This window comes from Sprattus sprattus, assembly GCF_963457725.1.
Source record: "Sprattus sprattus genome assembly, chromosome: 15".
NCBI lineage: Eukaryota > Metazoa > Chordata > Actinopteri > Clupeiformes > Clupeidae > Sprattus > Sprattus sprattus.
Genome location: NC_137913.1, coordinates 29,515,487 through 29,587,575, shown reverse-complemented (window position 1 = coordinate 29,587,575; position 72,089 = coordinate 29,515,487). Strand labels below are relative to the sequence as shown.

Genomic DNA, 72,089 nt, shown 5'->3' with positions numbered 1-72,089 from the left:
TCCTTTGCACCTTGGCTGTCCTTTTCCTTGTGGTGTTTGGTGTCATCCGCATCCAGGTGAGCCATAGCCTTTGTCTGCTCTGACACAGCTGTCAGAACTGGAAGAGCTTTCAAATATTTCTCCATGGCCGCTGGCTGCTGACTGATGCCTGTGAAAAGTTTTGTCTTGGCATCACGGTTGTATGTTTTCTCAAGTGCCATGTCTGTCCAGACGCCATTGAACCGTCCTTCTGTTTGACGCACAGTGAACCTCCCATCCTTGAATTCCCTAAAGATGTTTGGGGCCAGTGTAGGCAGGCTTCTCATAGCTTCTAGGTAGTGGGGCAGACATGATACATACTTGTAGTGGCCAGCAGCTACAAGGTATGGTAGCATCTTTTCCACTTCAGCCAGGTGTTCCTCCCACAGACCTGCACGCTCAGCATGGATAAACCGTTGATGAATCATCACCATATCCATATACATTAGCCATAGCTTTGTGGTAGGTGAGGTACGTGCTTCTTTAAACTCAGCCATCAAACAAGACAGCTTTTTTAGTTGGTCAGTTGCATCAGCACACGCAGAAGTTGCCTTCTGTACATCCTCTTCTGACAGGGCATCTAGGAGTTGCTGGACATTGTTGCTAAGCACACACATGTACTCCAGGTCCTTCTCTTCATCGACCAACCATCTGGCAAATGCTTCCCAGTGTAGAGCAAACATGGCTGCATGCACCATAGTGTGGGAGCGTAGCATTGCATAGTAGTCTTTCCCACTAATTATTTTGTTTGCTGTTCCACGGAGACAGACATCAGCTTCGACCATAATGTCTTCGATTCCGGTGGACTGCATCAAATGCCCAATGGCTCCAAGGAAATTCTGAGCAATATGGAAGCCACCCATGCGCAAGATAAGTTTGGCATACTTCTCTTTGCTCTTTTTTTGCAGACCCAGAACCACCTCGTATATTGCTTGGTCACATGTGATGATGGCATACTCTTGACCATGTTTTCTTGACACATCCATGCAGTACTGAACAGACTTTTCAACCACATCTGGGTTTGTTGGTGACTTGGGAAAGAAGGGACCATAGCTGATCACAGTTGCAGGGGTGGTATCTGGGATGAGAAATGCTTGGAATGAACTCCATGTTGGAGCAGGGCAACTTGGTTTCAGGTCCTCCAATAGTACAGTAGGGCAGCTATGCACCAAATGCCAGAGGATGCTCAGGTGGTCAAGAGGTTCTGCTACACACAGGAAGCTTAGGCTCTGTTTCAACTCCAACCAGGGAGCGACTCTTTTGACGATCTTTTAGACTGATGTGGCTTTCCTTGGTATGAAAAGGCTGAGAAGATTGCAGGGCTGTTTGGCGGGTTTTCAGTAGAGGTAAACTAACCGTTGCCGAAGGGTCTTCATCTGGATTCTTGTACTGGAATATGACGTGTGTTGTGCCATGCAGTGTTCGTCCATCCTTTGTGTACTCTTGAAAGTCAAGGTTATCAAATGCAAACTGAGTGAATCGTCCAACCTTCAGGTTTGTTGGTATGAAGGCACCATCCCTAGTTGTCTGCTGTTCAACTGCCATTGCCATTGCTGTGATATATCGCTGTGCTTCTTTGTAGCTGATGCTGTTCCCAAATCTATTTAGGAGTGACACAGTTGACTTGCTTCTGGTTTCCTTAAGGATGTGTAAAGCTGTCCCAACGTGTTTTGGTGTTGGGATCTTGGCAACTGCTTGGCAGACATCCTGGGCAAGGTTGAGAACTTGTTCTTGCTGCTTGGAACTGACTTTCACCCGGCCGTCCTCACCTAACTCTGGAGATGCATCTGTTATCATCCATGCCAGGTGGTTATACAAGTTAGAGCTCACTCTTCGGGATGCCTCCAGGTATTATATCTCTAGTTGCAGTGATGGGTCTTCAGCCATACTTCCTGGCATCTGGTGACTTCCACTGGCTTGAGCTATTCTGGCTTCTCTTGCTTCCTTCAGGGCCTGCTTACGTTGGTCCTGGAGCTCCTTCCGTATTCTCTTTGCTGTGTTGTAGGAAGAGACTATGGTGTCATCTGGTGTCAACTCATCATCACTTTCTTCTTCATACTCTGCCTCTTCAGTTTTCTCCTTAAGTTCCTTTAACTTTGAGAGCATGCAGCCAACATTCATTTCTGCTGAGCAAATCAGGCTAGAACATCCTTTCTGTGGCACAACCATTATTTTACAATTACCACCTACTTCATAGTGCCTTCTAAGGCGGGCAATCAAGGACTGAGATCTGTATGAGGTTACATTGTGAACTCCATGGCTTTCCAAGTATTTACGGAATTCATCCCTCAAAGCTGTAACGAAGAATATGGCATCATCTTTGAAAAGGAGCTCATCTATCCGAGATATGAGTTGGTTCAGTGCAGCATGGAGTGGTGGCAGTACTAGTCTTTTCCTGTGAACAAAGACGCTTTGTCAGGTAGTTGGTCATGCATTCCTTGTGGTACTGGAAGTCCTCAGCAATCATATCAGTACACTTGTTTCCATCAGGACCACAAATATTGTGTAGCATCTTTTCATCTGGAAGTTTGTTTGCTTTTTCCCATACTGCATTCTGTCTGTCATAAGTGGCGATCAAAATGAGGGATCTATTCCCCCTGGTCGTGCGTGCTCTTCCACAAATGAAGTACTCTTCCTTGTGTTTGATTGGCTGTGACATTGACATCCATGTTTTTTTAGTAGGCTTGCTGCTGTCTGGCTCTGGATCAAGTTCTGCTTCAGGTCAACAGTTTTACGATTTGTGTACTTCGCACGACATCGTGTGTGCCACAAAGGATTCCTCTCCAGAAAGTCACATTGAGGTAGCAGCTCATTGTCAAGTCTGTATGAGACATCATCCTTTCTGTTGGTCACAGCATATAGGAGGGAAGGGTAGCCTTGATTTGTCAGTTTCTGAAGAGGACCAGTGTCACTGTCTGTTTTCTGACATATTATGCAAGCCGTATAGATGGTACTGAGCATCTTCCTCTCCAGCTGCTTGGTTGAAAACTCAGGCTCCATCCTGTACTCTCCACTCATCTCTCCTATCCTCTCCTCTCAACTCTTCTCCTCTTCTACTCCTCTCAACTCTTCTCCTCTTCTACTCCTCTCCACTCTTCTCCTCTTGTACTCCTCTCAACTATTTTCCTCTTCTTCTCTTCGATTCAATCAACTCCTCTCCACAGCTCTCCACTCTTCTTTCCTGTCAATTCACTCCTTTTTTTCCCTCCACTATTCTTCTCTCTTGTTCAGTACACCCCTTTCCTCTTTACTCTTCTCTCCTCATTCCATTCTTGTCTTCTGTTCAATCCTCCACTATCCTCTCCACTCCACTCCTCTTTACTGTCCTTTCCAATTCTATATACTGAAGATAAAACCATATATAAGGTGTTGACAATATATATTTACATATATAAACATGTATTATATAAATATAAACATGTATTATATGTGTATTAAATGGTTATTACAAGGTAATGAGTTGCATATTCACTTTACAGACAATACTTTGGCTAAAATTACCATTTTCAATCTTTAACTCTTTAAATACCCTAAATATCATGTCAACAGCTAGCCTTAGCTAATCGCTAAGCTAAGTTTTGCTAACTTGATAAAATAGACCAGAAATAATTAATGAAATAAACTCATTTGTTACTATGAATTAAGACTTTTATTACTCCCTTTGTAATGTTCAGGTGATACATGTTTGAAATTCAGGCTAGTAATCTAGTAATCAAGTAGGCTATAGCTGCTATAGCATTAGCTAATTAGCTTGCTAATTAACATGATTAGATATATAGATAGCTCAGATATTGATAAACAAAATATGTAAATTGTAAATAAAATGACACCCTTAAATTACATCTTATCACATACAGATGGTATGCTTTATAACACTTAAGCCATAGACATAAACAAAAATACTGAGTTGAAAGTAAGACAAAATATAGAACTTACCTCAGATAAAATCATCAACATCAGCTACAATCACCTCCGGGAGAGCAATTACCAATCTCTTAAAGAAACAGTGCATCTATTCTTGTCATTCCACTTTGGAGTAACAAAAGCAACAGGCAGCAAATTCAAATTCTGTTATAAAACAATCTTTTCTGTTTTCAAATAAAATTGTTCCTACAATTCCTGAGAAATATTAGTATAATTTATATTCCATTCTGCAGCATTTACCCATTGGACTTACCTATAGACAATGATGAGCAGCTTTGAAGTCTGTTGGTGACCATTGGTTGGCTGTTCCAAACTCATTCAAATTACTAAGGCCGTGTGTGTGTGTGTGTGTGTGTGTGTGTGTATGTATGTTTGTCAGTCTGCCATGATGCTAAATATCCAGCTTGTCTTTCGGAATTTTGAGAGTAGCCTAAAATTCTATTGCGGTTCTGGGCCTGTTGATCGCCAACTAGTAGTGAAATCATCACAGATCCATTGATTTTGGTTGGATTTTTATAATTTTTTCTGTGGAATGAGTACACTGTTTGGTGAAAAGAATGGCATATTGACTGGTGTCATAACTTGGGGGAATAGTTGATTGCCAATGAAGTTAAGATGAAAATATTGCAAAAAAGTGAGAAAACGCCTCATTTTTTTGCATTCATGCTAAATCATGTAGAAATGTGTTTTAAGAGTTATTTTTTCAGTGGATGTTGTCTGCACATGTGTTCTGTCTATCTGGAATGCATTTATTGACAGCCTAACCAACCAACTAAGGATTTGAGGAAAACAATTTTTTTTCACATTTTTCGGCTTAAAAACAAAGGGTGCATACACTAAAATGCCCACAATTTTTTTTCGCGATATTTCCGGCAGAGCAGACCCTCCAATTATTGATTCTTAGGGTCAAAATTAACAGAAAAAACTAAAATAAAAAGTATGGCAGGCCATGTCAGGTTCAACCCATTTTATTGAGCTTTTGAGAGTTTGGCTCCCCGACTATTAGAGGAAGCCGCATGGTGATTCCTGATGTCATGAGAGCAGACATCCTGGATCGAATACATGACGGACATCAAGGTCTGACAAAGTGCCGAGAGCGGGCCCATGAATCTGTGTGGTGAAATTAAAAGCAAAGTCCAGTCTTGTCAGGTATGCTGTGAGATGAAACCTGCACAGCGAAAGGAGACCCTGATCTCAACCCCTTTACCTGATAGACCCTGGAAGAGACTTGCCATTGACCTGTGTGAACATAACAAACACATCTACCTTGTTGTCTCGGACTACTTCTCCAGGTTCCTTGAGATACTTCACCTGCCAACAACTTCTGCTTCACAGGTGATTTTAAAGTTGAAAGCCGTGTTTGCAATATTTGGTTGTCCAGATGAGGTCGTTTCAGACAGTGGGCCTCAGTTCTCATGCCAAGAGTTTCAAGAGTTTGCAAGACAGTTTGACTTTACACACATCACCTCTAGTCCATACAACCCCCAAGGGAAGGGACATGCAGAGAGAGGAGTACGAACCGCAAAGAGAATCCTACAGCAGAAAGATCCTCTGCTCACCCTTATGTGCTATAGGTCAACGCCTTGCGCCACCACATGCGTGAGCCCAGCAGAACTGCTTATGGGCCGGAGGATCAAAACAACTCTTCCGACTCTGGAGGCCAATCTTCAGCCCGATGACCTAGAAATAGTCAGGAATAAGGATGCAATGGAAAAACAGAAACAAGCATTCTACTTTAATCAGCGCCATGGAGCAAGACCCCTACCACCGCTAAAACCAGGTGATCCGGTCCTCATGAAATTGGACCATCAGAAGTCCTGGAAAACACCTGCCGTAGGCACTAGAGAAGGCATCACACCCCGCTCCTTTGTCATTGAAACACCCCAGGGTGCAACACTGCGACGCAACCGCCGTCACTTGCAACACGTTCCTGAAAAAGCTGGAGATGCACACCCTTTAGCTCCAGACGGAGTACAGCAGGGAGCTGCTGGACAGCAGCCCGACACTCCAGTTACGACTGACACTATCTCACCAGCAGCCAGTGTCAAACCACCAGACCCACAGAATGGACTGTTTCATACCCGGTCTGGCAGACAGAGTAAACCTGGGGAAAGACTACATTTGTGAAAAGAAAAAAAAAATAACACAGGATCACTGTGCTGTATGTTGTTCAGTAATTGAGCTATGGACTGTGGGGAGGGGAAAGAAAAGGAAGAGAAAACAATAAGGTTGTTGATTCTGTGTATTTGAAAAGTTTAATGAAGCTGTGAAATGAGCCAATGTTCTAATGATCTAATTGATACAATTAGTTATTGTTTGATAAGCTGAAGTAATATCAGTGTCTTGCTGATTTAATGAAAGCAGTATTTTTTGAATGTTCAGTCAGGAAATGTAATTGTCTTGTTTTGTTCTGAGAGAAAGAAACAAGCTGAAAAGGGGAGATGTCATATAATGTGTACATGTATATGTGACCTTATGAGTGATGTCACCAGAAATGAGATCACGCGAGATATACGTTGGTCTAGACTTAATGCTAAAGTGATAAGTTGGATTTACCTGCCTGTGTTACTTGCACGTTTGTTTAATAGAGAACTTTGCACTTGAATACTTATTGAGTGGACATCAGTTCTTTACACCTTATGCTTAGAGTTGTTGAGATGCTCCATGGAGCAGTTCAGCAGTAGTTAACTCCTCGAAATCAAACGGTTCAGTATATTCATGCATGTTTGCTCTTAGAATTTTCCACGACAGCGAAACAAACACAGAAAATATTCCCTAGCCCGGAACCTCAGTTTGCTCCCACGTTCCCGGAAGACACCGCTAACAGGTGAGTATGCAGCTAAACATTTTGGCCAAACCGATCAGTGCACACAGAAACCCCATCCCGTGTTAATCACCCACAGTATCAAATCTAAGCAAACCCAAACACCATAATCACATGGCAATTTTTTTGATAATGTTTAAGGCGACCCATTCAGCTTGAGCAAGACAATTGTATCAATTTGTTGTTAGCTGATCAACTCATACAGCCATACCTTTATGTCCACTAGATGGCAGCACACAACAGAAATATTTCCCCTCTACCTACATAGCTAGAGTAGCTAGGTACAGGTGGAAAGCTATGGAAGAAAGTTGCATCCAGGAGCCTTCATAAGCAAACATGATGTGGCTCCACATTCAATTATCCCACTTTTTCATTATCACAGAAATTAAAGGATGTTTAGCCATACTGTGACATCATACCTCTCACGTTTGGCTGATTGCCATCCTTTCTGGAAGCAAATGAATAAAGAGTATCATGGAAGCATATTACCATAATTACTAACTTATAATTTGCCAGTCTAGCCCAAAAAAAAGCCCAGTTGGAACTGAAAAAAGGGACAGAAAGAGAAACTAGAATGCGTTTCGTGAACGAACTGCGAGAGTGTGCTTGCTCTGTTGCGGCCATCACAGAGAGAACAAGTGCCTTGGAATTGGGGCAGGTGTCAGCCGTGCGCGCCTACCACACACACTCTCCCTGCTGGATGAGCATGCACAAATGAGTAAACATGAGTGAGTACGCATGAGTGAGTATGCATGAGTGAGTAAACATGAGTGAGTGTGCATGAGTGAGTATGCATGAGTGAGTATGCATGAGTGAGTAAACATGAGTGAGTATGCATGAGTGAGTATGCACGAGTGAGTAAACATGAGTGAGTATGCATGAGTGAGTAGAGCCCTGGTATGGAAGGTGTCTCTTAATATTCCTAGTTATACAGTTGAATGGAGAGGGACAGAGAGAAGAGGAGCCTTGGGACCTTGGCACAGGTGTCAGTGAAGCACAGGTGCAAGCCAGTTTAATGACCCTATTATGATGTCATAATGCCACAGAGTTCTGCCATGCAAGTCTATGGGGAAAAAAGGTGATGGAAAAAGAGGAATAAAAAAGGAGTGGCAAGGAGTACCGCCACGAAAAGATATAGCAGGTTGCACCGGATCGGGCCGGACGTTTCGGTGTTTGAACAGCGTCTCTATCTCAATCGGGCGAGGCGTAGTTAGCTGCAAGAAAAACGGGGAGAATAAATAAAGAAAGAAAACTTATGAAGAACAATACTGTGCTTCCCTTCGGGCAAGCACACTAATAATAAGTGTGACAGTGGTCATTAAAAAATTAAACCACCTCAGATGTGTAGAGGTTTTGTTTGGTGTTGTGTTGTAGTTGCTGTAGCTGGTTTGAACATTGTGTGAGATGATTATTCATCTGTGAACCCCTCCATAAAACAGTGTGTGTTGTATTTCAGCCTGTGAATATGGCAGACGCGTTTCTGAAGGAACAGAACTCGTTCCTCTGTCCGATCTGTCTGGACCTGCTGAGAGATCCAGTAGCCATTCCCTGTGGACACAACTACGGCATGGGCTGCATAAAGAACTCTGGAAAGAGAAAGAGAGATGCGCTGCCTGTTGAAATGCAGGAGCATTAAGTAGAGGTACTCTGCTTCTGACAGTTTAGTTTAATAAAACTGTTTCTTTACCCACAGAGGCAGTTCCTTAAATCCCATACAAAATTCCAGCAGAGAATCCAGGAGAGAGAGAAGGAGCTGCAGGAGCTGAGGACGACTGTGGAGACTCTCACGGTGTGTACTGACCAGAGGAGATGGAGGAGGGGCTGAGGAAGGCTGTGGAGACTCTCAAGATGAGTACTGACCAGAGGAGATGGAGGAGCTGAGGACGGCTGTGGAGACTGTCAGGGTGAGTACTGACCAGACGAGAGGCTGGGGGAGTCATGTCAGTGCTCTCCTCCAGTCATCCAGTGAGAGGCCCTGTAGGAAAACATTTCCAAAACAGACCAACTGGTTGGGTCGACTCCTCTTTTGTGTTGGACATCTGTCCAAAGAGGAGTCCAATCAGCTTACATTAACTCGGTACGACATTGGACTCAACCAATCAAATTTCACCCCTCTTTTCTGTGCTCCTGAAGTATCGTCTTGATTGGCTGTTATTATTAATGGCTCGGTCTGAGCCACTACGTTTGTTTCCCATTTACCATGCCAGGACGCTGAGGTGAATTTTTCAGAATTTTACAAAAAAGAATTGCGTATTACACCTTTAAGCCAGAACGACTGTTTTGGGACCCCTGTGAAGTTCTTAGACAGGCTTCCTCTGACATCCTTTGTGTTTCCTACTAGTGCTGTGCCCAGGCTGCTGTGGAGGACTGTGAGAGGATCTTCAGTGGCCTCCTACGCTCCATAGAGAGAAGAGCTGAGGAGAAGGCCAAGCTGCAGCAGGCTGAAGAGCTCCTGAGGAGGAGGCTGGAGGAGGAGATCGGTGAGCTGAGGAAGGACACTCATCTGGCCCGCGCTCCCTCTCTCTAAAAACCAACCATCTACCTTAGGTACAAAGGAGGTGCCCTCCTAAACTGTGTTGGACTGAAATTAAATTGCCATCTACACAAAGTCTGTTGTGAGTTAGTGGTACATGCTGCACAAGTAGTTTAAATGTTTAAAGTAACAAACTATAACTGCTACTGTATATAGTAGAACCCTTCTTGCCTTAAGTAATGATGTCAATGCACATGAACACAATACACATAAGAACATATAAAGGGATACAATCTACCATCATTACTACCTTAATGATTAATATCACCACCATTTTCACCTTCACTGGTGGGCCATATGATAAAAATACATTTCTTAGATGTTGCCACCAGGGGTCACTGTTGTCCATCACTTGAAGCTGTGCACTCCCATTCATACTGTACTCTTTTCCCAAAGAAATGAATCAGTGACTTCTGTTTGAGTATATTATCCTGTTACCCCTCCTCTGCCTTCTGCCTGTGTGACTCTCGTGGCAGTAAAGGTGTTACCACCATCAAGGTCAACCAGCACTTTGCCTTTGATCAGGTTAAGCAGTGTGTGACTGGGGAACTTCTGTATGCATGCAAAACATTTCACTGTTTTATTGAGGAGCTACATGTCTGGAATATTTTTCCTCTGCTTTCTTTTAAAACATATGTATGTTTGATATGCAAATCACTTTTGCAAGCTTGTTTCATATGTGTAGAAATATCTTGTTTATGATCTGGGTTTATTGCTGTGATTTGAATTTACATTATTAGCTACTGTAATTGTATATCCTTTTGATATAATGATATGTCGGCATAGTGTCTCAATATGCTGTTGCATGAATGACTTGACAATCTGCACATGTATCTTAATATTTCTGAGAGTTTGCACTCATTATAGTTTCTTTTTCCCCACAGTGATTAAAGCAGTGGCGGACAGTGAGAGGATCTTTACTGAGATGATCCGCTCCATTGAGAGAAGGCGCTCTGAGGTGAAAGAGCTGATCGGAGATCAGGAGAAGGCTGAGGTGAGTCAGGCTGAAGGAGTCCTGAAGGAATTGGAGCAGGAGATTGCTGAGCTGAAGAGGAGAGATGCTGAGCTGGAGCAGCTTTCACTCACAGAGGATCACATCCATTTCCTCAAAGTAAGTGTTGGTGAATGTTTAAGGGCATTCATTTCCAGAAAGAGTTTGTTCTGCATTTTGGACCATTTGTGTTGGATTACATTGGAATTCATGCCATCAACAACAAAATTGAAGTTAAGGAATCACCGCATGGACTTGCCCCGCTAGCAGTTAGCCAGCTTGAGAAATCTGCCTGGCAGGTAGTGCGCACGCACCGACGCACGCACGCACGCATGCACACACACACACACACACACACACACACATCCGCTCACTATCATTCATTTACATGAAAGGATAGTGTGTATTACGTAGGTGAGGCTTTGCTTTAGTTAACGCTGTGAGGAGGGACACGGCTAACAACAGACTAACCCCTAGACAACGCATCTTAGCTGACAAGACCTTCGTAAGACAAACAGTTGGAAGCCACATCCAGATTCTACACACACACATCTAAGGACGATATCCAGGTTAGGCTTAGGTTGCACCCAGATACTCATAACGTTACAATTCTATTTAATTCTATTCAGTTCAATTGTCTCAAGAGTTCACATTGTCTCAAGAGTTCACATCTCAAACTCAAACATCAGAGGATAATATCTAACTTAAGAGTCGCGTGTGCATTGTAATAGTTGAAGCTTTTAGTTAAAGTTAACACAAAAGATTCCACATCAACTGTAATGACTTGAATTACCTTAAATACAGATTGTACAATCAAACTTACAACTTACTTATATGTGGATGCTTTATTTTGAGAATTGAGCTATTCGCTCTCTCTCTCTCTATCTCTGTCATCTTGTCTTCCTCTCTCTCTTTCTCTCTGTAAATAATGATAAATGATTCCTATTAATTAGGTAAAAACACAACCCTTCACCTAAAGCATGGCAAACGAAACACCCTGGGAAATGCAAAGTTACAAAATAACTACAGAAGTTAAGCAGCCAAACAACACCGAGATATGAGTTTATATTTTTTTAAATGTAAAAAAGACATAGAAAGAGAGAGAGAGAGAGAGAAAGCAGATATGACAGATTCTCTCTGGAGCCTCCCCACTACCAGATCATCATAACGTCACTCGATACAGATCACAGCCCCTGGCGCGCTACGTACAACTACGAGGCGTTTATTATTTTTTTCATTTTGGAGGAGATGAGAGGAGAGGAGCGAGGTGGTGTCGGAGCAGGCGCAGTTGGCCCCTCTAGGGCGGCATATGGGTGGGTGGCACAAGTGTTAGCGCAAGGAAGCACCTGTGATGTAACAGTTCTCCTTCAGCAGCTCCGCCACGACAGACCCGCCCGGCGCCTCCATCCAATTATCCCGCAGGTTCAGCCTCACGATGGAGATATTGGTTACCAAGGGAACTGCGAGCGCTTTGTTACCCTGCAGTTGAATCACAGGGAATCAGCCACTGTTTTGCTCTCGTTTTAGAAACACATTGATACCTGAACTTGAAGACGATGAGATCCCTTAATGGGACCTGTTAATCAAGCTACATTATTTCTATTTAATTTGTATATCCACATCAACTTCATGGCAATACAGAACATACTGGTGGAGCCATATACAATAGCCTGCATGCCCAAGATTCAATATAGCGGTGTGAGATGACAAACAGGCTTGTGTGTGTGGAGGTGATTAACATCTGGGTTTGCTTGTACCCTTACCTGGGGACCCAGACCATGGTGAGTCATGTATAGCTCACTGTTGTGCATATTCCTGAGGAAGTAGGAGGAAGGGACGACCTTAAGTGTTTCACAGGCTTCCCTGTAGCGAGCCTCACCCGTGCGGTCGTACGGCTGCCCTAAGCTAAAGTCTTAGAGTATGTTGTTCAGTGCTAAGACTTTCTCTCTCTCTTTCTCTGAAATGATATGAGCACTTGAGGATCGCCTGAACTTCTGCACTGAATAACATACTCTAAGACTTTCTCTCTCTCTCTCTGTGCGTGTGTGCGCGCGTGTATGTGGAATTAACTCAAGCAATTCATCAAATCATGCCAGCAAGGCACAAAAATCCACCAGATGGTCATTACAGACCAAGAGAGAATAGTTAGTTACTGGGGACTGAGAGGAGGAGATAACGAGGGAGGGAGAGAGAGAGAAAGGGAGGCATTAAGAATGCATGCACCTGTGTAGGTGTTTCTACATCTCTTGCAAAAAAAACAACAGGTGAAAAAGGACTGAGCAGGACAGAGGCCGAGATACAGAGAGGATTGTGTGTGGAGGGGTAATGAATGATGACTCACTTCAGCAAGCCATTTTCTCTCCCTAGAGTAGCAACTGCACACACACACACACACACACACACACCCTACACACGTTATCACAATGTGATTCACCCACGTTCTCATCTTTAAAGTGGACACACTACATAACCTTCCAGATCCAGGTCCTAGTCGTAGTCCTTATCCGCAATGCCACATGTCTTTCTGCCACTTGGATGTGCTCCTCCTTTCCTCGCTCACCTCATCTCCATCTCCCTCCACTGCCTCCCCCCAGCCCCCACCTGACGGCCCCAGTGAGGAGCCATCGGATCGGGTCACGATCTGAGGGAGAGGAAGGTGAAGATGATGCACACTCATACCCCCAGGCGAAAGCCCTCAGACCCTTCAGCCTTCACACACCAGATTTGGCAAGTATTCAAGGCCGGATTCCTGTCAGAGTTTGGTGCCTTATGAGAATACTAAACAACACTAATACTGTGAAAGAGAATGTGGCTCTCAACTGACCTCTAATTCTTAAATTCGTAAACATTCAAGAAAAGTCACAAAAGTACCTGTTGAAGCTACGTATCACAGTTCAGTGATAACAAGAAGCACAGAACAAATTCATTCATTGCTTGCAATGCAATTACAATTCAAATGAAAACCATGATTGGACATACTCCATGTTACTAGTGGCAGGTATTTGGTTTTAATCAGGTCAAAATGGAAGCCTTCGTCAACCGCATACACTGGTACACACTTGGTTGTCGACACTCACTCTGCTGTAGGCCTGCTGCTTGGCGGTCGACATCCAATCCCACCCAACTCTCTCATGCTTTCTCAGGACCATCGTCCTCCAGCACAGAAGGCAACAGAGATTATCTTGCCACTCTCTTTCCAACAACCATACCTATAATTAGGACATGTTTAAATATTCCTTAAGAAAATAACCTTTCTAACTGTGAGCTGATAGTTTCAAAATGCTTTCCTGAGATAATGCTACATTACTGTGTAGTAAATCTCTTGCAAATGTTGATGAACGTACCACTGTAAATAAATCAGGACAACTGAGTCTTGAGAAAGCTTCCTGTAACTCCAACCTAACTTGATCCACAGGAGAGTTCTGAAAGGACAGTTGCAATGACATCCAGTTGACTAATTGAAAAGTAGCGTCACAGTCCAGCATCTGCCCTCCTATCCACAGGAAAGCAAAGACAATGTGGGTTGGTAAATGCCCCACTGATTTATTTTGTTGATGCGTTACCATGGTGCAGACCTGAACACAGGCATCTCTGTTAGGAGTGTGGCTGCCTTGGAATTAGTTAGGAGGAGCTAGAAGATGCTTATAAATGCCGGGCTCATGGTGAATCTGATGATTTGTAAACTCTTAAACTTATGTTTTTAATTTATTCATTGTGTTTAATACAAGTCACAACCTGTAAAAAGACATTTCAGAAAATAACCCCTAGCATCTGAATAAAAACACAAATTCACAGTGTTTGACATATAAATATTTTTTTTATTATAAGTAAATGCAAAGTTTCTGCAGAATGCATCAAAATGGTAAATGTTCAAGGTTCATAGGTTCCACAATAAAAGGATCTCAGCAGACGCTGTTTGAATTCAATTATTAGCAGCAGCATAGAACAAACACCAAATCCCTCAAGCTTGTACCATCCAATTATGGAGGGTGCAGGCAGCCACAAGAGTTATACGGACACAGTGCCGGTTAATAGACATAGCGTTTTTAAAGGACACAGACTAGATCATGCATTCAGATTAGTGCTGTTGAATTCTCCCACATTTGCGAGAAACTGAATGACGTCATCATATATTTAACAGGCAAAAAAGGCAATGAAAGGAAATGATATCATGTATAATAATAATAATAATAATAAAAGTAATAATGATACATTAAAATACATTCTTATAAAATCTCATACAGTTTGCTATCTTTCGATCTAATAGTTTCTCTATATTTCTTTTCTCATTGTACATGACAGACTTTCCACAGCGTTAAACTCAATCCAGATAAACCTGCGTAAAAAAAGAATGACAATCAAACATTCAAACATGACAACAGAACCCAAGCATGTCTCTCTCATCAAAACAAGTCAACTAATAAGTAACCGTAATACGAAGATCAAAGGGTAATTTAAATACGCCACGAGCGGATAGACGACTCACATTTAAAATCTTTTTAGTGCCATGCTGGAGTTTATTTTACTCATATGAAAAACAAAGACGGAGTTTGCAGGCACAGACACACAGAGAGACAGATAGAGAGAGAGAGAGAGAGAGAGAGAGAGAGAGAGAGAGAGAGAGCAGGTAAAGGGTGAGATATGGGGATGAAAAGAACCTCATAAATATGGGTTCATCTTAGTGAGGGACTAGATTTTAACGGTGGAACTGACTTATCGAAGCCCTACAAAGGCATTGCCTTCAAAAGATAGTCAGTGAAAAAGGTAGTTGCATCGTCCTTTTGCCACTGATAAAAGAGAAAACGTGATCACATGAAAAAAGACCATGAATGTGTTTTTATGAGGTGTATATCAAGGATGCCACCTTCCTCTGAGAGCAAAAAAAAGAGACAACTCACCCGTATTCATATAGACGCACACACCCTTACACACGCACACACACCATAACAAAGTGGAAGTCAGTGCATTTCAAATCTGCCAAAAACTGTGGCCTTATTTAAAGGGGCAAATCCGGCAGAGCTTTGATGTTAAAACTGTGAGTCACAAATTAAGTAGTAATTAATGGTCTCTCTCCCTCACAGACACACAGACACACACCAAATGCATACTAAGGAATGAAGCACTAAGAGATTGTTCTATGAATCCAACAAGCTTCCTTAGTAATATCATATGAAAATCATACAATTTCTTTAATCCGATTAAAAAGCATCAAGCAGGAAATATCGCTAGCTACCATAAGGCAAGAGTCCTCGATACATTCTGGACTGAACGTCTCAGTGAGTTAGAGTCTGTCCATGCAGGGAGGGAGAGGGTTATCTATGACTCATGAGTGCTGTATGTGCAGAAAGCAACTTTACACGTTGTCAAGTCCACTCAACGAGACCCGGGGGTTGGAAAAAACGCTTGATGCTTCTCTCTTTCTCTAGTCATCTTGCTGTTCCAAAACATTTGAGGGATTTGAGTAACTGAGTAGATTTCAAAAGTGGGTTTCTCTTGACTTGTCTGGCCTTGTCCTATAGGAAGTGAATGGGAGCTGACAACTGCCATTTGGCACAGGTAATGTAGGCTTCTGTGCAACTCCTATTCCATGCAATATTTCACATCACATAATTTTCAGACTTTGTGGTTTGTAATATAGTGACGGTGGGATTCAAGTCTTTATTTCACTATTCCGTCTGCATTATGTCAGAATGTTCTGAGTGAACCTACTCATTTTGTTCTGTAAAAGGAACTCAAGCATGTACAGATATAACAGTGGTGCTGTCTTTCTCCACACACCGGCTGCTACCTGTCATCACAGACGAAACACTGGGGGAGATGTCAGGATTTTCAACGTTCAAGTTTTTGAAGTGATCTTTGTCTAAAATGCTGCCACAAATACAATGGTGTCTAGGTTCCGTCTGTCTCAGAGCTACACAATAAGGTAGACGGATACAGAGATGCTGAGCACATGTGCAAGATCCTAGCTCAAATCATCTTAGTGCCATGCTGAGTGTTAGTACTTAAAAAGCTAAGCTTGCCCAGAAGAGAACTGTACAAACGTCAGTTGCATCTGATCTAGAGAAGCTCTGGAATGTCTTTTCTGTAAGTCTTACTCCAACAAAACACTACACTGAGAGAGATGCCGTTTGGACTTGAACCAAACTAAACACAGTCCAGCTCGTCCCCAACATTACGTAAACCCAGATAGGTTAGAAGCACTGCTGATTTCTGTCAGGGCGTTCTTGCCTGATGTTTTTAACTTCGCCCAGTGGCCATTGTTGTGATCATCTTTACATGACGGTAATTCAGGTATAGGCAACTGTTAACAAAAAAATATTGTGCAGTCTTAAAGTTGCAGATCGCAATTTGGATTCACAGAGTTTTACGATTTTACAATGAGGTGAGAGCAAAACATTGATATCTTTTACAAAGTGAAAATTAAAGGAAGTTGCAGAGTTAGGCATAACAAAGCATAATCTGATTTTAGTTTTTTTTTTTTTTTTTTTAAGGAAAAACTAATATGGACCCAGTATTCTTAACTAGAAGTGTCACTTGGTTCTTGTGCACTTCTGACCAGTCTTCTCCAGCTCCATAAATGGCACCTTATGAACAGAAAACCCTAGAGAGAAGGAATAGGAAAGAAAGAGATTTGATATTTTAGCACATGCTGTGATTCTTCCACCTGACACAAAAGCGCAATGAAAAGTGCATAAGAAACACCTGCCTGTACATATCACTCAATCACTGCCCCCACACGAGGAGGCCGATTAAAAAGTGGGAGAGTTTGACGCGTTACCATGTCTCTCTCACCGGAACTACAGCTGTGGCTGTGGCCTCTTAGCCATGCCGTAATGGCATATTGGGAAACAGCGATTTCGCTCCATACTCTTATGACAAGTGTGCTGAAACAGGCTCTTATCTTGAATGGAACAAATGGCTGCGTGGAGAAGAAAGAGAAAACCACTCGCAGGGCATGCTGTGATCCTGTTAGTTTGGATCCCCTTTTAAATGGGGGGGTGGGGGGTTTCCATGGTTACCATTCCAGTTTTGACATGCCGGTCCAGGGGCTGCAGCTCTCGTAATGTACATCTCAGAGGACACTCGCAACGCTCGTGTGGCACGGAACGAGACAGGGGATGTCCAGAGGACATGGAAGAACTCGTCCCACGAGACGTGGGGAGAAAAAAGGAGAGGGGAAAAAAATCAAGGCAAAGGGAAAAAGAGAAATATAAGGAGAAGAGGAAAGAGAGGGAAACGGGAGGGGGAAAAACGACCTAAAAAGAACAAGAGAGAGAAATGTGGAGAGACAAATGAATCGTCGGGAGTTCCTTACTCATCCGTGTCCTTTTTGCTCTCCTCGATGTACGCGATGGATTCCGATCGCAGTCTGTTGGTGACCTCATACGTGCGAAGCGTGACGCCAAATATGTCCTCATGATACCGATTTTCATCCTATAATTAAACAGGCACAGACTCAGGCATTTCAATGCAGTCAAATGGCTACCACTGCAATACATTTCTCAAAGTATGCCCTGGAGCTCCCATTATCTTGCTGAAAAAATTAATTTAGACAAAATGAGGCACCACCAGGATCATCAGCACCTACAAATTATTTCAATATAAGCACAAAGGTGACTCTGAAACTAATCCGGCAGAGCTACGGTAACCCCTCCTTGTCTGTGTCACTATTTTAATCACTGTAAATAGACCTCCCAAATGGGATAGGAAACCGTAACAAACTGACGTGCCGGTTTTTAATATCTCAAGACACCAAGACCTACTTATTTTAGCCATCATCAGTTTGTTTCATCTGGAGTTCCCATTTAAGAGTAATGCGAGTTAAAGAAGTCTTACTCCTAACCCTAAATGGAAGTGCATCTTTAAAATTGACAACATTAACTATTATGATATGTAGACTGTAATTATTAATTTAGTTTTAAGTAAAGTAAATAAAGCCTCTCTTGTGTATGAAATCTTACTCTGAGCTTGCTGATGTAGAACCCAGCATCCTCCAGCGTCATGTTTCCGTGCTGCTTCATGATTTGCTGAACCGTTTTGAGGACGTCTCCAGCCATGGTGACATCTCCACACACATAGATGTGGCCACTCTCCTCTCTCAGGCACTTATACACTGTCTCCGACAGCCGCTCACGAAGCATGTCCTGGATATATTTCTGAGAGAGAAAGGGGAGGCACAGAGATGTACAACAAGACATATAGAGTAAGACATGTAGAGTCAGACATATAGAGTAAGACATGTAGAGTCAGACATGTAGAGTAAGACATGTAGAGTATATAGAACTAGAAAATGCATTTCCTGAAGGAAATACCAGTGCATGAAATGCAAAAGTTAGGAAAGGAAGAAGAAAAGAAAGAAGAGTGAAAGAAGGAAATAAGAAAGGAAAGAAGAGTGGGAGAAAGAAAGAAGAAAGGAAAGAAGAGTGAAGAAAGGAGAGAAGAGAGGATGAAGGAAAGAAGAGTGAAAGAAGGAAAGAAGAAAAGAAAGAAGAGTGAAGAAAGGAAAGAAGAGTGGAAGAAGAAAAGAAACAAGAGTGAAAAAAGGAAAGAAGAGTGAAAGAAGGAAAGAAGAAAGGAGAGTGAAGAAAGGAAAGAAAAGTGAAAGAAGGAAAGAAGAGTGGAAGAAGGAAAGAAGAAAGGAAATAAGAGTGGAAGAAGGAAAGAAGAGTGGAAGAGAAAAAGAGAGTGAAAATATTGAAAAAAGGAGATAAAAATGGAGTGAAGAAGAGAGATTCAGTGTGAGAGAAAGTAGACTGAGAGGGATAGAGAGAAAGATGGAGAGATGGAGAGAAAAAAAAGTAGAGAATGGAAGGTGTCTTAATGTTCCAAGTTACAGTTAAATTGAGAGGGACAGAGAAGAGGTTCCTTTGATTTGGTGCAGGTGTCAGTGAAGCACAGGTGCAAGCCAGTTTAAAGACCCTATTATGATGTCATAATGGCCCAATGTAAGTCAATGGGAAAATGTAGATTCGTTTTTATTTAATATCTTAGAAAGTATAAAGTTTAGAAAAGTGAAAAATACATAGCATAAGTGTCCTTTACAAGGCCTACGCGACAAAGTTTGAATGAAGTTTCTACGTTAAGCGGTTCGGGCTGAATTAATTGCAGAAAAAGGTAACAAGAACTAGAAAATGCATTTCCTGAAGGAAATACCAGTGCATGAAATGCAAAAGTTAGGAAAGGAAGAAGAAAAGAAAGAAGAGTGAAAGAAGGAAAGAAGAAAGGAAAGAAGAGTGGAAGAAGGAAAGAAGAAAGGATAGAAGAGTGAAGAAAGGAGAGAAGAGAGGATGAAGGAAAGAAGAGTGAAAGAAGAAAAGAAAGAAGAGTGAAGAAAGGAAAGAAGAGTGAAAGAAGGAAATAATAGTTGAAGAAGGAAATAAGAGTGAAAGAAGGAAAGAAGAAAGGAGAGTGAAGAAAGGAAAGAAAAGTGAAAGAAGGAAAGAAGAGTGGAAGAAGGAAAGAAGAGTGGAAGAAGGAGGGAGAGTGAAAGAGAAAAAGAGAGTGAAAATATTGAAAAAAGGAGATAAAAATGGAGTGAAGAAGAGAGATTGAGTGTGAGAGAAAGTAGACTGAGAGGGATAGAGAGAAAGATGGAGAGAAAAAAAGTAGAGAATGGAAGGTGTCTTAATGTTCCTAGTTACAGTTAAATTGAGAGGGACAGAGAGAGGAGGTTCCTTTGATTTGGCGCAGCTGTCTGTGAAGCACAGGTGCAAGCCAGTTTAAAGACCCTATTATGATGTCATAATGGCCCAATGTAAGTCAATGGGAAAATTTCGATTCGTTTTTATTTAATATCTTAAAAAGTATAACGTTTAGAAAAGTGAAAAATACATAGCATAAGTGTCCTTTACAAGACCTACGCGACAAAGTTTGAATGAAGTTTCTACGTTAAGCGGTTCGGGCTGAATTAATCGCAGAAAAAGGTAAGAAGAAGAAGAAGAAGAAGAAGAAAATGCCTAGGAATAACAATACAGGGCATTTCATGCACTGTAATAAGAAGAAGAAGAAGAAGAAGAAGAAGCCTAGGAATAACAATACAGGGCATTTCATGCACTGTAATAAGACATATAGAGTCAGACATGTAGAGTAAGACATATAGAGTGGTGAGACATGAGTTGGTGATAAAAACTATGACAGAATGATTTTTAAAATAAAAACGCATGGCCTATTGTTATCATTTGAATCAAGGGCCTGTTTGTATCATGAAACTTTTAAACTTTGTCGGCCAAACTGAAAGCCTTTGTATTGTGATAGTTTGAATAAAAAACAGTTTTGCCCAGTATTACGTTTCTTTGAAACAATCAAACAAAAGTGTGTGTACTGTGCTGTACCTTTGGTCTCCCTGGTTCTCTTGAATACGCTGTATAAAGATCTTTAAATACTCCCTTGTTCTTGGCCTGGAGGGTCTCCTCTTTGTAGATGTGATCGATCTCCGACTGTCGACACCCAAAGACCAGTAGCATGGGACAGGACTTTATCCCTGCAAGTGGGACAGAATGAAAATGTGTCCCACTAATGAACTGTGAGCAGCAGTGTCTTTAAGAGAGACGGGGTAGATTAAAACTCACCCTTGTGCTCCAGATCAAACAACCTCTGCTGCCAGAAACTTCTGAAGGGGGCGATTCCAGTCCCCGGGCCAACCAGAATGCAGGGAGCCCTCTGATCTTTGGGCATTCGGAACGAAGGAGCCCTGAAACAAGAACAGTCACTATTCAGAAATCCTCCGAAAGAGTTCCAAAAACACAGTGTTTACACAGCACTGCTTCAATGTGAAATTGTTTACTAATTATTCAGCACCTAATGTGAGTTATTACTGCTCATTAATGGGCTAAACTCCATAGCAGTTAGCCACTTATACTAACTAAATTGAGAGTGTTTAAACAAATGTAAATGGTGCTGTAGTATAGTATAGTGCAGCATATATGAAAAAATGTAAAGCAAATATAAAGAAATAAAAATAAATGACCATTACCCTCGAACGAAGCAGGGGACTATTTCATCCGTTTCAATGCGGTTCAGCCAGGAAGAGCAAACTCCGTAATGGATCGGCCCGTCTCCATCTGTTGGTACCAATTACACAATTATGCACCACCTTGTTAATACAAACCTAGTGTACCTAGCATATTCACTATCTGAAGACGTTTGCCTCTGGTAAACGGTTATAATTTAGTGAGCAATTATGTGATTTCGCACATCATTTCATGTTTATGATGCTTTCCCCTGAAAAAGAGAGAGAGAAAGAAAGGATCGGTGTAAAAGAGATGATTGTGGGGTATTTTTTAGCGATGGTTAACTGTCAGATCGACGACCCTACTTAATTCAAGACTGCAGATGAAGAGAGAGGTATAGTTGCCTCTGTGGCAGGGGCACTATTCATACATACAGTATGTGTGCGATAATTAAACTCCCACACAGACACACTCGCAGTGAACCGTAGCGAGCTTGCCTCACAGGAGGTCTGTAATCAAAACAACTCGGAGCGCTCAAAAAGAGGGAAAAAAACAAGACACAGAGAGAAAGTGCAACAACTTTGAAGACAGAGCCACTGAAACAGCCATTTGAGTGCAGAATGCAGACTGATTATAAGTCAAGAGGTATGATTGACTTTATACCTGTTTGAACCCTTCTGAGTGTGAGTATTCTAACCTGACAAACACCACCTAAAGCTTACACATTTTAGATCCCTCTGCTGAAGACTCTGAAGTGCTAAGTCCTATTTAGCTTCCACTAGCTACTAAGCTAAAGAGAAGAGTTTTGCTTTGTTGATAAATAGTCTTCTTTGTAAACTGTGAAACCTTTTTACATTCATTGTATAATTTATACAATTTTACAAACAAATGTAAGCTTTGTTTAGAAAAATTATGCTTTGTCCAAAGTGCCTGGTCCATAACCCTTTCAGTGAGGTTTGCTGCTTTTAGACTGTCTTAGACTCTGCTAAATAATTAGTGCTTTTTATCTCTCTATTAACACATGAGCCAATGCGAAACTGCGTACCATAACAATAGTTAGCAGCTTTTCTCCTGAAAATGTATAATGTTGATCAAAATTAAGACTAAAAACACCACATAAAATATAATGGCTAGACTAAGAATTCCTGTATGCAATATTAACACAAAGAGTTCTGCTTCCAACACGTAGCCATGGGGACATCTGTGAGATGATTTGTTCAGTGTGTTCAATCATTCTCTGATCGCTCAGTACATTACTGGTGTAAGATTTGTTCATGCACTGGAATGGTATCCATAGCGATAAGCATCTTAGGATCCCCTGGCAAGGCAGGGAGTTGTGAACACAGAAGCATGGTGTCAGTTACTATTCAGTGCACTCCATTTCATTATCACTTTATTCAGTTCTACGCATTTCTTCTTCTGTTTATACTGAATTATTTTCATTTCCCGGTGTCTCTCTACGCTGGTCTCTTCTTTCCCATTCCATTCCATTTCAGCCATATTCTATTCTAATTCAGTTTGCTTCTATTCCCCGCGGTTCTATTTCAGTGGTATTCTACACTGCTGTGCGGTCAGTGCTCACCTCTGGTGGTGTAGGACACCACGGCCACGGTGAGGTGGATCTCTCCGGGGTGGAGGTCCGGGGAGGAGCTGATGGAGTAGTAGCGTGGCTGGAGGAGGGACAGCTGGGTGAGCAGGAGGGTGGAGGGGACCTGCAGCGAGGGGAACTCCTCCAGCACCTCCACCAGGGTGGGGTTGTTGTACCACTTCCACTCCTCGTACTCCTGCAGACCCTGGACAGACCCCCCGGTGAGAGCAGAGAAGTCACCTCAAGAGGAACCTATTAATTATGCTTCAATTGTTGCACTGTAACTACATACTTATGTACAGTGTAACACAATTATTATGAGGGGTGTAATAGCACAAAGGGACTCTCTAGAGGGGCATAGTAGAATAAGGTCTCACCCCTATTCCTTGCAGGTCAAGGAAGAATTTGTAGCGACATAACTCTTGATACAATATAACTATATCTATATGCATACACTATTTTCACACCAAAAACTGTAATATATTGAATTGTGAAGAACCACAGCACTTTGTTTTTGTATAACAAGGGTTAGCGTTAGGGAAGGGGTAATGGTTTGGTAGTACAGAACATCAAAACGCTGGAACATGAAGTGTACTTCTCTGTATTAAGCATATCAAGGGAGATGGAATATAACATTTTTGGCAAAAATGATGGTATGATGGCAAGTGGTGCAGAGATTCTGTTGCTGACTGAAGGATCTCTCTCTCCCGACAATGCCCCTTCTGCTCAGAGTCGTGCCAAGTTTAGACGGCGTCCAAAGCAGACTTTATTTTCTGCTACTCATGCGAGCACAGTACGTCTGAATCAGTCATTCATCAGAGAGGGTGTGACAACGGCAAAATCTCACCCAGAACAGTAAACAATTGGAGGGGCAGAGCCGATTTGGAGGGATGCGGCTGTGTGTTAATTCCCTCCGCATCTCTCCCTTTCTTAAGGATGAGCTGAACCATGTATGTGGATGAGTCACATCTTGCCCTACATTTGTTTTTAGAAATGTTGATGTCCATAGCGGGAAGCTAAGCTGAGACAAACTGTGTCTGTTAAAATGTGCTACTGACAGTGGTGAACTGCAAGGTCCTGTAAGGTAATGCCTCATGTTTGTTTTTAAACCAGTAGATCATCGCCAAGGGCAAATCCCAGGAAAATGTCCAAGGTTTACACAAAAACGTTTTTACAGAAAGACATTTGATTTGTAAATTTACCAGATTTAGAACTTCAAGTCTGAGATGAGAAGCCAGAGGCCTAAGGCACAAATACAATGGCTAACTTTGGAACAGTACTTGCCATTCCATGCCATATAAGGGCCAGGTCTAACCCAGGGGGAAGCTACTACCTGGGTATCAGCCCTACCTTACTGAGCAGCTCCAGCTTCTTCTTGTGTTTCTCATTGGTGGTCAGAGAGGCAAACTGCTGGAGGAGCGGTGGGGTGGGTGGGGTGGTGATGTCCAGGAAGTACTTAAAGGCCTGGTAGATGGTGCAGGGGGGGATGCGGCTCTCATCTGTCCAGTTACTGATCACACCTTTAAAGTGGATATGGGGAAACAAGAGGGAGATGCAGCTGTTATACTAGGCCATTAAACAAAATGGAGGGAAACTTCTAAAGCACTGTTAAGCCTGACCACAATATTTGACTTGTGCTGCAAAAGAAAGCACAGGAAGGCAAATCAGCATGAACTAATCAATTTACAGACTTGCAAAGGTCATGTTGTTGTTGTTGTTGTCATTGTTACTGCGAGTTACCTAAGGCTGTGTTTCTCTCATCCAGAAATTCCACCCTGACTATCTGATTGACAGGTGGGGCATCTTCCAGTTTCTCTATGAGCGACATGACCAAGTCCTCCTGGTTGCCCGGGTAGACACCCAGATGGTCCCCAGGCTGGTAATTCAGGCTGTCGTGGTTATTTGTGGTGAGCCGCACAAATATGGTCGAGCGGCTGAGAGTGACAATCAGAATTGAGCAGTTATTAGTGGGCAACACAGTTGTATGAGAATTTTGCCGACTTCCCACACCATATGTTACAGAACTCTTTGTTAACTCATTCACTACTTTATTGCATACTATGGCTGCATACTATGGCTACAAGTCTGTGTTGCGAGTGCTGTATTGAATAAACAACTTACTTTGATTTCTCACTCTGCAGGTTCTGTCGCACCAAGAGCTTGGCATCAGAAACTTTCTTCTTATGAATAGTGAACAGCGCTGTAAAAGGAGGCATTCATGAGGGAACCGTCAAACCTTTAGGCGGCTATAATTGTAACTTTAAAATGTGTCACACGCTGGCCGCATTGAGCTGTAGGCTACCTTGAGTTAGCGTAGGTGCCTCGACTGAGTAGGTGAGGCGGAACTTGCTCTTCTTCCAGCTTCGGTCATTGCTAATCAATGAGTCATGTGCCTTCTCGATGTTTACATCGTCACCAACGCAGAAGACATCGCACGCAGCCTGTGCCATGCACATATAAAGAAAATAGGTTTTTGAATTCTGATATTCACTCCTGTAGAAATAGCTAACGCCATTGACGGTTTTGGAAAATTCGGTCTGTTTTGTAAGCAAAGCCAATTACCTTGAAAACCTTCTTGGCCCAGGTTCTGAAAGACTCCTCTTGGCCGCACAGCTCATCTCCCTCCCCCATGCGTAGGATTCGCTCCCCTCCCAGCTCCTCGAACAGAGTGTCCACGGCGTGGGCAAAGGCGCAGAAGTGTGGGTAGGCCCTGGAGCCAAGGCCAAACACAGAAAACCTACCGAGCAGAGAGAGAGAGAGAGAGAGAGAGAATACCACACAGAGGCTGCAATTTATTCTGCTGGGAGATTCGAGACTTGCATACACAATACACCATCAGCGCCTAGAGAGCAGCAGCCTGCCGGCCCATTTCTGGCCCAGTACTGGCCCATATCAGGTGCAAATCTGTCTCAGAGTCAGCTGTGAACTACACTGCCTGTCCTTGATCCCTCCAACACTTTTTGTGTTCCTCTCCTCTAATTCAATTTAAATTCAATTGTTGTCTGTCTTTTCATTTTCTAATTTTTTTGTCAGCTTACAAAGGCTAAAGAGAGGTGATTGTGAGGCGATCCCGTGTCACAGCAGATCAGTTCAAGAGAGAATGTCAAGACCGGGTTGGAGCTTGCCGGCAGACTGGCCTGATTTGACCGCGACTCCAAACCACTTGGCAGACTGTCTGCAGCGATTTACCTGACGTTCGCCAGAGGCCCAGTACTCTCGAAGTTGTCTTTGGGCTCTGGCTCATCACTGGAGGATTTGCGCGTGTCGGAGTAGGAAGAGACACTATTGAACCGTACTTTGTAGCTCCTGGCAGAAGTGGAGACAAGGGATGGTACAGGTTAGGAGTGTATATGAGGAGATGCTTGTGTGTGTGAGTGTTTGGTGGTTATGTGATGGAGTATGTGCATTTGATAAGCAAATCTAAACATGCACCAAACTTACTTTCTGTCCTCTGTGTTGGAAGTGGGATGTCTCATCTCCATCAAAGCTGCTCCAAACTTCTGCAGGGGGATTGAGAGCATACTGTTGAGCAAACTGGCAATGAATGTGTATGTGTGTTTACAACTAAAAACGCTGTGATGATGTCCTCAAACGACATAATCTTTACTCATTCATCCGGTCATCGCTTTTCACTTTTGAAACTAAAACACACACAGAGGGGCCCTGCTGATCGGCTGACCTGAAGACAGATAGCAGCTGATTGGCTGGTCTGGCTTGCATCCTAGCTTACTCTGATACACCTCTTGTCTGGTTCTCGCTCAGATTCGGCACCAGAGCCAGAGCTGTGCAACCAGTACACCCCACCCCATGCCTTGGCCCCCCACGTGTATAATATTCAGTGCATTTTTCATCATGTAGCTGGAAGGTGCCAATTTATCACACTCTCCCACACAAACCAATGCTGGTTTCACCATAATCTCTAACAAATGGAGAGAAAAAACAAGGAATGTGACAAGGCATGAGAACTTCAAGGCAATGCTATTGACTCTGACTTAAGCGTAGCTGCTATAGTAGCATTGAAGCTTCCTTATCAAGGAATGGTGATACATTCTAAATTTAAATAAATTAAACTGTGAGCAGATTGCTTTAAACAGCAAAGCACAGCAAGGGAAATGCAAGGAAGCTAAGTTAATATCTTAAAGATATCATGGCTGGCTGATTAATAAAGTGTAGGTTTGTTTTGCACCATACTGACAACATTGAAAGTCTCTCTTTAGCAAACCCACCTTATCAATCCTGAAAGTCTGATAGCTGTGTATAGCAGTATTTCAAAGTGTTCAAGCAACTTGCATGATTGAAATGCTTGGTTTTGTCCTGAAGTGAGATTGTTCAATAAGCCATGTAATTATTACTATGTAATTAACATAGATTGTGCTGTTAAGCACTTCAGGGTTGTATAATGTGTGTATAAGTATAATGCTTTTGTGTGTTCAGAGTAAGCTTTTTCAAATACCTCTCCATTTTCAGGGGGGTCCCCATTGCCAAAGGTGCTGGTCACAGCCAGGACCAGTGTCTCGTGCTCAAGATCAACCATGTCATACTCCTCCATAGACATAACCTGCACACAACCAATAAAAGATCACATGTTGTTTTTAAATTCACATTTAGCCATAATTTGAACCGGACAGTAGTGAGAGAGAGAGAGAGAGGGAGAGAGAGGGACAGAGGGGGGAAAGATGGAATGCAGGACTGGAAAATGACCGTGGGATGGTCTTAAACCCCATGGGCGCTAAGAACATATGGCACAGCACACCAACACTGTAGTAACCCTAACAAATACCAAGTTATCTATCCGCAACGTACATACAAATTGTGTAATGAGGTGTTTAATGCTATCGAGTTTTCACGTCAGCGTATATTATTGCAGTTTACCATCTCTTAACCCAATCAAGCTAACCCTAACACCAACTGTAAGTGTATGTTAAAACGTGACTTTACGCATAATGACTTTACTGGGTTATGTATCACATCCAATCATTTCAAGGAGTATTAGCACCCACAGAGGATAGAAGTGACATCTAGCTCAAAGAAAACCACTCCACAGCTTGGCTTCATACCCATGTCAAATGATGTTGACACAACGCCAAGGGGGGTGCGGGAAGACTGTTAATGAACCCTGTGTTCCTGCTTTAATGAGGTGATAATATGTTGTTATACAGTTAACACCCGAGCATCAGACTAGAGAGCAGAGACCCCCGAGGACGTGTGTGTGTGTGTGTGTGTGCTGCTGTGTGTTGTGCGACGAGGTGAGCTCCAGTCATCTGCATTTGAAATACTTAATGACTAGATGGCTCTTCTATGATTGATTACATTACCGAAAAAAAAAGAAAACAATCTTGTCCTACAGGGAATCACTTGATTGAAAGCACCCATTTAAGGTCTTTTTTCCCTACCTCCCTCCCTCTCTCTGTCTCTCTCTCTCACTCTTTCACACACACACACACACACACACAAACACGTTTCCACAGCTTGGGGTGGTTTGTGATGTTATCCTGAACTACAGTGCATCGCTTGGTTGAGTAAATCCAGTACTTCCCCCTCGGCACTTTGTTATATGGGAGGAAAAAAAAGATTGTGACAAAAGACATATTTTTGCAGTCCGAGAGCAACAGCTCCTGTGGGTGTGAGGGTGGATGTTTTTCTTGAACATTACAATGTGCTTGTTTACCCTCACACACAGCGGGGGGAAAAAAAGTGGTCACACTCTATTTTCTAGTAGCCTAAAGTAAAATAAAGTGTGCTTGCACAAGCTGAGGGATAAAGGGCTTGACGACAATGTAGGCTACATCTTGTACGAGTTACACACACATATTGTTAAATGTTACACCTAACACAGGCACATATTTCCTGTTACAACACAATTAATTAGTACAGAGTGATTATTACCAAAGGCTACTTAACATGATGAGTAACCATAAAAGGATTTTCACGTTATCGATTTGATAGAAATGTAGCTTTCCTTACAAGTGTGGATGCAATCCAAAATACAAAGCCAGGGAGTGAGAAAAGTGTCTGTAAAGCCTCTTTAAGGTGAAAATGTGTTACCTTTGCATCAAAAGCATGCTTGAATATTTCACAGAGCGTTTTGGCGTAGTCTTGAGATTTCCCCGTTTCTGTGGCAAACAGAATGGTGGCCTTCACCCTCTTGGCCATGGCCTTACCCATGAGTTTCGCTGAGAACTTTACCGCCCTGCAGAGACACACACACACACACACACACACACAGACACACACACACACACACACACACACATGCAGACAGACAGACACATGCACACACACACACACGCAAGGAAACAAGCACAGATTAATAAATACACACATGTGCATACAGACACACAAACACACGCACAAAATAAGCACGAATTAAGACACAGACACACAAACGTACACTCAAAATAGGCACATATTAACATACACAAACAAACAAGCAGAAATAATTACACGCGCACACAATAGAGGAGGAAAACATGGGCCAAAATTAGCATTCAGACAAACTCTCCCCTCTTTTGACCTTTCTGTCTGTCTCCATCTCCCTCTCCTTCTCTCCCCTCTTCCTCAGTCTCCCCTCTTCCTCAGTCTCCCCTGTCTCTCCTGCTGCTTGTTGTTCGTTAGCCTCACGCTAGAGCAGGCAGCACACGCCCTGTTTAACCAGAGCCGGCAATCATGATTACCTAGCTTGTCGCATCCTCTGGGCAATTACAATAATAGCTCAGAGGAGGAGAAGAAGGAGGGGTAACAAGAGTGGATTCAGTTCTGATTACCCCCTCTGGGGTGTGATGGAGTGACTTACACTGCCGACAACATCTTCCGTACTTCCTCTCTCTGTATCTTGTCTCATATCCTTTTGTCCAAATAAGGGGAAGGGGGGGGGGACTAATTGCTAAACAAAGCTAAGTATATGAGAGAGACAGACATTGCTATACTATAATTATGTGGCATCTGCTGATTTAATCTGAGTTATGTGACACACAAACACTCTGAATCATAAGGGCTCCACAACTGTCACACTCACTTGGCGAGCTTCTTGAATCCAATGGCTCTCTTCTTGGTGGGCGTCCCATTAACCGCCTTCCATACATGAGTGTTCCATGGGTCAGTCTGTACAAACACATACACACACAAATGAAAATGAAACAAAAAACCCTGATACCGTATTGTTACACCTACACAAACACACATACATACACACAAATGCACATACAAAAACACAAGCATACATACACACAAATGCACATTCAAACACACATACGCATACACACAAATGCCCAAAACACACACGTACATTCATATGCACCTTAACAAAATGCACACACAGTGCCCACACACTCTACAAGTGCCGTACCTGGTACTCAAACGAGGGCGTGAGGCGATAATTGATCATCTCCTGGTGGAACACTGGCGTGATGCTGCCTGACATCGGCGGCACAATCCATACCCAGTCTCCCGGGCAACCCCCTCGCACACGATACTCATTCTCCATGTGCTTGATGAACGACTCCGTCGCCGAGTGGTGGTCCACTATAGTCACCTTAGATGTCTGAGAGGACCAATGGTACAAATTCTTATTTTTATATGTTTTAATTCCAGAGCGATATGTAAATGGTGTTTATTTTTCACTATGGTGCTATAGTTGTTGAGGTCATGCCAGTCAGGACAGACTGAAGCAAAGCAGTAGTAAGTCTTTCCAATCCATTTTGACGTTTTACCTGGAAGCTATGAAGAACAGCAATGTTGATCTCCACCAGTGCCTGGTCCTTCCACAGAGAAGAGATTCTCCTGGTGTCCAGCCCCATCATCTTAGCCACATCCTGTCAGTGACAGAAACGGTACACTAGATGATGCCATCGCTTGCAGATATAATACATAATTTAATAAAATTGATTTCACAATGCAGTATTTAATGCTTTATATAAATATATCTATATCTATATACGTGTATACTTGTAATCACGGAAGTAATACTGTATCAGGTTAATTTTGAGGAGCGAACGTAATAGTAGAACATTTTTCATTTATCACTTTTTCATGTGATAATACAGCTCTAGGTGATACATTATTAAAAGAGCGCACAATACTCTCTGCTGAAATGCTCCACTCATTGTGTTTGGATTGTGTTCGTGCGGAGCTCTAACGCGCTGGGATTCTGCTGTGTTTGAGTGTGAAGGTGTGAGAGAGGAGAGGAGGTTATAGCACTGAAGCTCTCTGCCTTAAAAAAGCAGATGAATGCATCTCATTGCAGCATAGAGCACAGAGACGAGGAGAGCAGCGAACTCCCCCACATGATGGCTATGGTAATGAGCTCTCTAAACAAGAACAGCATGATGTGTCATCTCCATGGTTCTGCTTAATAGTGAGAACATTCAGACACATACAGTACATGTGTGCAAATGCACACACACACACACACACACACACGCTCAAGAGCATTCACACAAGCACAGACATACTGACACACACACAAATCTGCACACACATGCATAAAACCAAGCTCAAATACACTCATACACCTTCACACTCACACGCTCATTCACATATGTACATACACACACACACACAAGTTGCAAAAAAGCACGCGGCAACCTTTCAGGAGCTATTTCTGAGGGAAAAACTAAAATAGCTTTACAAGTGGTCTTGGCTCTCTTTTAAGGAAATATAAAACACCTTCTGGCATTCTGCAACAGCTCTACCCAGGCCAAAGAGAGAAATTCATTTTGATATCAGTGGCATCTGGAACAAATACGACTCTGATATGGCTCTGGTTTGGCTCAGATATGGCCCTGATATGGCTCAGATACGGCCCTGATATGGCTCAGATATGGCTCAGATATGGCCCTGATATGGCTCAGATACGGCCCTGATATGGCTCAGATACGGACCTGATATGGCTCAGTTATGGCCCTGATAAGGCTCAGAATCATTGCAAAGCCAGCTGCTAGACACTGTCTATGAGTGCATTTCCCTTGAAAGTATAGCTAAGACAATGAGAGATTGTCACTGTTAGGAATTTGGTTGATACAGCGTTCAAATCAGCTTGAATCTCTAAAGTGACTCATGTGATTGTGTTGATGGGAATATATTTTGTAGTATGTGACTGCTACAATGTACAAAAAATATACCGACATAAATGAAACATTGAAACTCCCTGAGTGGGAGAAGAGGCTGTTGTAAGGCACCTCCAGGATGTTGTATCGCGAGGTGTCGCAGAAGTCCCTCACACCGATCTCGGTGCCCATGTACCAGCCGCTGAAGGGGCAGCCAGTGAATTCCAAGCCACCGACCTCCAGCAGCATGCTGGACACAGCGGGCAGCACGTACCACTTCAGATCCAGGTCCTTAAACCACTCAAACCTGCCGCAACATCAAAGCAGAGAGTCAGAGATTACGCAATAAAGTCGTGCAAGCAAGTTCTAGGCAAGTTTATATAGCACATTTCATACACACAGGCAGTTGATTGTGCTTTACAGAAATAAATGTGTTTGTCTCTTTCGGAAAACTGGACAGAGAACCATAAAGCAGAACTGGATAAACTCTTCATAGGGTAAGAGCCTGATAGAACGTTTTTCAGAGAAAGGTCTAAATAGAGCTTAGCCCGAGAATAAAGCCTAAAAATAGGTCCACCAATAGTGCTTAGCCGTTAGCCCGAAATGTTTTAACCTGGATCTTCCGGCAGTTTGTTCCAGTTGCAAGCAGCATAACGGCTAAATGCTGCTTCACTGTGATTTAGATTGAACTCAGCGCTCTACTTGAGTCCATTGATCTAATAGGCCTACTTATATTTTTTTACTTTATTTGTCTGTAAAATCTATTGTGTAACTAACTGTAAGCCAGTGTAAATATTCTATAACTGTAGTAATGTGCTATTTTCTTCTGGATAGAACTGTATCAGCAACATTCTGAATGAGCAGCAGGAAAGTCCAGTTAAGAGACCATTACAGTTGTCCACCCTAAAGGCCGATATATGCTTCTGCGACCGTTACTGCACGGCCACGCAGTTGCATGAACGGATTTGTGAAAGGATTTGTGAACCTATGGTTCGCCGACGGTTGTCCAGCTATCTAATGTCTAATGCCTAACTAATGGTAGCATGCTACTACCCCCAAGGTAAACAACGATTGAAAAGTTGCTTGTTTGACCTTTTTTTGCTTTGATTGTTTGAAGTTACAGAGAAATAGATACTGTGCAATGTAAAAAAAAAACGTATTGTAACTGAAACATACGTCTGAGGGGATTTGCAAGGTGTCTGTTCCAGCTATCTAATGTAAGCATGCTACTGCCCACAAGGTAAACAGGGATGGGTTTGAACGAGCACAGCCCTTACGGCTTGTGTTGCCATGTCGGATAGTTACAATATTTGGGAGACGCACGCAAGCACGCAAGAGGTGCTTGGAGGGGGTTCGCAACGACGTAAGGGGCTCTTGTGTGTCTTTCGTGTCTGCATAAAAGGCCGACCACGAATTAAGCTTAACACCTGAAACATGGATGAGCTTTTCTTGGTCTTTTTGGGAGAGACTAGACTGGCTACACTTTTAAGATGATAGAAGGCTGTTTCAGTGATTACTTTGATATGGCTGGCAAAGGTGAGATCTGAATCTTTTACATTTACATTTCAGACTTTCTACAATGCAACACTCTGACTTATTAGGTTCTATTGTCTGAGGGGAAGTCGACAATAATCTTCCACATACATTGAACGCACACTTAATTGTCTGTGTATATCAATCTATCAGTTTCTTTCAGAAATGAACTTCCAACAGGTGTTTAATGTGCTCCCTGTTTGCTGTATCCAAAGAGATGAAGAAAGGTGTTTGTGTAATCCAACTAAGGACATCCATCAGCGTATCTGCATGAAATCCCTACAGTGAGCACCGCTATAAACCTCTGTAACCCTGCCAAGTTTCAGCCCAGCCGGAATTATGTGCCACCCTTAATTTGCACTAAGTAAAGCAAACAGCGCAGCACCCAGCCAAAACTATCATTATCACCAAAAGAACACCTGCGGAAGCCGTCCAGGTGCTCGACATGAGTGGCCCCGTTATCCGTCTAATGCACGCTACCTGAGCGTCGGTGGGGCCCAGGTGGGCTGGATGATGGTGCCAGTAGTAGCGCTGGATCCCCGTAGGGCTTTTTGCGGCACTAAGACATCATTGGTACAAGTGGAGATTGCCAAACTGGCAGCCGTGCACAAGCCAACTGATGTAGGACTGGAGGAGGAAGCCAGGATTGGGGCTTGGCGGCAGTCCCTGCGCAGCACTCCGGAGGATTTCTCCCCCCAATGAATGTGAGTCATGTGCGTGTCTCTCCTCTCTCTCTCGCTCTCTGTTTTTCTCTTTCTCTCTCTCGCTCTATCTGACTCTCCCTATTCCTCTCGCTTTCTTCCCTCTCTCTCTTTCACTCTCGCTTTCTCTACCTTTCTCTTCCTCTGTCTCTACCCCCTCTCTCTCTCTCCGCTTCTCTCATGCTCTGTTTTCTCTTGCGCCATCCTTCTTTTTGATACTCTCTTTGTCTTGGTTTCTCTATCTCACTCTTCCCTCCTCTCTCCCCTCTCTTTGTTTCTACTTTCCTCTTTGTTCCTCTCTCCTCTCATTATCCATATCTATTTTTTTTTTGCCTACCTACGCCTCCATCTATCCATCCGGTTAACTATCCATCCATTCATCCTTGTTTTCCACTGCCTCACTTCTCAGGAAATACCCGAGCCTGTACTCCATTTAGCAGGGCCATGGGGACACACACATAGCCACAACTACTCCTGTGAGAGGGTTGTCCTTGCTGGCCTGTGTGTCCTTGCAATCGTGTGTTCTCACAGCCCTGAGTTTGTGTGTCTGAATGACAGTAGTGTTTGCTGTGTTCCTGAATCACTCACTTTGGATGGACGATGGGCACCTCCATGATAAGGTCAGCGGGGAGCTCGAACAGCTCGGGGTCGTCACCGCCGGCCTGGAGCAGGAGGGGGAGCACGTCGAAGCGGCCGCGGGGGGCTTTCCAGCCCTGCTGCATACAGATCTGGCAAAAGGAGAGACACAGCATCAGGACCCGTTAGAGCTGATGACAGAGCATAGGTGCGTTCAAAATAGCTAACAAAGGAAAACGCTTGCGAACATTTTCAAACAGTTTTTAGTTTGCTTTGAATTAACTTCGATCATTTGCAAACACACACACAAACGGTCTGAGGAGGTAGTTCTTGGCGCACAGACACAGACACTGGAGGGTTAAATCAAAATTTGAAATGGTCACCTCTGTTTGCCAACTCTGAACGCACCTCAGTCTAGAGTTAGACCTGGGCCTGGACTACTGTCTGGAACAGTACGGTGTGAAATCACATAGCATGCATTAGTGAATTAATTGTAGCTAAACAAACCATCTTTGTGGTATCCTCATATTGTTGAGTATCATAAATAAAAATACATACAACTCATGTTTGATACCGATGCAAGCCACAGAGAAATGCAAGTAAAAAGATGTCCCCGCAATTCAATGTACTCTCTCAAATTTAATTTGCAATGTGCCAACTATAAGAGTCTTCATCACATTTGCCTGATAAAGAACAGAAGGGTCAGAATGTTAAACATTGAATGCAGAGGCATAAGATGGAGTGTGGAGACATTTGTCGTTGTATCTCCCCCCAAGGTGCCATTTGCAGTAGTCACATAGCACTAAAGTAATTAACAGCTTGATTGGGATGTACCTCCAATTTAATCACGATCCCTACCCTAACCCTAAACCTAACCTTAACTGTGCATATCTACCTAACCTTAACTGTACATTCTGTGACATGGCCATAATTAAAATCTTACAGATGGGTGCAATTGGAAAATAGACGCATGCAACCCTTTATTGAACAAATGTGCAATACATAACGGTCAAAATCTACCACTTCATTTTTTTAATGTGATGTTCCATTAAACAAGGAAAGGTAAACCAGGGAAAACGGATTCAAATCTTGACTCTTTTAAGACCTGGAAGGTGAAACTCTTCCACACTATGTTTGAAAGCATTAAATGAAGTGTGCAGACATTAGTGTTTCATTCCCACTGTTGAGGCTGACCTCTGTGAGTTCCACCGAGGCTGGGTCTCCCAGCATAGAGCCGTCGGGTTGCTTGTAGCCGGCGTAGCGGATCAGCTGGTTGTTCCACACACGGAAGTCATGCTTCCCGTCCGTCCTCTGAGGGAATATGGTGATGGCCGATCTGGGAGTGAGAAGAGGGCATGTAGAGTTTGACCTTTGACCTTGCACTCATTCTGATACATATTACACGTTGATCATTAGCTGTAAGAGTGAATGACTCTGTCCAAAACACTTTGTTGGTTTCCCATTAACAACGTTTTTTAAATGCACACACAGGAATTTGAGAAAAAGTTCAGTACTTTTAAATTAAAAGGCTGGGTTGGGATTATGAACTAAAGTGAGCCACATGTTGCACTTAAGACAAAAGTGGCAATCTCCTTAATTTGGTATTCAGGGTCTGTATGTCATATTCAACTACTTTTGTCTCAAGTAGCCTATTCCAGTGGATTTGTTTTATGCAAAAAAAAAGACACAAGACGCACTCTTCAACACACTGACAGAGAGACTATTTCTCCAATAAACCAAAATATCCTCGTCCTCATTTTAGCCACAAGTTGGCCACACCAGCACTAGCAGGTGCTGTGAAACTTGTGCAATGATAGATGATATGGCTTTTTTGTGTAATGCCACAAGCTGCCAAATACAAGACTGTCACTAGGCACTGTTTCCTATTTCCACGTTCAGCTCTGGGAGGTGAGGCTGACAAAGGCACCTCGCTCTCTTAGACAAGCTCGTGTTCAGCTCCTCATGCACAGCTCTGGGAGGTGAGGCTGACAGAAGCAAGGGCGCCTCACTCCCAGACTGGTTCAGACTGTGACTCTGTGATCACAGTGACTGCCGCGGCTAATTAAGTAGAAGCCGGAGAATAAGCGTCACCTGTTATTAGTACCTTTGCGAGAGATGCACTGCTGTGCCGCTAGGATTGAGAGGAGGAGAGGAGAAGGTTAATGATGGAGGAGGCTGAAGTGGGGGAAGTGAGGGGAACAAGCGAGCGAGTGAGCCCACAGAGCAACTGGACCATACTGGGGCCAGATCCAGGCCAGTTCAGAGCCGGACCAGGGGTGGATTTGGGCCAGACAAGAGCTGGATCAAGGCTGGATCCAACTGATATGTCGAAGGTGACGACATGCAGTGAGGGAAGAAAAGTAAGGAAAGGTGGGATAATGAAGGGGAAGGGATACAGGGATACTCTTCTCTAACCAGAAATGATTACATTCTAGCTTACTGTAAGTCCAAAATAAAAGTAACAATAACAACAAGGTATAAGATACATTGAATTATTGACTGTGGCATATCCTTATTAACTATAAATCTCAAATGGCGGTTCCTTCACAATGCAGTTTCTATACTGTTACAATACTGTGAAGCTTGTGAATTGGGTTTGGACCTGAGAGTATGACCAGTAAACTGTGATGATGACTTGATGAAAGAGGAGGTGAGTGGATGGCATGTAGGCTTACCTGAGGTTGCCTTTGTTGGTGGCATATTTGATATGATTACAGATGGAATTGAACATTCCATGAGCTGTTGCGCAGTCTCTGGCATCAAATACCTACAATTTACCAATCAATCAATATATTAAAACATATATACATACACCAACATGATTGGAAAATAAGAATACTATTAGCAAAAGCTCCACTGAACTACGAAATATCACATTCAGTAATCTAAAATAATTATCTTTCTATTCAAAGTATGTGAACTATGAATTTCCCATTATGAATCAAAAAAAGTACACATTCTCCTATCTGCATCTTCCAGGCCAAGTGAGAATTCCAGACTTCTGTCCCAACTGGGTCTGGCTGGTTGACTATAGACTAAGGCACAGTGGGGTCACTGGGATCACTGTGGCCACCTGACCCAGGGATGACCCTGTAGGTATGATATAGACCTGGAGTGATGAGTGGATGGATAACCACACCCATTAATTTCAATGGCCAATGCTATGCCAGCTAGTTCAGCCTTGACCCCCACCCTGTTTCGTGGTGCAAATGGCCTGGGCTGCAAACGCAACATGACCAAAGACCACAGTAACCCAAAGGCTGCACTCCCATATGACTGAACTCAGCCTATGGGAAACAAACATCATGGTACTAAAATAGCCCATGCCAACTGGTCTGAAGCTAAGCCACCAGACCTGCTTGGGCTGGGTCCCGCACCCACCTGCAGCTTGGACCACTGGATCCTCCCCACGCAGCGGGCGGCATTCCTCCAGGCGTGCTTGGCACCGTAGATGAGCTCTGTGTCCTTCAGCTGATACGTCCCGGTTGTCTCAATATCCTTTGTCACCTCTTCCAGCCTGTCAGTGTGCGCCTTGGAGCCACATCTGCTCTGGCACATACGTCACCATCACACACAAACACACACACACACACACACACACACAGATGTCATACACATATGGTACGTACAGACACCTCACATACAAATACAGCATATACACATTCACACATACACACACACACACACAAACACATACGTGTCACACACATTTACAAACACAGAAACACAAGGACTGAAAGGTAGTATCAGTGTGTGAGGCATGTCAAAAAAGGTGTGAATGTGATATGTCTGAAACACACATCTATTTTCTGTATTTTGCCATTGACAAAAAAACTCATCTGGAAAGAGTTTTTTTTTTGTACGTGCACGTGCACCTGCAGAGACACAGAGAGATTGTGAGGTGGTGGATGGCTTGCCTTTTTATAGAGGAGTAGTACTGATTAATGAAGTCTGTGGCCAGGGGAAGAAGCTGCTCTTTGGATCGCACCTCATCTGGCTTGCGGCTCGGCTGGTTTGGCGTCATCATGGAGCCGTAGCACACCTTTTCAGTGCAGATGGGTGCCTAAGAGCCACAGACAAAGGCCCCCCCCCCCCCCCCCCCCACACACACACACACACACACACACACACACACAAACAAACAGTGATCGTCATGTGATGTGACCAGATAGAAACACCACTTCCACAGCCCAATTCTTTGTTGTTCTGCTTTTGTCTGTCTTCATCTCTCTGTTTCTGTCTTCGGCTCTCTTTTTTCTGCTCCCGTTCCACATCTCTCTCCTTGTCCCAATCCATTTCTGCTCGTCTCGCCAGCTTTCCCTCTCTTTTCCCCCCATGTCCTTCTCTCTTTCTATGTTTCTCACACTGTCTCCCTCTCTCTTCATCTCCCCCCTCTCTCTATCTAATTATCTCTCCATCTTTCTCCTTTCACCAAGTGCTGAATGCCACAGAATAGCTCATGACCTAAATGTGCACAGTGAGCCCCAACAGATTTAATGTCTTCTAATGTGTTTATTGGACTGATTATGCAACACGAACGCAAATGGATAAACCATTTCCTCTGTCTCCTTGAGATGTGGCAAGCCCAAGATGAGCTCGGATGAGCGGAGAGAAAAGTAGCGCGAAAGAGAGAAAATTAGAGCAATAGTAGAGGCAGGAGAAAGGAAGTCAGTGCCAGTGTCAAGAGCGAGTTCATATGGTCAGTGTAATAAGATTAGATTTGATGTACACTGTCACTTTGGGTAGCCGCTAATGTGCTGAAAACATTAGGGGGGAAACGGCCACATGGAAGCGTGCCCCAAGTGCAAATTTAACGCTAAACTCGTCGCTGCTAAAACGAGGTCCTCCCGTCACGCTAAAGCACCCACTCGATCTCTTTAATCAAAGAAGTCCACTAACAGTGACTCGAAACCCCGCCCCCTTCTACCCATCTCTTGCCTGTAAACTCAGGGGGAAAAAAGCTCAAGAAAACCCTTCATATTGTCACAAGGACACATCTCATCACAGACTGGTTGCATTGGCTAAATTAACTGTCTGACTAAATTACTGATTGATTTGCTGTCTCCCAACCGACTGTCTAAAGCACTGACAGACTGACACACTGATTGGACTGAGTCACTTACCACAGCAGAAGAGTTGAGAAAGAGACAGAGAGAGAGAGAGAGAGAGAGAGAGAGGGGGAGAGAGAGAGAGAGGGGGGGGGGGGGGGAGGGGAAGGGGGGATTTTGCGGGGGGTTAAAAATAAAACAAAGGAATCGTTTGCGCCTGAACGCTTCCGCCAGTCATGAAACACTGGGGACTGGTGCCAAGCAGCTGCCTTTTTCTCCTCATCAAGAGCACCACTTGCTGAGTCTCAAACTCTGTCCTGTGACGTACTTGTATGCTATAATAAAAGTCTAATTAGTCACCAGACCACCAATTATTCCATTCGTGCTATGCAAAGGGAACCATATGTAAGTCATGAAACGATTGCAGCCGGGGTATAGCGGTCCTGTAAGTGAGAATGGAACGGTGCCCGGATAGCCCTGCAACCAGGGACGTACCGTCATAGGAGGCAGGGGAGGCAGAATATTCATATTTTTCTACTAATCTGTGGTATGGGTGTCATTTCTGCATGATTCCGATCATTTCAAGCATTTTTATTTTCGAAATTGCTGAATTTGCACATTTCCGGTTCCAGAAAACAGGGACGTGCGGTGGGTTGAAGCAGATGCATTGGTGTCTATGGGCAGGGGAGGCAGTGCCTCCCCTAGGATTGCGCAATCACTCCAAACTGGGTTTTACGCATGGGTGTGCAAGCGTAGAACCTTTGATTTGAGCTCAAAACGCATTGAAAAATATTGTTAGTGAGGCAGGCAGTACCCCTGCCTCAGTGAAGGGGGCGAGCGAGAGCGCACTTCTCGGGTATATGCTGGTTCTAAAGTTGGTTTTCTTCTACACTTCTACTTCACTGCGAAAATGGAAGGTTGTATTGCTAAGCTGAAGCAGTTCTCAAAACTGGACTTGCAGTCCAAACGTGCAATGATTAATAATAGGAGACCAATGGCGGAGCTAAAATGTTTTCTTCAAACGACGGGACAGAAGGTATTGACATTTGCATTGGAGTGTTTCACGTTTCCCAACGGGACATATTCATGCGCAACACAAACCTCACTAAAGGCTGCTAGGTGCAGGAAAGTTGCCTTGAAGTTGTGAGCAGACTAAGTGCCTGAGCTAAACTAGCCACTGACTGCATTCACTCAAGAGGAGGTAGATCACAGGAGAAAAGGACAACGGATTTCTCCTGAACTATACGGGGAGCCGTGAGTGGATTACTTTGGTTTCACCTCAAATTGACGGTTAAGAGCTCCAACGAAAGTGCACCAACTTTAAATTATACCGGTCAGTAGAACATTTTGGTATTGTGTGCTATGTCTGCGGTGTTTAACTGTTTGCTTGTTAATACGTTGTGTAAATAAATATGTAATTGTTTTTTTCTGAACTGCGAATTCCAGTGTCCGAGTTGTGTAAAAGGTCATTTAAATTAGCATCCCACCACCGTAGTTATATTTTCCCTAGACAAAATGAAATGAGCCATATCATTGGTGGGAGGGCTACATACGCTACCTTGTAACTATTAATATCTTATTTGACACGGTGTAAAAGTTCAATTACCACACCGATTGTACGCCTATAGCCTCGTAAAAGTCAGTTGATTATTGAGCCGCATAACTTCTTATAATAAAAAAAAAACGATTGTTTAAAAGTAATAGTATTAGACAATAAAACATAAAGTTTTTTCAGTTCTGGTATGATGACAATGTTTAAACCATAAGCATATATACATGTATGATGTATACATTTGTTTTAAACAACTAGAGATCGGAATGACATAATCACTTCCGGTTTCTGTGCCTCGCCAGCTGCGAACCTCACGGCACGTCACTGCCTGCAACATATATGGGCCAGATCAGAGCCATATCCGGGCCAGATCCACATTCTGCTTTGCTGTGTTGGTGATACAGTGGCTAGTGTAGCCACCTTCTAAACATGTGATCAGGGTTTGATTCCCATTTACTGCACTATGTGCTCCGTCAGTGCTGTGTTCTTTATCTCTGACACATGTGCTAGACAGATGTATTTGTTTCTGCTGCTTTGTCTTTTTGGTAGTGGTCTCTCTAGGTGGTAGGATAGTTGTCATACACTGAATCGTTCCTGGAATGAACTGGAATGTCCAACTCCCTGTACCTCATGCTACTTCTAAGCATGTGTGACATCTTGTGCTGGCTCTCTACATCTCTACATACTCTCTACATCGCAGAAAACCTTTGCCTGTAAGTATTTTCTTAAACAGTTGATCAGTTATTACTTAGAAACATTACTTCTTGTGGAAACCACTTGTAATGAACTGTAGTTTTTTCGAATTGTTTACTTTGATGAATATGCTAAACGCTAGCGCGGTCTCTATGGAATTTCCCCTATAAGTTAGCATTAAGCTAACGTAATTTCTATCATAGTTAAAAATGCAATGCTAAGTGATTGTTTTTAGAAACGCATGTTACGAGATTACCAAGATAACTCTGTCTGTCTGCTCAGTTTTACAGTGCTTCTTAAGTAAACACTGCATGAAATGTGGGATTTACGACAGTTTTTGACCCTGTGTATTGCCGTAGAAGCCCACATTGGTGTGGAACCCCCCCCCCCCCCCCTTCCCCTTGGCCAGGCCTAGCTTTTGTTATGTTAATTGAATTGACCTGGATTGAAAACAACTCCCCCCCCCCCACCAGGGGAGGCACCCCGTCACTGCTTCACTGATTTAAAAAACCTGAAAGTCACAGGTTCGATCCCCACTAGTGGCAACCATGGTCCAAGTTGCTTAACGACTGTTAACGACTCTTAATGACTATTATCAGAGTAAGCCTGACTCTGTATAATTACATGCCAGAAACGAATCTCAAGAACATTAAGGTGAAATAATAATATATAAGTTAGGAACATTACACATAGCCTAAGTTAAAACTTTTAAACACATAGGCCTACCACCATAAACATGTGAGATAATTCGACAGGAGATATTGAAAGACAGCTAACTCGCTTCGTGAAATAAGACAGATCAACTATATATATATATCTGGAAACTAATTACAGATTCCGATTAGCTAAATTTGCGTCTGGATGGAAAGGTGTTATCTTTCCCCATACCACCCATGCTAAGCCATTTATAGCATAACCTGCAATCTACTGTGGAAAACAGAAGGCAGGCGATTTCGACGTCTCATCTTTGCTCCTTGAATGTCGATATGTAATAGTATGGTGTTATTGAAACTTACTACGTGTAAAAAATGACTAGAAATTGAACGTTTATTATTCAAGTCTAAAGTTTCTAATGTTGCCTCGGGCGCCTTTAAGTGAACATAGGCTAATTAAAACTTCACATAAGTCCACTAAACAATTTAGAATTCCCACGCTCCAGTAACAGAAGAGAAATAGGCCTACCCCAGAAGAGGGAGGAATGATAATCCAGTGACTTGGTCGCACCGACGAGCCAATTTCTCACCAGCAACGTGGCTAAGCGGTTAGACACACAGTACCATTAACCTGAAGAGCGCAGGTTCGAAGCTCGCGAAGCTTGCGAAAAATTTCAAAATCTACCTGAAACGACACAGGTTAGCTATTCACGAGTGGCAAACATGTCCCAAGTCGTGAAATGACTATCTCAATATCAGAGTAGGCCCGACTCTGTATGATTACATGCCAAAAGTGAATCTCAAGAACATTACAGAGAGGAAGCTCCGGAATATCTTGGAACAGCCTCGAACGTGACATTGCAACCCTCGAACTCTGAAAATGAAAGGCAAAGCAAGAATCGTGATAACCCCGAAATCAGAACCCTAAAGACAGAACTCTGAAAACGGAAGGCAAATCAAGAAATGTGATAACCCCGGAGCAAAACCCTAAAGACACAACATTAATTCAATTATTATCGAGTAGGCTACATTTTAATTTCGTTTTTATGGGGCAATAGCTGTAAATGGGAGGGGATTTGTCAGTTGAAAGCTGACCAATAGACAGAATCTCATTCCGTCTCATCACAAGACGTTTTAATTCAATTCCTTGTCGTTTTCAACCAATGGCTGCAGCAGGGTGTGTGTGGCTAGACTGCTGACAGTCAATATGCTAATAAGAGCATTTCACACCTCTGTCAGCGGGAGGTGAGAAGTAACACATCGCCCCCCTCTCCCCTCTTGGTCTGTATGCGGGAAATTCCGGTAATTTGCGGCAGACGGATATTTCGGGGGAATGTCCGATATCAACCAGGAATGCTCATCATTCGCGGGTGTATCACAGCGTTTACGGGCCCGATATTCTTGCTTTTCGTACAGTGAAAGGTTTGAAAAGAACTTCAAGCTTCAGACTTTCTCTTGGGAAAACTGTTATCTCTATCTGCCAAGCCAATTTTGCAGGCTAGAGGGATCATGCCACAAACAGAGAAGCACTGGCAGAATAGTACAAAAAATTATTGGTGCACTTGGAAGTTGTTTGCCAGTTAAATGAATGAAATTCTAAATAACTGATAAAGTTCACCTGAACTGAGTGAAATTTGAAATACTTTCCCTTGATATAATACCATGCACTTTTAAGTTGTTGCAATTCTATTCAGTTCCACGCAATGCACTTTGTTGCTGGAGATACATTTGATTTAGCCTGTCACTCAAATCAGTTTAATCTTAAATATTGAGGATAATGACCAGTAAAGTTGTGTTGGTACATCTATTTACAATTAAGTGCATGTTTTTGTTAGTTAATTGCATTTCTTAATCTGTGTGTGGTTCTGGATAAACACTTTTATTGTGTGTGTAGTTCTGGATAAACACTTGCTCCGTGTGTGTGTGGTTCTGGATAAACACTTTTATTGTGTGTGTAGTTCTGGATAAACACTTGCTCTATGTGTGTGTGTGGTTCTGGATAAACACTTGCTCTATGTGTGTGGTTCTGGATAAACACTTGCTCTGTGTGCTCTTGTTTTGTGTGTGGTTCTGGATAAACCACGCTTGTAGGTGTCAAAGAGTACCTGATTGCTGGCGCTGAGGTGCAGTGTGTCGCTGAGTACCATCCCACTCTCCAAGTTCTTCACCTTCATGAAGCGTGGACATTTGGATGGGCTGCCGTTCTGCAGGTTTTGTTTAGGCGAAATCCGCCCTTGGCTTAGTGGCTGACATGGAAAAGGAACAAGTGTTAAAAAAGACACGTCAACATCTAAACTGTTAGACACTTAACATCACTGTAACTGATGTTGTATTGAGCGTATTGAGCCCCAATGTGTCCAATGTGACCGAAAAATCTAGCAACTGAATGAAGTACTCAGTCTTTATGGTCAAAATATGCACACTATAAAGATGCAAGTGGTGAATGATCAAAAGAGCCAAAAATAGCAATATCGTTTCACTTTTAGATAATTATTCAGTGAATTCCAGTTCATATGGCATGTGCTAAAGAATAAATGCATAGTATTCAGCTTCATAACACATTGTCCTGAATAAAGTTTCCATTCAAGAGCAAGTATGTGATCCTGAACATCACAGGGCCCGAGATAAAAAAGAAAATCAATCCGCATTTCATTCAACCCCACTGTCATCTCTACCAAGGCCCACAATTTACAGACTCCCACCATGGGCACCTGAATGCCAGCGTAATTGTAGCGTTTTCCCCGCAGGAAGGACTGTTGAATGTCAATCGAGGCTCATTGACGCGCGACTGTCCTGTGGGAGAAAAACTGCAGGCGCCTCTTTTGAATCGATGTGATTCTGCACATAATAGCGATGTAGCGCACAACACAGAGGGCTAACACCGCGCCTTGAACTGGCCATGTATATGATCATTATCTCACAGATCACACATTGAACACACTGAATCGCCTATTGTATTCAAAGACCAAAGACGGCTCATTAACTTCCATCAGATGAGTGTGAGGTGAACCAGATGTGGTCAATTAACTCGTTTAAGGTGTGTGTCCATGTGTGTGTTTGTGTGTTTGTGTGTGTGTGTGTGTGTGTGTGTGTGGGGGGTGTTTAACAGACAGTCAGAGAAAGAGGGGAAGACAAACTTCAGAGTCAAAGCCACAAAAGAAACTTGAATATAATTCGACTAGTCTTGTTCATAGTTGTATTAATTAATGTGCATTAAATATTTGCGATGAAAGGGTCTTTTTGCATAATTATGTTTTCGGAGGAGCTTAAAAGGCACTTGCATCAGAGAAAGAAGTGCATACCTAATGATAGGGTCCCTTCAAAAATCCCCACTTATTAGACTCATTTATGCATCGCCCACACTTTCATACAGCATTCTCACGAAAAAGTGACTTACTAATTTTCAAATGTAAAATCTTCGGAGTTAGATCATTTTGCATCTCCATCTAGCTCTAATAACTACATTTTGGTACCACAGATGTGTGTGTGCCGGGTTGTAGCTGAAGTATCTCTCCTGTTGTGATGGGCATCAAAGAGCCAGAGACAAAGGCACTCACACACACACACACACACACACACACACACACACACACACACACACACACACACACACACTCTCACACACACACACACACACACACACACACACACACACACACACACACAGACACACACACACACACACACACACACAAACACACACACACACACTCACACTCCCAAACACACACACACACTCACACACCCAAACACACACACACACCCAAAAGGCGTGCACACACACATACAGTGATTGTGACGTGATGTGACCAGAGAAGAACAAGGCCCAGTCTATTGTCTTTCTCTCTCTCTCCATCTCCCTTTTTCCCCCTCTTTCCGAGTCTCTCTCTCTCCCTCCCTCCCTCCTTATCACACTCTCCTTCCCTTTCTCACTCTCGGCAGCCAAACATGTTGTTTACGTTCTCGTCCGCTGAGAAGTTACACAGACTCAAATGAGCAACCCACTGCACCATGCCTTCATTTTCAGAGGCTAAAATATGTGTCTCTGCAGCTGTTTGAACTGTGAATTTGTGGACACACATCACATCCGAGAAGTAAACTTGTGGAAAACAAACCTGTGCTGTGTGACTCATAATCTGCCTTTTGAAGTGCACGTCTGAGGGTTACCTAGAGAGCGAGAGGTTTGATGTGAGCCGCAATCAAAGCATTACCTCTCTATCCTCCACGGACGCTGCCAAGGCAGCAGGGTCTCCCCGCTGACTCTCACTGCCTTCAGAGAGAAGCCCACTGACCCTGGCAGAAGCCTGTCCAGCAGCCAACAAACCACAGTGCCCATGGCTGCGGCAGGGACATCCCCGTGAGGAACTAACTATGGCCTGGTACGGATTAGACCAGCCAGACATGGGCCAGACCTGGGCCAGTCTCAGCCCAGAGTCGAACACTTTCCCTCGATACCACAACACAACACCCTTTTGGCCAAATTGTCAGCACCACACTCCCTATCAAAAACACACAGCACACTCTTCACTTAACTTCGGTCCAGAAAAGGCTCTCTGTGCAAGTTTCCTGTTGCTGCTGTTACACCGGCGACAGGCGCCCAAGTTGAGCAATGCAGCTTGTCAAACTGGCCTTTCATGATAAAGCACTTATGCACGCACACAAAAGATGATTTATGCTTCAGGTTCATTTTGCATGCTTCCTTTCAGCAGCACACCGGTGGTTTTTCTCTAAGTGGGCATAAATATGCAGCAGGAATACTCAACTCCCACTGGATGTCAATGGGACTAAAAACCTCCCTCTTTCCATCATTCCTGACAGCTGCCATGTCCCCCGTTCAGCACAACAGGCTTGTTTGGGCGTCACAAATGCTCCGAGTGCAGCCTCTGCTGGTCTGAGAGGCACTTCATGGTCCTGCCCCGTGGACAAGGCCTCACTTCAGGCTGTTTGTGTACACACTCCAACACAACAGCCTTTCTGCTCTACCAAACCTCTCAGCCCCACAACCTCCCATCCTTCCAATCCTACCCCCCCCCCCCCCCCCACCCTTCACACACACACACACACACACACAAACACACACACACACACTTGCACTTGTCCCAACCCTTAAACACGGCACACACACTGGCTCACAGAGGGGGTTAATCGCCTGGAGTCCATGCGACTGTGTCCATGCGTGTGTGTGTGTGTGTGTGTGTGTGTCTACGTGCCGGCTGCAGCTGCATGCATTCATTACTCCTCTTGGGAATCATTGCTACCCATCCGGTTCTCTTTCAAGGAGCTTGCGCGTCATAAGTGGGAGGATTTGACTGCCATTTGTGGATTAGAGCACGGGCGCCACGAGCACTCCAGTCCCACATCAGCCCTGGGCTCTGGCTCTGGGTCTGCTCTCTCTCTATAAATCTCCCTCTCTCTCTCTCTCTCTCTCTCTCTCTATATATATATACATATATCCCTCTCTCTCTATATATATATATATATATATACGGGCCATTCTACCGAATTCGTGTAATATGCAGTCCCTCAACAATAAAAACTATTTACAAAACAATTAGGTATTAAGGCATAGATATTTACTAAGAAAATGTTATGGTCTATATAAACCCAATGCATTAAATGAGATAGTGATAAGCAAAATATATACAAAGTCATCATTTATAGGTTACTTTCTATTGGGAAGTAACTGTCCCCAACCCTGACATCTAAATTACAATGCCTTTAAATAACACTTTTCATTTTTTTTTGATTTTTTTCAATTATTTACAGTTTTTCACTATTGTTAGTTCGGTTTTTAAGACATGAATCTGTATGGCTTCCCCGTCACCAGTGTCATGCAATCATGCATCACTTACCCCCGACAGCGTCCTGTGAGCAGAGTTCTCGTCCAGTTTTGGTCAAACCGAAAGTAGTCCGGCAGGTTTGCTAGACCCAGCAAAATAAAAAGTTTCTCTTCCCAAAACATTATGTGTTCTAAAGAGTGATATATTTGCATCCCAAAAACATTGTAGTGGAAAAAGTCTCACCTCGTTATCACTTGGCCCTATTTTCAATACGCTCGATAATGCAATCTCACAGCTAGAGTCTACCTGTTTGATTCGCGAAAGTTGATTCGCGAAAGTTTGATTCACCAAAGTTGCCTGAGAGAAACGTCCATCACAGGAAAACGATGAAAACTGAGACAACATTTGATAAAATTGACATAAAGCATCGTTTTCCTGTGATGGACGTTTCTCTCAGGCAACTTTGGTGAATCAAACTTTCGCGAATCTATGGCTGAGTAACCTCCTTTGGACCAACCCTTTTGACACTTGCGCTGGACGCAAGTGTGTTTTTTCCGCCGTTAAAATAGCAACTGCGCCATAGAGCCGCCCACACAGCTACTTGCGCTTGGCGCCTTCCTACTTGCGTTTCTGATCGGCAAGATAGGGCCCATAATGTTTTGGGAAGAGAAACTTTTTATTTTGCTGGGTCTAGCAAACCTGCCGGACTACTTTCGGTTTGACCAAAACTGGACGAGAACTCTGCTCACAGGACGCTGTCGGGGGTAAGTGATGCATGATTGCATGACACTGGTGACGGGGAAGCCATACAGATTCATGTCTTAAAAACCGAACTATCCCTTTAAGAAGTAAAAAGCGAAAATTCGGCACAATCTGCACAACCTATACGTCATGTATCAATCGCTCGCCCCAAGTGGGAAATACTTAAGGCTCCCTTATCTGCATTAGACTCTGATTTTCCTTGTGAACACACTGATGTCAATTACACATCACGTTGTTGTCAAAACACTGTACACAAAGTTCTGTTGTTGCACACAATTTTCAAGTAAAATCTGAAAGCATCAACTTGCAAGACACAAATAGTCAAATCTCTAAACTTTCAGGTCTTTTGACCAATTTGCAGTGAGGACGGCACCATAAAAGTGTCTTGAGCCTCTGTTTTGTTTGGTAAGCTATTGAAAACTTTGAAAAGATCGACAACCAAAGAAGGAGAGGGGTAAGAGTGAGAGGAGGAGGAAGAAGAGTACAAGAAGGAGGAGGAGTAGGTGGTTGAGGAGTAGGAGGACAGAGAGAAGGAAGAGGAGGACAAAGAGAAGGAAGAGAATGAGGACAAGGTGAAGAAGGAGGAGGAGAAAGAAGAAGGAAAATGGTTATCTCTAATGAGATTTGGGCCGCTGTGGTAGACCATGTTTTCATGGTTTTTCATTAGAACCTTCAGGATGGAGAACAAGTACGAAATATGTTTGCCTTGTGTAATAGTGCATATCAATAGAATATAGTGTGCTCACAGTATTTGTATTTTGCAGGACTGAAAGAGAACCACATTGTGGAGGAAGAAAACACACTTTCAATATTTTTTTTAAGCAAAGTAGCATTTTCCAGGAGATATAAAGGGTTTTGCATTTTTTGTTAGTTGTTTTGGGATTTGTGTTTAGAGTTTTGAGAAAACGAGGCATTCTTTCAAAAAATGTGTGAAAGCAATTGAGAAAAACTATAAGCATTTTGTATACAATTTATGTCAGTGTTTGGTGGAACAGGAGACTGAAATTGTAAATATGGTTTGTGAGAACAACGGTATTGCTGTTTTATGTTTGACTATGAAAAATGTAGGCCTACACTGATACATTTTACAAAAGGAGAAATGGCTCAATGAGTCATTGTCATTCATATGGTGTGATTCGATGATTGTGTTTTCAATTTTGCACTTCTGTGTGCTGTAAATGCTTGGTAGTGTGCAGCTAATGCTTAGTTGTGTGTACTAAATGAATGTATTTGTGTGTGTTTTGAAAATATGGCTGTGTGTACCAAATGAAAACACGAGTTCCATTTTGTGAACAGTTAAGAGATTTGATAGCAAAGAGTCATCTTGCAAAGGGAGTGTCAGGTTTAGCATGTGTGTGAGGTTTTCAGTTGTCTGTGTGCAGTTTTGAGAAAGCCGTTATTGTTTTGAAAAACGGGTTTTAGCAATAGTGAAAAACTGTAATTTCAAAGATCTTTATGATTGGGTTGAAACAAAACTTGGAATATTTGGATTTATTGTGGGTTTAATTTTTAAATCAATTAACTATACTCAAAAAAGAATGTCCCTAGTTTTCATGTCACTACCGAAACACAAGAGTTTTAGTCCATTGGCTGAGCCTGTGTTTTAGCAACGACCCTGCATTTTTGACCATGCAGTGACACTGCATACCTGTCCCTCATGGTTGAATGGTCAGTAGCTAAATCCCATAGTTTTTATATAAATGTGTTCCAAAGTCTGTAACCTTAAGAATTGTCACTACCGAAACCCATGTTTTCTTCAATTAAGTAAACCTTTTGGGGTTTCATGCAAAATATTATGTTTGTATGTGTGTACACCTCTTCAAAGATTTGTTTGCAAGCCGTGTGCTTGCTAGAATTCTTCATTTATGCTTAAAGTTAGCTAGAATTGTCACTACCGAAACAGTCACTACCGAAACATATGGTAGTGACCAGATGATTTCGGTAGTGACAAAATTAAATGGTAAGTAGTTCAATCCCATAATTTTTTAATAAATGTGTTGTGTGGATTAAAGGGCAGCCCAGAGCACCTTTTGGAAGATTGTGGGAGAGAAATTAACATCCATCCAACAGTGCAGTCACTACCGAAACAGTGCAGTCTCTACCGAAACAGATAAATTGAACTTGAAAATTTGGTAAAAATTTCATTTTTATGGATTTCATTGTGAAAACTTTCAAGAAATATTTGTAAAAATACTCTTCAGAGAAGGGAAGGAAACACAATCTGAACAGGTCAATAATAATACTTTTTTACTATAGTAAATGTGATGTTTCGGTAGTGAAATTTTTTGGAAGAGGATAAACATTCCGAAAATACAATATAAAAATTGACTGTTCTGTTACTAGATATGTGTACTTTAGATATGGTACAATTTACATACGGACAAAGTTTTGGGAATTCTACCAATTCGGTAGAATGGCCCATATATCTCCCTCCCTCCCTCTCTCTCTCTCTCTCTCTCTCTCTATATATATATATATATGTATATATATATTAATATATACGTATCTCTCTCTCTCTCTCTCTCTCTCTCTCTATATATATATATATATATATATATATAAATCCAGGAATCTCTGTGTGTCTGTCAGTCTGTGTGTCTGTCAGAAGTTTATATTAATATATACTAGTGCAGTGCCCGTAGGAATTATGCATTCTGTAGTGTTAGCAGACGTAGGTGTAGCTGTTGGGTAGTGTAATAGCAAGACATATTTGCACTCCACATAGGTAGGCTACAGGTTACACTGAAGTGTTATTGTGATGCATGTTTCCTTTTCATTAAGAAATGTTTTAATGTTAGCCTTTTTGGAGATATACCAACAAATAAAGTTTGAGATTATGTAGTGGATGCAGTTGAATATAGATGTCAACGTTGCTGTCTAAACTATAAACTAAATGTCATAAAGAAAGAAATTATTTAAAATGAAGTTATGGTTGAAATAGGGTCACTTCTTTATTGTAAGGGTAAGTGTAGGGCAAGAATGGTCATGCAGTTGGACTCAAATGTAGGTTAATTGTATTGAATGTATGTAGCCTACTGTACTGTATGACTTCGATGATGCTAGCTTTGACAGCCCACTCTCAGACAGATCGTAAGCTAATAAATGTCCTTACAATGGGAACACAGTTTAAATACTCTGACTGGAGATGGCGTTACTATCCCCCACCCGAATTCAGTGCAGGACTGGGAGGATAACATGACAACGTGGGCCAACATAATTTACAGCGAGATTTGCGCTGACTGGAGATGGCGTTACTATCCCCCACCCGAATTCAGTGCACAGTGCACGTTCGATGCACGTCAATAGGCTAGCTAATTTCACAGCAATTAACGTGAACAGGTTAAATTTACTTACAGATGAGCAGGCCTACTCCAGACGTCGAAGTGTGTGTTCATCGAAGTGTGTGTTCCTCATGAATAGCCTACACACTATAGGACATTTTACGCCAAAATCGCTGGTCTATGTCACAATGTATTGGCTCCCGTTGAAATGCATTGGGTTTAGAAATCGCGTCGCAAAATCCAATGCATTTCAATGCACGGCAAACGGTATACTAATAAACAATATGAATATTTTTGATGGATTACTATTCCCTGTCTGTTAGATGACTGTACAACAGACATTACTTTGAAACTTAATATAAAGAAGCTTAAAAATAAACGAATAGATAAAATCAATCACTGTCTTAAGATTACCTGAGCAAAAGTCTGTATCTGTTCACCAAGAAGAATTTGAATGCGAACCTCCTGTATCATATCCATATCCTCCTGTATCATATCTGTATCATATCCAACGCTATTCTGAACTTTGAGTGAAGGCAGGATAGTTTAATAACGCTACGCGTTTGATTGTGACGTCACTACCCATAGTGCCGACGGGACGGGAGACGATAACCCATTGTTTCCTACGGGAAACGGTAAAATACAAATATCTCGAAAACTATAAATTCAAAAATCTTCAAAATCAAGGATGCACAGGTTCATGACATGCGTAAGCTACATGCGAAATCTCATAACTAACGTAACTACCGTCAGTGAGATACGCCCTAGACAGACAGACAGACAGACACACAGACACACAGAGATTCCTGGATTTATAGATAGATATACGAGTGAGATTCTTTGGAATGAAAAGTGCGTTAAAAATAAAATGAATTATAATTATTATTATATATAGTATATATACTGTATACTGTATGTATGTGTCTCTCTCTCTCTCTCTATCTCTCTACATATACATCTATCTGTACACCTATCTCTCTAGGTCTCTATCTATCTCTCACACTCTGTGTGAGCCACATGTATTATGCAGCTGCAGTTACCACTGCTAACACAGCTGCCACCGCTGTTAATACTGCTACTGTGTCTCATGCAGCGCTTCAACAGCGCCATGCCCGCAGCCCAGGAGAGACTCGGGTGTCACTTGCACGTCTTCTACACACGTGGGTATTCACTCTGGCATACCCCCTCTGCCCTCTAGGCGGGTACACGCAGTAAAGGTGTTCATTGGAAATACAAGTGGCCAAATACACACACACAAACACACACACACACACACACACACAGCACTGTGGAACGGTAGGCTCTCCTGCCTTCAATCTAAGACCTTTGCCATTTATAAACACATGTGAATAAAAACACAACAGTTCTTTCATAAACAACACACACACGCAGCATCCAGACAAACTTGTGAAGTGTTTACTTACGCACACTGAGGGCGAGGCTACCTTATCACTCTCGGAGTACGGGTTGTTGAGCACCATGGGCATGTTGTTGTCCTTCCTCCAGAGGTCGTCAAACACTCTGTCGTTATCGGAGGCCAGCTGTGAGGTCATTCCGTTTCCCAGGCCAAGATCCCTGTAAGGCAGGCAGGCAGGCAGATGGACAGACAGACAGACAGAGAGAGAGAGACAGGGCTTGCGTCAGAATACCCCACACCCAAACATCTGTTCCCTCAGTTCCATTAGTCAAGCCCTTCTTCCCATTCTCCCAAAGTCACAGGCCCACCTTTCTGAAGGGCACATGTAAACTAAGCTCAACACTCAAGCATCTGTGTTTATTACAGCCACCACAGAATTAAACATCTTCGGCAAATAAAAACTTAACTTCCTAAACCCTGTTTTCAGCAAGTGTTTATCAAGGCAGAGTTGTATCTTGGGAGCCATAGTCACATATTTACAACCAAATGAGATAAGAAGTAGTGGGTAGGTAGAGATTGAAAACTGCAAATAGGTTACTGAAGGGGGTTAGGGTTGATAGGGGATATGGTTGCGAAAACCATGGTGGGAGTTGGAGAGAGAGGTCCCTGTAGGTCAAACTGATAAACCAGCTTTGTCCAGCTGCGTTCAGGTGACTCATACAGGATTGGTGTTTCGGCTCTCTGTGTAAACACACACACACACACACACAAACACACATACATCTCTCTCTCTTTTCCCCTCTTCTCTCACCAATGCCTTTGAGTCCTGATATTTCTTGTTTGTTTTTTTCAATATGGCTCCTCTTTAGACAGAAGAACAACCTACATACTCTCACATCAACCCATTTACTGCCTCAGTCTTACCCCTTAACCCCAGTAAAAGATAGATTTTCTTATTTAATCTCTGAAACTATCGATTGCCTTAAAACCCTGATGTTGGATTAAGTACAAGTACAAGCCTGTTTTGTTTCAAGTGCCAACCTCTGAAGATGACAGATGCCCCTGGAGAACAGTCATTGAATCAATAGTCCCTTTTTCTCATTCTCATTCTCATTCTTTCTCATTTTTTTCAGGATCAAAGTGATTTAAGTTAGTGGACTCTTGCTTTTTGCCTCTAAATTGCTACTTTCTGTTTGGTTCTGGTAAGTCCAAAAAAACAAAACAAACCACAGGACCATTGGTTCACACCAGTCCCCACACACACACACACACACATCAACCCCATTGGGAATCCCACCTGTATCACCTTCTGAAAACATCCATAAAATGTCCAGAACATTCTTCATGGCCATAACCAGGGTTTGTAAATGAGGTCAACGAGGGTGGGGGAGTTGGGGGAGGGGTTTAAGAATGTTCTTTAAACTACAAGTACATTTTACTTGTGATTAAGATCCTTTGTGTGTGTGTGTGTGTGTGTGTGTGTGTGTGTGTGTGTGTGTGTGTGTTTGTGTGTGTGTGTGTGTGTGTGTGTGTGTGTGTGTGTGTGTGTGTGTGTGTGTGGTTATTTAGTTCTTGGATTACCTAAGAAACGTATAGTACTCTCTCTGAACATTTTAGGACTGGTCTCTTCCTCTGTTCTATTTGTTTTCAGTTTGGTCGCTGTGGAGTAGCAAGTCCCCAACCATTAACACAATGCATTTAAAATCTTTTCCTGTGTATAACTAAAATGACTGTCGATTTACACATTTCTAAATTTGACCTTATTATCAATGTGTTGATAGTTTACTGTAAGGTAGCTGAGAAGAATGAACTTAACTTATTATGCAACAGTACTTAGGCCTAATAGTTTTCATGTTAATAAGCACTGCTGCTTGAATAATCCATAATTTGGCATTAAAATACAGTCTCAAATATGAAACACGATCACTTAAAAAGGTTGGCTTACATATTTGTTAGTTAACTAGGCAAAAAAAATAAACATGCTTGAGACCATCAGTATTGCAAGCTAAGTATTGGATAGGTGGGACTGTGCGGGAAATTGTGCGAGACTCCTGGAAACCAAAGACATAGGAAGACCAGCAGGAAACAAGCATGCTGTTGTTGTTGTTGTTGTTGGTGTGTGTTCATGTGTTCATTTATTATTGTTCTTGAAATGAATTAATTAAATTAATTGATGAATCAATCAATTTTGAACCAGATTAAAAAAAACATTTTATCTAATCTCAAAAGTAATTTAATCTGTACGGAATTTTAATAGGGGAAAATTAATATAATTTACAGGCAATCCATAAAAAGTCACATAGATACTGTAATCAGTGTATCTTTTCACAATTTGGCGAGGGAGGAAGGGGGTGCAGTACAGGCACATTTGTGCCAATTTCCTGGAAAAGATGATTCACCTCTAAAGATGTAGCAAAGGAAGTGTGTAAAACTCACGTGCTCTGCTCATTTTAAGTATGTCACAAAGTAGCATTCAGTCAGCCCGTCTATAAATGTGCTAATTGAAAACACAACAGCAAACGACTGAAAAGAAAAGAAAAAAAAGAACCCAACTGTGCAGTTTATTATACTATAGGTGTTTTTTTCTTCTTTTTTTAAAATGAGCCTCAACTGTTACACATTGGACATTAAGGGATGGACTGTGTCTTCTCCCTGGATCTATATTTATGAATTACAGAATTCCTTTTCCTCATAAATTAGTCTAAAGTCTAAAATCTTGCTCTAAGTCTAGTCTACCTTGGCTCTACATATTTCCATATATGATTCGCATATTGGCTTTCTATATAAGAATAATCTAAATATCATGGTAAATGTGTAATGTAATACCGCTCTCATTTCAATACATTGCTAGCCTGGTTGAAAACATCTATAATTAAGTACAACAGTTTAAATTGGGGAACTTCTGAGGATCCCACTTTACATGAAGTGGCACTTAAAGTACTGCACTGAAGTAATTTACTATTAAAGGTTAATATAACCTAGTTTTGCATGTCACTAACACTTACCCCTGGTAGGAGTACTTGTAAAAGCAAAACACTGCACCCATAAGATCATGAAGGATCACAAAGATGAGTAGAATTATGTGGGATCCTTTGGTGGTGTATAATAGTTACCTATCTACTTGGACCCCTGCATCTCTCTGGTCCACGGTTCTCTGTCCCTCTCCGTTCAGCTCTCTCCTGCTGTTCCTGATCAGCTTCAGCACAGGCTCAATCTCCTTCAGTAGGTCGTTGTTCTCCTCCAGGCCGTTCAGCAGCAGCGGAGAGTTGTTGCCCCCGCCGGTGCCACCGTCCTTCAGGAGCGGGTCTTGCTCGATGAGGGGGACGAGCGAGCGTGGCGGCTCCTTGCGCTGACCCCCGGCGGTCGCCGTGGTTATGGAGAGGTTCTCGATGGCCCGCAGCTCCTTGCTGCCGGCGCTGATGGGAGGAGCGCAGGGGCGCTCGAAGGACTTGGGGAAGACCGGCCGGGTGACGCGCACCGTCCTCTGGCGCCCGTCGCCGCTCAGCGTGGTCTCCAGGTGCGTGGAGAAGCCCTCTGGCCCGCGGAGGATGAGCACGGCGTGGGTCTCAGGCGACACGTTCTTCAGCGTCTCCAGCGCCCGCTCGTAGCTCATGTCCACCAGGGGCTTGTTGTTGACGGCCAGCACGATGTCACCCACCTGCACCAGGGCGCACTCCTCGGCGGCTCCGCCACGGATCAGATCAGATACGATGACAGGCGGCTTGCAGACGCGCTGCTTGACCAGGAAGCCCAGGCCACCCACCTTGCGCTTGAAGAGGCGCACAGAGATGATGTTGGGCTGCAGCTGACGCACACTGGGCTCTGACTCCTGCATGGTGCCGCTCGGTCTCTCCGTCACTGCTGCTGCTCTGACAGAGAGGAGGAGAGGACATCAGAGGAGGAGAGGAGAGATGAGGACATCAGAGGAGGAAGAGGAGGAGGAGAGGACAGCAGAGGAGGATGAGGGGAGGAGAGGTCAGCAGATGAGGAAGAGAAGGAGAGTAGAAGGGAGGTGAGGAAAGGGGAAGAGAGGTTCGAACAAGTCGGAGAAGAGAGGGGGAGAGGGAAAGAATGTGGGGGGGATGCCAAATAGAGGACAGGAGAAGAAGAGAGAAATGAGGGGAAAAGAAGACAAGGGGAGGGAAAGAAAAGGAAGTGAACTGAAAAGAAAGTGAAAGGAGAAAAAGAGATGAGAAGGGAAGAGAATAGGTGCGAAGGGAGGGGAATAGAGGGGAAGGAGAGGAGGATGAAGAAAAGAAGAGAGATGAGGTGGGGTGGGGAGGGATGTAAGATGACAGGAGAGGAGAGAATTTAGTGGAATACTCTAAGGCCTGATGGCCAAATGAGTGTTCGAAGCTCAGCAGATCAGCGTGTGGCGAGAGACAGGACAAAGTGACACAGCACACCGAATGGACGCATTTAGAGGATTAAAAAGAGGCAGTTCATATTTTCTGAAATGTTATTTCTCAAAATAGCTCTCCCTGTGGTCAGAGACTTGTGCTATTTCAGAGAAGAATGCAGTGTCATTAGGATCTCATTGCGTGCCTGAGGGGGAGCACGGGTGAGGGAAGGTGAGAGGCTGGGATCCTATAGTAGCCTAAAAGGGCACTTTTGACCAAATCACCCAAGTCAGAGAAGAGTCTGAGAATACACCACTCCTGGTGTAGATGAGTCAGTGTGGTTCACAATGGGCTCAAGATAAAAACTAATTAAGCAGGGATTTACTTCATAGCATGATGTGTTTATGACCCTATATGCCCTTCCACTAAGAACACCCTCTTACCACTTTCAAGTCAGACATAGAATTCTCACGAATTAATAAACACTGGTTTAGTGGGCGTTGAACTTTAGAAGCTAATCCATAGAGATAAAATGATAGAAATGAATTTGCGTTTCATATTTGAGACGACTGAAGTCCGCCTGTGTCAGATTTTAATGAGTTATTCTACCAAGGAGAGTGACCACACATTGAGATGTTCGGGGAATTGCATAAAGTAATATTTATGGCGACTAAAAAGTATGCTGTTACATTTTGTTAGTGAGATGGCATATTTAAATCGCGCTCTGTAGGCTACTTAAATGATTGTCTACACTGCAATGTGCAATAATTACTGTTTCGATGCCTGGTCACTGAGCACTATGACTCATGTCTTTCCACATATTAAACATCAACGACTGTCACAATCATGCAATTCAGAAAAATCTGTGCGAACCAGCGTAGCCTATGTAGAATTAAGTTTTCCATGGTTTCGAAAAAACGCTTGATGATAATTAGTATTACACCATTGCTGCAAACTCATTTCTTTCTCGATTAATGATCAATTTATAATAACGAATTCACATCGATTGAAGGCAAAATCATGATCAGTTATAAACATTCAAAACGCATTGTTGCTATGCATCTTTGACAAATAATAATATAATGGTGGCTAACTGCCCATGACATGCATAACGTTATCCTTTTTTTTATTTAAGTATGGATGATATTTAAGCTTACCCATTGCCAAATCTACAGACAGCAAGTGCACACTTATTGCACGTGGAGGAAGTCCGTTGTTGCCTCTGATTAATCTGGAGCAAGACTGCTTGTCAGATTTACCAAAAAGTTTTCACATAGACCGAATTTAGGAGGAAAACGTCAATCGTTTAAGGGTGATTACAAAAGACCCACAACTGAGGCAACAGAACCCGTCGTTAGTGAAGTCAATGCCGAGTGTAGAATGATATCCGTAAGAACGCACACTAGTTGCTCTTGAGCGACGTGTCACTGGGTAAAGACTGCCGAAAACCTTCTCTTGTGTACAGTTATCTCAGACCATACTTGATAAATGACTATCAAACTTTCAAACCACCTGTTTTGGTTTAGTTTTAATGTAAAACTAAGGAGTGCAAATTAAAAGAGTACTGCTCACCTTCACAAAAGAAATAACGGAGGATTTTGAAGTAAAGGCTCGGTTAGTCTCCTCTTTTTTGTGATATGCTCTGCGCAAAATACAAATATTTTCGTTCTTCAGATGTCTTGAGTATATTCGCCCGTTCAACTTGAGGCTGTCACATCAGAGACGCAGCATGACTTAGATCGTCACAGCCGCTTGTCGCTGCATTGGAATATGGAATGGGGGGAAACAGTTATGAGCTCGCACCGGGTCGTGCGCGGGCATTTATTCTGTGGTGTACTGCCTTCTCTTCTGTCATCAGAAGGATTGGTCCCTTCTGACGTACCAGCGCTTTAATGGCTCTGTTTACAACCTTATTGACAGCAGGACAAAAATGAAAAATTCAGAATATGATTTCGACTGATGGCCAATTATTCACGATGTTTTTTTGTGTAATTAATAGCAGAGGTCGTCTAATGGGCGTAATCAACGTTTGGTTATTATATTGTCATTCCTTGTAATATGTTTTCTTTTGGTTATTATTATTTTCCAGGATGTAATAAAAGTTTTATTGTTTCAAATCTTGTTTGATATTTTGGATTGCCATTGTTTGCCATCCTGTGCACAGAGAAAGTTTTTTAGTTTTATTACATTTTTCCTCTCTATTTTGAGAATATGCAATTTCCTTCGTTTTGAGAATGTGCATGTTACAAAACAGCCCATGATAACTTGCACAATATCATATCTCAGCAGTTATAATCTTTTCAGTAGTGGAGATGGGTATGACCCTCACTGATCTTTTTCTTATCTGATGTCACAAAATTACAAGTGTAGGGCTGAAACGCAATATAATAGCAAGTCAACTAAAACTTCAGTAGTGCATTCTGTGCTGATGAATAACAACGAATTTGTTGACTGCCACACCTTGTAAGACGGCATGAGGTGGGACTCATTACAATGATTCAAGGAAAACTCAGACAGAGTGTCAGAGACATAGAGGGCACACAGTGCTCGTGCAGGAGATTTGTCTTCCTGTGTGACGTAGGAAGACATCACACACACAGCCTGCTGGCTTGGCCATGTCATTATGTCAATCACTTCCTGCTTGAGTGCTACCATCTGCCCTCTAATAAAGGCAAGCGCTGGGGATGGATCACTGTACTGTGGATCTTCTAAGCCTTTGTGTGTGTGTGTGTGTGTGTGTGTGTGTGTGTGTTTGTGTGTGTGTTAGGGCCAGCAACTAAAATGACATCTGTTAGGCTACATGCCTCTGTCTTGCTATTTTTGGGCTACCAGGAAATGTGTGTGAGACAGAGAGTGTGTGTATGACCATGTGTTTAAGTTTGTTTGGGAGTGAAACAATGTTGTTTGTGTTCATATGTGGAAGCCTGTGTGTGTGTGCATGTATGTGTGTGCATGTGTATGTGTGCGTGCGTCCATGTGTGTGTTTGTGTGCGTGTGTGTGTTTGGTGTGTGTGTGTGTATGTGTGTGTGTGTGTGTGTGTGTGTGTGTGTGTGTGTGTGTGTGTGTGTGTGTGTGTGTGTTTGTGTTGAACTGAGATCTACTCAGTGTTTCCTAATGCCTAATGCCTATTAGAGTGTTTACATTGCCTCAGTCCTTGATGAACGTACTGAAACACACTGCATCTGCATTTTCATGTCCCTCAACACGTCACAGGAGCATCCCAAGGGCCACGTTCGTCATCACCATCTGAGTCTCTCTGAAGAGGAGTAATGATATGGATGCATGAGGCCAAACCATTCCATCATTTAGAGGAGAAGATGCCTAAGGTGACATACACCTTAGCCTTCCCATATTTACACTGTGTGTGTGTGTGTGTGTGTGTGTGTGTGTGTGTGTGTTTTCTTCTTCCTTACAGTTTAACTGACAATGTTGCTATTTATATATTACTTTTAATTAGTCAAGCCTGTTTATATGTTACTTATATATTAAGTGAGTTATATATTACTAATTGTTCAAGACTGATTTAAATGAATGCGCCATCATTTGGGCTTGACTTGTACTTGAGGTTGCTATGGCAACTCCCTTTTTGAATGTGTTTAGTCATAAAATCTTCTTGTGATACCCAGTGAGGTAACTCTGTGATTTAGTTTATACCTGTAATTGTACTGTCTTTGAAGCAGCTAAAAAACTCAGTGGACAGCCAAATTGCATAGCAACTGATATGTGCTCCACATAAAGTTACACAAATACTCCTACACAGGTTTCGGAGAGAATTTAAAAAAAAATGTATGTTAATACATTTTTTTTTCTGTGAAAGTCCAGTAAAAGGACACCTTTTTAGCTTAGTCAGGGTCAGCCATCCCCCTCCCCCAGCCACCCCCATCTTTCTCTCCTCACACACACACACATACCTCACACACACACTCACACACACTATACATACACAATCATGCCTCCTCCCACAGCCCTTCCAGGGTCATAGTAAAAAAGAGCCTTGAAAACCAGCCAATTGTGATCTGGTCAAGGCAACATCCTCCAGCAAGTCAAAGATGAGGACGTGATAGAAATACTCACAAGGATGGTTGTGTTCAAGATTAGCAAGAAAATTAAACGTATGACCCAAAAAGTTGCCTGCACTTACAAAGGTATCTTTAATGCTCTTGACTTAAGGATCTTACTGGATTGTAACAATGCAAACAACCCATGCTGTAAGAAAAATGTAACTTTTGTGGTTGATGTAGAAATCAGTCTTTATAAAAGTAAAGTGCAGTAACGAGGCACGTGGAACATACTCCGGATTTAGCAGTGCAGCTCTGAACGACAAGCATCTCCAACTCTAGCCATACAGTATATCCTGTTTAAGACACCCCCTAGGCCTTTAATGTCAATGATCTAGGCTTCTAATGCAATCATATCTGGCAACATTTTGATGTTTTGTATGATAACCAGGTTTCTCTGACCCTCTGCCTGAGATGGTTCTCAACGGCCTACCCCCATTTCCATACTATAATTGGTTGCAGTCACTCACACCTCAGATTGCGTCCTGACAAATATCAGTGTGGGGACCTTACCTTTGTTACCATGATAAGATTACCCACTTTTGGTGGTCACAGCAGTTGCTTGATCATGGATCTTATGTTCACTCACAGGATTAACTGTAATTTCTTACAATGCTTAGACAGGATGCTGGTCTATGGTCTAAAGCATGTGTTTAATGGATGTCTGTGGGAGATGGTGCCCAACGGCAAGCGCGAGAGGACAAAAGAAAGTAAAAAGCATCTTAGCCTTTTAAAGGTGTTACCAGTCCGGGCCCTGCTGAACCTGCTCAACACAAATGGCAAATCAAAGGTGTATCACGCTCTTAAAACTTTATGGTTAATGTTATGGTTAGATATTTGGCAGTTTTTATCCAAAGTGACTTAAAAACATGTCAGAAATATAGAATATTACTAGCATAAAAGACAGAAAACTTAGACTTAACTGTCTAACTTAACAACTTTACCAGAAAGAAAAATGAGAAATAAATAGACAGTGAGAACCCATGATGAACCTGGGGCCCATCACACAGACTACTTTCAATTTCAGAAGTAAACAGCTGACACAATATAGAAAAGCGTTGGTATCTAGAAAAGACCTAGCTATCCTTTTACACTTATCCCAAATGCATTATTAGTGTTACTCTGTTGTAGTATCCTTCTGAAACAAACAGCAACTTTAAATATCAATCACTGCATGGCATCCATCCATCATTTCCATACACTTTGCAGAAGGCTCCTGAATGTACCCAGTTGAGTTGTGTGGCTTGTGTTGACTCACTGTGGTAAATCGGTTCAGCTGGATTGAGGTATTTGCCGTTGACTCTGAATCAAGCAATGTCTGACTGATTTATAATAAACAGGTGAGCTAGTTTTTTTTTTCGGAACAATAACAGCATCAACAAAATGTGTACATTTCAACACCAGATCAAATGCCTTGGAAGGGTAAGGACAAGGAGGTTAGAAGAGAAACCAAGCTGAGGACGAGGTCATCACACAAGGAACAGGGACTTTCAGTCTCAGATGTAAACATAATAAACAGCCGGCCAAGTATAATTATAATGCACCCCACCTGCACTTGCACGTTAGAAAACAGGTTGAGTGGTTAGACTGGTGTAGCCTTATTGTTATGAAATATTGGCTAGTATGTTCAAACGGATTACAGCTGTGTGCCTTTGCCACATTTATGAACATTTACATCTGGAGACATCAGTGGTAAGATGTGGACTAGTTGTGTTGGTGAATAACAACAGCATCAACAACATTTTGACATTTTTTAACCAATTCACGCACCTAAAATGGAGAAGAAGGCTAAAGGGTTACAGAAATGCAAAAGATAGGGATGTGTCTTAGAGGTAGATGTTCATTCTTCTGACTTACCTCCCCAATTTCACTAACTTGCTTTCAGACAGTGAACTCTCGTCACAGAGTGCTGAAGTCAAGTCTGGTCCCTTCGAGACTTCTGCGAACAAAGCGGACAGTGGACTACTACAGTGGACTGAAAGTCTTCCTTTTTGAATTGGTTGAGAAATTTCGGAATTTGTTGCTTTTTGCCGAAGTCATGTCTGATTGAAACTGATCCACCACATAAGGCCTGCCTCCCCACACTCCAAGCAGATGGGGTTAGTTTACTAGTATCAGTTTGGAGCCTGCTCTCTTTCTTTCTGCCATGAGGTCTCCCTGTTCTGATGCCCCCAGTGTATTTCGTATGGGGAACAGCAAATATTTTTCAAATGTTTGCATGCTCAGGCAAAGTTTGCCGTTTAGATTTCCGATAGACATCAGAAGGGCGAGCCAGACGACTTGACTCATCTGCTCACAGCTTTGGTTGAATCAAGGATTAGATTAGGATATGACTTCTATCGAACATAATTTGTCATTGAGAGGAAATTGTGCCTAAACAAAGGGCTGTTAGGAGTACTGATGGTGAACCAATGTCTGATTGACAATGAATGACTTCCACAGAAGAGTGACAGTAAATGACACAGAATATTTTTTCTCTAACTTCTTTTCACAATGGTGATTTTTAATGATTTATAAATTCTATTACTGACTTTGATTCAACAGAAATGAGGTTTCGATTTGGTTTCGACTATGTTACCATGTTGAATTCTGAGTGTGTGTAGACTCTGCACACGACCCGTGAGTCACTTTTTTGGCCCTTGTTACCAGTTCTTATAATACCACTTCCACAAGTTCAGCTTTTTAGCCGCTTCTTTATCTTCTTCCAGTCTTAATCTTTAACAGTTGTTACAACTGTTGAAACTGTTCAACTTCTTCCGCCACACAGTGTCCAGTTATGAGTATCTGTTACAACTTGTTTCATCTTATGAGAAGAGATCGCTGAAAATCTTGTAAATTCTGTCAATCAAACATATACACAATATCTATGAGAGTAAATCATATTATTTATATACTAATATATACAGTATATAAACAGTGTTATTTATGTTTTAAATGATTGCACAGATATTTCAGATTCTTCGTTCAAAGCCTGTGTTCCACTGCTGTATTTGATTCTTCCCTGCCTTCAGGGCTGTATGGTCACAGGAGAAAAACAGCGGGCGCATATCACGTCAGTAAGGGGGGGAGGTAGGGGATGGGGGTAAGACTAGGCGCCCCAAGGCAAGAGGAGAGACATTTGTTTGTAGATCACAAACAGAATGCAAATTTTCCACAATCCTAACTAACCGAGAGTGCCTCAGTAATGCAGCAAAATGGCTCCTGTACTGATGGCATTGTGAATTCATTCTGTGGCACACAGCACGTTCAATTCACTGTTTTAAGTGGAGAACAACAAACAAGTGGCTGTCAACTGCCGTCCTTCCGCTGAAAGACTGTTGTCATTTCACAATTCTCAATACTGCTAGGTAACCTACTTTGAAGGCTTCTCACTGGACCAGACCTGGACGTGATCGGAAGCAGACCCCGTTATAGAGTTTACCACCATTGACACACCTTTTCTTCTCTTACCTGTGTGTTGTTGTATGAAGCATGTTTCAGAGCAGACACAAACAGACTGAGATGGTACCAGTGCAGAGCCGGATCTATTCGCATTTCCCTTCATGTGATCACATCGGCACGTGAACTGAATCTAGCCCCAATCTGAGCCAGAACTATTCCACAGTTGGCAGCCATCTCATGTTGTTGTGTGCTGTGGTAACATACTATAGCGTGCATTGGATTGTTAGTCCTGATACAGACTAGCCTATTTAGTGAGCCAAAATGCTAGGAGCTACCTAGCACACAACCTATCTTGATCATTAACAGATAATAAATTGCGGTCAACTAATGGCTGTTTATCAGATAATTACCCGATTTCAACACAATTTCTGCATAATCTCTCTATCAAACTGCCAGTTGACAAACTTAATTGGTACCTGTCCACTCCTCTGCTTGTCTAGGCTACAACTTGCACTGCCTCGCCAAAGACACTGACAGCTGCCTGTGCCAATGTGAGATTCGTGAATGACACGTTTAGAGTGGAGTTAAATACTCACATGCCGTGATGGCTGTCTGAGGGGACAAGGTGTAACTCATGCATGCATAAGCCCATGTATGAAAACTGATCCCTTTCGAATAATTGTAACGTTAGGACATTTTAGCCACAATTTAAAGTTGAATTTATGTATTGGTCACGTTATTTTTGGGTGGACCAACCCGAATCAGTGGGCGTGGTGCTACTGCTAAAGATAAGACCAGATCTGGCTCGAAGTCTTCTCCAAAGTCAGCTGCTTCCTTAAGCTTGTGGCAATGGGTGTTGTGGCAATGTATTTGTGATGTGGCAATGTATTTGTGATGTGACAATGTATTTGTGATGGGGCAATTTATTTGTGTTGTGGCAATTTATTTTAGGGGACTGATTCATTTGTGATCTCCAGTAGCAACAGACTCCAAGATGGAGCCACATCAGGCCCCATGTCTTCTCCAGTCAGATGTTTCCCTGAGCTGCGTGTTGTGTGTTCTGGCAATGCCTTCTGATCTCCAGTGGCAACCTTATTAAGTGGTAGCTGCTGTCTATGATATTAGAATTAGAACCAATTATTGCCCAGGTATGTTTACACACTGCATTTAACCCACCCGTGAGCAGAGAACATACACACACTAGGAGAAGAGAACACACACACACACACTAGGAGCAGTGAGCGCATGCAGACACCAGAAGCAGTGAACACACACACACACACACACACATACACACACACACACACACACACACTAGAAGCAGTGAACACACACACACTAGGAGCAGTGAACATACACACACTAGGAGCAGTAGACACACACACACACACACACACACACACACACACACTAGGAGCAGAGAACACACACACACACTAGGAGCAGAGAACACACACACACTTGGAGAAGAGAACACACACACACTAGGCGCAGTGAACACACACACACACACACACACACACACACACGCACACTAGGAGCAGTGAACACACACACACACACTAGGAGCAGTGAGCACATGCAGACACCAGGAGCGGTTGGCAGCCACAGCTCCAGTGCCAGGGAAGCAGTTGGGTGTTCGGTGCCTTGCTTTAGGGCACTTCAGCCGTGGATGCTGAGGGAGGGGAAAGTGTTGTTCATTCCCTCCCCCTGCTCACATTTTTTTCCTGCCCATCCAGGGAATCTTTAGGTACCGAGCCCACTTCTCTAACTACCTTTATGGTAAAGAGATGCTAAATCCAGCCACTGCATCAGATTTCATCCTTCCTTCAGCTGTGTGTTCCATGTCCATGATTTCTTCCTTTCTTCAGCAATGTGTTTGAGCAGAGCAGACTGTTTCAGAATCTCAAATCAGGGTCGAACGTTTTTGGGTTCATAGAATAGAATAGAATAGAATATATTTATTTGTCATTGCACAAGTGCAACGAAATTGAGGTGGCAGCTCTCAGACAGTGCTATTGAAAAAATAAAAAAACAAAACAATACAAATATATACAATATCACTATACAAATTTCATTTGTGCATTGTTAAGTGCTATGATGGCTCTTGGATAGAAGCTGTTTCTCAGCCTGTCTGTTTTTGCTTTGATGGTGCGAAAGGGCCTTTCTGAGGGCAACAGTTCAAAAAGGTGGTGACCAGGGTGTGTTGAGTCTCTGAGGATGCTGTGGGCCTTCCTGAGGCATCGTGTTCTATAGATGTCCTCCAGAGGTGTCAGAGAGCAGCCAATGACTCTTTGTGCGGTGTTAATGACCCTCTGGAGTACCTTTCTTTCTGCTGCTGTGCAGCTGGCAAACCACAGCGAGATCCCATAGCTCAGCACTGACTCCACAGAGCAGCGGTAAAAGGACACTAAGGGCCCTATCTTGCCGATCAGAAACGCAAGTAGGACGGCGCCAAACGCAAGTAGCTGTGTGGGCGGCTCTATGGCGCAGTTGCTATTTTAACGGCGGAAAAAAACACACTTGCGTCCAGCGCAAGAGTCAAAAGGGTTGGTCCAAAGGAGGTTACTCAGCCATAGGTGCGAGGAGCGCCTATTCCAAAGCGGCTTGTTATTATAATGGCGGAATTACCTGGAGGAAGACCGTGAGGCCACCAGAACGTGCGTTGCCAGAAACAATCACGGCAATAATTTCCCATGCTTGTTTGGAGAAATGATTCTACTTTTCATTTCTCGTTTGTATTTTTTCAGTTACTAGAATTCGTTTTTTGGTGGCAACATATTTGAAATAAAAGTCACAAAAACATACTTTCCGATGTTTTGGGTTCACCCTCACTGAATCACTAGGTTATGTATGCATGGTAAAAATATTGCACCCATCGGCACATGCAGGTCAACCTCACGTCTTCTAAAGTCCTCTAATCTATCCTCATGTATGTCATTGACACATCCATGATTCATGGCAATGTTGTGTAAAACACTGGGGGGGGGGGGGAGGGGCACGTATGTGAATACGTATGCTTAGCCCTCTCTTGGCTGTCGGGTGTTACGGGAAATTGTATTAATTCCCCAGCATGTCGGACTACACCTGACGTAACTGCATGTATAGCTGAACTTTTTGCAGACTGTGATAGGGACACTGTGCGTCTGTCCCCAGCTCATCTGCCAGAGAGAGAGCGAGTGAGTGTGTGAGTGTGTGTGTGTGTGTGTGTGTGTGTGTGTGTGTGTGTGTGTGCGCGCGCGCGTGTGCGTCCAGCCGCTGATCAGGCTCTCCCAGTGGTGTAGTCCAGGGTATACGCAGGTATACGGAGTATACCCACTTATTTTTCAGTCAGCATTGAGTATACCCACTTCTCAAAACAGGGTGTTTGTCCTGTGCTGTATGGGCTGCTTAAAAATAAATAAGAGTATACCCACTTCTCCAAGGACCACTACTTCACTGGGCTCTCCTCTCTTTCGATCTCTCCCTCTCCCTCCCTTTTCTCCTTATCTCGCCGCAGACTGTGATATGGACAGTGTGCGTGTGTCCCCAGCTCATCTGCCAGGATATGGCAGACATCAGAACCGCCATTACAATTAACCTGAATCATTTGGGTCAATGTGTACGATAGATGTATGCCTATTTTTTAAATATCTTGGATATGGATATCACAATGATTTCCTCATGTGGTAAATACTTTATTTTCCTTGTAATTATATATGGCTTGCCAAAAAATTGGTGTAAATCTCTCGTGAAGACGACAGAAGTAAAGTGTAGCCTATAGGTCCTATACTGTGCGGGTAAGCACATGCGCCCTTAAAATAGCGTTCTGAATACGCGTTACATACTTTAGACATTGCACCTCTGATATTAGACCAGCTTTTTTGTGGTCAATGGCGCACGGCGTTGTTTTGAAACTGCAAAATACCACTTGCGCCAGAGAAACGCCTTCTCTGTTCCGCCCCCGCCCATGTCGACGCAAGTTCCTTTCGAAGCGCGCCACTGGAGGGAAAATCGCGCTGTGCGCCGGGTGCAAGATAGGAATGATACATGCGTCGGTGACAATGTCAATTGCGCTGGGTGCAAGATAGGGCCCAAACAGTTCCTGTTTTAATTTATTTTTCCTGAGTAACCTCAGGAAATACAGCCTCTGTTGTGTCTTTTTCAGCAGTGCATTGGTGTTGTGTTTCCAGGATAAGTCCTCCTCAATATGAGTGCCCAGGAACCTAAAGTCTGATACCCTCTCCACTTGCTCCCCATTTACAACAATAGGCTGCATGTCTGATGTATTCCTCCTAAAATCTACTAACAGCTCTTTTGTCTTGGAGGTGTTGAGGACCAGATTGTTTAAGGAGCACCATGTTGACAGCCTTTGCACCTCCTCCCTGTATGCAGTCTCATCTCCTCCTGAGATGAGCCCCACCACAGTTGTATCATCTGCAAACTTAATGATGGCATTGCTCGGGTGGGTTGGGGTGCAGTCATGGGTATAGATGGTGTAGAGAAGGGGGCTCAACACACAGCCCTGTGGGGAGCCGGTGCTGATGCTGAGAGCTGAGGAGAAATGGGATCCTACTCTAACCCACTGGGAACGGTCTGTCAGGAAGTTTTTGATCCAGAAGCAGATTTGTTGTGAAAGCCCTAAGTCGATCAATTTTGTGACCAGTCTGCTCGGTAAGATTGTGTTGAAAGCAGAGCTGAAGTCTATGATGAGCAGCCTGGCGTAGTTCCCTCTCTGTTCCACGTGTGTAAGAGTGGTGTGGAGAGCTGTGGCAATAGGGTCCGTGTATCTTCTGGCCAACCGATTTTCGTTTTAAAACCAGGAAATGGAAAACGGACAACGAGCCGTCTCCCGTCTACCGTCTCGGAGTCGGAAAATGGGAAACGAGGAACGAACCTATTTCCCATTTCCCATTTATTTTCCAAACGGGGAACGGGTCGTTTTCTGTGGTTCGTGTGCGTGGTTATGAATGGAAATTCGGGTAAATAAAAACAGGGGCAATTTTCCATCACTGATTTTGCATTAATATGACCCGGAACTTGATGTCTTTTGTCAGTGTCTGTTAATCATGGCTACCGTTGATGAAGTTGTAAGCAACAAGTGTCCGAGAATAGTAGGCTACACCATCAGCGGACTGGCCCCGAGCTGCAAGACCCCTGTCTCAATCCTCCACAGGCACAAGGATGTGAAGATAATGTGTCCGAGGACAGTGCACCATCAGCTGACTGGCCCCGAGCTTCTAGGCCCTTGTTTTCATCCTCCACAGGCACCGGGATGTCAAAAATATGTGTCCGAGGACAGAGCACCATCCACGGACTCTCTACGAGCTTCCAGGCCCTTGTTTTCAACCTCCACAGGCACCGGGATGTTAGAAATATGTGTCCGCCAAAGATGCACCATCAACTGACTCTCTACGAGCGTCTAGGCCCTTGTCACAGAACCAGTCCCGGGTCATATTAATGCAAAATCAGTGATGGAAAATTGCCCCTGTTTTTATTTACCCGAATTTCCATTCATAACCACGCACACGAACCACAGAAAACGTTCGAAACGTTTTGAAATCGGAAATCGGAAATGGGAAATAGGTTCGTTCCTCGTTTCCCATTTTCCGACTCCGAGACGGGAGACGGAAGACGGCTCGTTATCCGTTTTCCATTTCCTGGTTTTAAAACGAAAATCGGTTGACCAGAAGATACACGGACCCAATAGCATCTTTTGTAGCCCTGTTTGCTCTGTATGCAAACTGGTGGGAGTCAAAAGTGGGTGGCAGGCTTGTTGTGATGTGACTCCGGACCAGTTTTTCAAAACACAGTCATTAGGGGTGCTGGCAGTGGTCTTTTTTGGTAGAGGAATGATTGTGGAGGACTTCAGGCAGGGTGGAATCAAGCACTGGGACAGGGACTGATTGAATATGTGAGTGAACACACCAGCCAGTTGGTCTGCACAGTCCCTCAGCACCCTCCCAGTCACACCATCTGGTCCAGCAGCTTTTCGTGGGTTCACTGCCCGCAGAACACGCCTTACCTCCTGTGCCTGCACTGTGAGGGTGTGGCTGCAGGGGTCTACTGGAAGTGGCGTGGTCACATCCGGTGTATCGACCTCAAAGCGGGTGAAAAAGCAGTTGAGCCCCTCAGCCAGTGAGTCATCACCGTCAGCTGCAGTTAGGTTGCTGGACCTGTAGTTGGTGATGTGTTGGACCCCTTGCCACACCTGCCGTATGTTGTTGCTGCTGGAGTGGTCCTCAATCCTCCTCTGGTATTCTGTCTTGGCCTCCCTGATACCCTTCCTCAGGTTGGCTCTGGCAGTCCTGTACTGTGCCTCATCCCCAGACCTGAAGGCGCCGCTCCTTTCATGCCCAGTACCCAGCTGTAATACAGGGGTTGTGGAACATGGTATAATAGATGTTTGAGCTTTTGAAAACTCAGATTGATATTTTGCAGGGGGCCCTCATTTACCACAATGTATTACAACCACAGATACAACTCCTGCAAGTGTGGAACTTGAATTTCCTCACCTTTAAAC

At 43.0% G+C, this 72,089-nt stretch overlaps 1 protein-coding gene across 2 annotated transcripts; it reads right to left on the bottom strand.

The window, feature by feature from the left end:
- Nucleotides 1–17,601: 17,601 nt before the first annotated feature.
- On the bottom strand, nucleotides 17,602–57,666 carry nos1 (nitric oxide synthase 1 (neuronal); the record flags this gene model as incomplete). Of its 2 annotated transcripts, none has more annotated exons than XM_080853090.1 (27): nucleotides 17,602–17,724; nucleotides 18,252–18,446; nucleotides 20,622–20,770; nucleotides 20,859–20,980; nucleotides 21,263–21,350; nucleotides 22,822–23,032; nucleotides 24,178–24,347; nucleotides 24,568–24,761; nucleotides 24,949–25,027; nucleotides 25,130–25,268; nucleotides 25,390–25,564; nucleotides 26,017–26,133; nucleotides 26,269–26,327; nucleotides 27,281–27,385; nucleotides 28,873–29,017; nucleotides 29,843–29,928; nucleotides 30,173–30,367; nucleotides 30,537–30,638; nucleotides 32,004–32,178; nucleotides 34,694–34,833; nucleotides 35,876–36,017; nucleotides 37,357–37,448; nucleotides 38,063–38,225; nucleotides 38,599–38,744; nucleotides 44,733–44,873; nucleotides 53,875–54,025; nucleotides 56,921–57,666. In XM_080853090.1, the coding sequence occupies 27 exons, from the start codon at nucleotides 57,640–57,642 to the stop codon at nucleotides 17,602–17,604; spliced, it is 4,326 nt and encodes a 1,441-aa protein (XP_080709216.1). The 2 variants fall into 2 exon arrangements, with proteins under 2 accessions (XP_080709216.1, XP_080709215.1); XM_080853089.1 differs by having other exon boundaries at nucleotides 53,896–54,025; nucleotides 56,921–57,642.
- Nucleotides 57,667–72,089: the final 14,423 nt, after the last annotated feature.